The following is a 71,182-nucleotide window of genomic DNA, read 5'->3' as shown; positions in this document are numbered from 1 at the left end:
CCGTTGCTCACTAACGTTATCTTGCGGCTACTGTACAGTGAAGTCATCCGGCTTCAACAACCACCACCACTAATGAAAATCTATCCATCAAATGAAACGCACCTCACCTTCAGTAGACCTGAGTGGTTTGAACATTGTTGGAAACATTTGGAATAATGTGAGTACACAACTCAACAAAATATATATAAAGAAGGTCAAGCTTTTAGACTTTAAGTCATTTTAATGTAGAATGAATACATATTATATCTTTATGTACCAGACTTTTAAACAGGTGATGGAGTGTTTGGCTGTTGCGTTATCTATACTTTTACTTAAGTATCTGGATACTTCTACCACTGAACAGAAAGAAAATAGAAACATGAAGGTCAATATATAACTGTAACTCACTCGAACAACCTTGATTGTCTGGGGCTGGAGCTTCAGTCGGCATTGGACTGTCACCTCGCCCAGGTATCGGCCTGGGTCCATAAAGCTGAGGGACCGCAGCGTGGAGCATGCACAGAAAGATGAACCCTGAAATCATCGCCATGGTTCCTGCAAAAAGAAGAGAGAACAGGACAGTTCTTGTTGGCTTACTTCAAACTCTGATTCTCCTTTAAAAATGCAGGAAATAGCTGTCACACAGGGTGAGTCTTCACAGAAGGCGTCTCCACTGAGCTTAGGAATGTATATCATTGTTTAAAACACTGTCGGTGAATAACCACAGTGTGTGGAGAAAGAGGACAATATATAAATTGTAATGGAAAATGTTGCTGTTGCATCCAACATTTTGGGTGAAATCTACGGGGGGGGGGGGTTGGTTCACAAGCTTTTAAATGTCAAGAATGCTTAAACATAAAATAAAAAAAAAAGATTAATCTAGATACGGCTTCGGTACCAGTTGTGCTGTTAGGACACCAACATACAAAAATAACAAAGATTGAACTGTAGGTTTTAAACCCAATAACCCCACAGCAGGGACAGAAAAAAGGTCTGTTGAAGTAAAATCTATTCCAGGACAGAATCACATTCATTAAAGTGCTATGTTGAAGTATTGATTGAGGTAGTTGGACTTTACTTGAGCATTTCTTTTTTTATGCTGCTTTATATTTCCTCTCTTCAGCTTCTTTTTAGATTTTCATTTTTCCACAAAACAAAACAAAACAAAACATTCACTGACATAGGACCCTATGAAATGAGATACAATTAAATAAAATGCAATAGAAATACCATAAAGAGAAATCGCACGGGGAATAGATATTTGCACCAAAGGGAGTAACAGCAATACAATATCAATCCTAGAGATACACGACAGTCTTTTAATAACCCATATTCCTCCATTAGTCCTCCAAATAGAGAGTAATACAGTTCCACCTTTGTTCAAAAGTGTCCATTTTCAGTTGTAGGCTTGCAGTCATTCGCTCCATTGTGTAGACCCTTTTCAGTCTCTGTACCCACTGAGTTATGGTCGGTGGTTTTGGATCCTTACAATTAACAGTTATCATTTTCTTAGCAATCAGTAAAAGTGTCCGAAACATGTATCTTTGATCTGAACTATATGTCTCCAGAGGTATAGCTCCCAGCAGGAATATCAGTGGGTCTAATGGGGAGTTCACTTGTACGATCTTGTCAGTTTCTTCCTTGACTCTCTTTCAGAATTCTTGGATTACTGGGCAGTCCCAAAATATATGAGAATGATCTCCAATGTTTCCACATTTTCTCCAGCACAATTCCACATTAGGTTCTTTCACATACCTTGAAATTACGAGTGGTGTATTGAAATACCTTATTTTTAATTTCCAGTCGAATTCTCTCCATAACTGACTATTAAGTCCTTTATGACAATTTATACACAGCTCTTCCCATACATTATCTGTAATTATAACATTTAATTCCAATTCCCATTTTCCCTTAAGACTTTCAGTATTCTGCCGGGTATCATTTATAAGCCTTTTATATATATGTGAAACATATTAAAATAACATGTTAAAATAATCCTAAATATTATTTGGGTTTTTACTAAGCAACTCCCTTTCTTTATGGTTTGTTATATAGTGTCTTATTTGAAAATATCTATACAGGTCATTGGAGGGAAGTTGACATTGCTCCTGAAGTTGGGTAAATGATTTGAACTCTGTTCCATTGAATAGTGAGTTGACTGTGTTAAGACCTTTATCCGCCCATCTTCTAAACCCACTATCCCATACTGAGGGAGGAAATTCCATGTTACCCACTATTGGCATGGCCCTTGACACAGATAATGGACCTCCACGCTTTTTTCTAACTATTGTCCAAACCTTTAGTGTATGTTTTATCCATTCATTTTCAATTTTAGCACTATTAACAGATTTCATGTTAATAAAGGGCCTCTTCAGCATTTCAGAGAGGAAAATGTTACTTGTTGTTTCACCATTTAACAGCCAACCTCGCTACATCAAAACATTTCATTCATATAATTAAAAAATCAGCTTTGCTGTAGAGTAGTTGTAGGGTAAAGTATAATACATACTGCACAATTAGTGGTTTTTGCAGTAAAATGTGTGACAAAACAGCATTAGAATTCAGTTCTGTTGTGCTGCAGGGACAATCATATCACAAATGCTACCTATCTGTCAAAATAATCGCAATATGATTTTTTGAATGTATTAGGGAGTAAAGTGTCCAGTGGAGATATATCAACCAGTGTTTTTATATACAGAATATGTACTAATCACACAGTTTTTTGCAAGAATCCTTCAAATGTGGTTCACTGGGTATTTAACAACTTTAAATTATCAACGATCTTTTTCTGCATTATGTTATATTAAAGAAAAATAAACATTGAGCCTCTGAATAGTTTCAGGAGGCTCAATGAATACAAATAGGTTTTATCATATTATTAACAGTAGTTATCAAAAGAACAATCACATGGAGGACATTTAAGGTACTTTACTTGAGTATTTCAATACACTTTCACTCTATGACAGTTCAGAGGCAAATATTGTACTTTTTCACTACGTTTATATGATATCGTTAGCTGCTATAGTTACTTTGCAGATTGCATCTTGAATCAGAGTCGCATTTTGCTTATTTTAAAAAATACTGAATCCAAAAATCAGACATATGCTGAATATCGGGTCCATTAATCAGCCAGTACACAGTATAAAGCCTGACTGATAAGTTGGTTGGCCTATCACAAATATATTGAATAGGTGTATATATGTTGTTGTTGATTGTAGTTCTGGATTTAAAGAAAACAATGCAGAAAAAAGGCTTGGGGTGATTTATAACTACTACAATTTGAGTGAAATTTTCAGTTTCAGTGCACTGATGCCATGTTAGATGATCAAAGTTAATTAATTATAATTCAATCTGTAATTTGACTTACTTCTGTTAAAGGTGCACTACGTAGTTTTGGAGAATACATTTGAATCAGAAGAGAAAGATCTTCACAGACTGCTTTTTTTTTTTTTTTTTAAACAAACAAAAAACAATTACCAAAAAGTGATACTTGAGTAAAAGTGAAGATATCACATTGAATTTCTGAAGTATGTCATGTTAAACTGACTTGAAGGTGCACTATGTAGATTTGGGGAAGAATGTCAATCAGAAAAGATGACTCAATAAACTGAATTAACAAACTGACCTTAAATGACAACATGGTTTCATACTGTTTTACTTTGTTTACATGTGGCGGACCCAGTCACTTTTCTAGTTTCAAACAGTGTTCTGAGGACCTTATTTTACTCTAAGAACAGTCTGAGAAATATCCCTGGGTTTGTATTACTACCTCATTAAAATTGTAAATATTACAATTCTGAACTTAAATTTCTTCTCCCAAACTAGATAATGCCCCTTTTATTGCATTTATGCCAGAAAATGATACGTCAGTCCACTGTGGGTGACTTGCACTTTCAACAAACATATATGTTAACACGATATCTTAACTTTGACTCTCATAGGACTTTTGGGTAAAGCACTGCTTAAATGTGTGATAAGATGACAGAGTTATGAGAAACAGTACTTTGGGGGAATTTTACTGTGTTTCTCTTTCAGGAACAAAGAATTGCCTCAGTACAGACTTTTGATGTGCGATGTGGTCTGAAGTTATGTCAAACAACAATATTAGGCTATCTTGGCTGGATTGTTGAGTGTCTGGGGGATTCAATAACATAATTATTACAACAAACATGATCCCATGAGCATCCAGGACCTGGGCGCACATAAACACTAGTTGGTCAGGGGGGCCACAGTCACAGACTTTAACAACCCCTGCTAAATAGATATGATAGTAAATATATCTATGTATATATTTATAGTTTCAGCACAATATAACTCATTTTACTCAACTAAACATGTGGATGTAGGCTCAGTCCTTCCACAGAGTCTTCTACAAGGTGTTAACATTAGGACAAATTGGTCTAAATTTCACCCTCCTTCCTGTTGTTTTCCTCCAGAAACAGAGTCAGATAAACACACGACTAATTGCTTGGTTTTTTTTTAACAGGCTTTACACAGCACACTGCAGTAATATCAAAATTCAAATAACGTGGACTCACCTGCACGCAGGACGCAACAAAACCGAGTTGAGAGAGTCCGAAGACTGCGGGAAACTCACTCTCTGGTTTTCCAGAAACTGTAAACTTCAGATAATCATCCCAGTCACAGTTCTCACATCAGTGCGCTCTCAGGTCAGCTGCTGGTCGAGGAGCAGCCTGGTTAAGTAAAGCGGGAGCGCGTTCGAGGCGTGCGCCCACACGCGCGCGCCCCCCACACGCACGGGTTTCAAGTGAATTTCGTTGGAACGCCATTGGCTGCTGCTGCCGCTGGACCGAACAGCTGGAGTCTGAAGGAGGTCTGTCTCCAAGGCTAAGACGTGATTTTGCGGAAGAGAGCGTCTATTAATCTGCTGATCTGACAGAACATAAGTGTTTCAGCCCCACAAACAGTCCAGCTGCTGCACGGCCTTACATGGAGAAAGCTGCTCACCCCCGCAGCCTGTTTATGTTCCAGCACTATACAGCAGGAGAGATGTCAGGCTGGAATGTGGCTGCTGCCTGCAGCCAGTCAAAGACGTCAGGCTGCAGTTTACCAAACGATTACTGGACTAATCAATTAGTTGATCAACAGGAAATCTGTCAGCTCTTATTTAAATGGTCGATGTTATCATTGTAGTTATTTTTCATTTAAATTTGAATGCATCTCCTTGGGCTGTGGGAGATGTTGAAGGGTGACTCCACTGATTTTGCAGATTGAAGTGTGTTTACAGGACTTGAGGAGGAGGGGAGACTGGGATGACATGAGACACTTTTCACTTTATTTTTATCTAAGAGAAACAACTTGCAATCACGAATGAATTCTAATAACAACATTTCGGTACAAAATCTCATCGCACCTGTCAATTCAGAGGTGTGCAAAAGTTGTATTTGTGCATTTGTTTCATGTGATAATTATTACATAGAGGGTAGCGTAGTCACAAGTCCTATAACCCTGAAATCGGTTAGCATTTTTGCACTTTCAGGTCCCTCGGCTCAATTTCACGTTTTCTTCCTGCTTTTAAAAACCTGGCGTCTCCATTACCCACAATGCAACTTAGCCACTGAGTGACATCAGTGGGAGCAGTTTATTAGACTGCAGATGCAGATGCAGCTTCTTCTGCGGACAAAAAATGATTTCTACTACTTTTAAAGTTAGTAAGTTTAATTTTACTTTAAGTTTCCTTGTAAATAAACAAAATAAAATGCAAATAAGTGCATCTCTGTATTTCTGGGTACCACACTGCCACATGTGACTCAGTGCAATAATGTGAACCATTTGCAGGACTGTGTGGTTGAAAACTTCCAAGAGGTTACGTGGGAAGAGGCTCACTCAATATCCGCTTGATATTATACCACTTTATTATTAACTCAGCAGAATCTAATTTAATTCTGTCTCACTCTTATTAAAGCAGGATACTTGCTGGAAACAGTGGGTCCCCTGATTTTGATGGCACTGTAGATGCTGCAGCACGAGCTTTTGCTCTCACTGCCACAAGACATAAAATCAATTTTTCATTGTCTCTTGAAGGACGTTTTCCCTCTCAGACGCTGTAGATAAATTATTACAGATGACCTGCCTGTCTTTTCATGCCTCCATGATTTTTATTCATTTTTTGAATAAATCAAGGGCAGAGACGTGTCCCCTCTCTCTGCAGTTAACGGTGGCGAGGTCACTCGTTGGTCCTGATGATTGAAACTTCATGCATCATTTAACATTAGTATTTAAAAGCTGGTACAGTACAGATATGCTTTGGTGCAAATATTATGTGAGGCACTTAACAGACTGAGGTGTCTAAATAACTTCACTGTCAGCTGACCAAGGACTCCCAGCATCAAGATCAATTATATTCTGCGATGAATTAATGCTGAGGTTAATCTAAAGAGACGGAGCGTGTTGCTGTAATTATCCGTCTAACTATGAAGCAAAAAATCTCTGTTGTCTGTCTGTTTGTTATTCACATATCTCGAGAACCATTCTTTCAGTCTTTCTCACACTTGGTGGGTTTGGTGCTGCAGACTAAAGGAAGTGCAGTGTTGAATTTGGTGCAATTTGGATATGCAACACAGTCAATACAAGGACATTTTGAATATACACTGCTCTGTGCGGCATTGAGACATAACTTAACAGCAGACTGAATGTCACACATGTTCCTACTCATGCGATCAGCTAATATTTGCAAGCTAACGTTAGCTAGCATTAGCAGTGCACCAATTGACAACAACTTGAGGGGGAAGATGATCCGAGCAACGTCAAACAAATGTTGAAACACAGTCTCAGGCTGTGGTCACTGACTTGGTTCGCCTTCTCGTCTGTACATCCACCACTCCATCCTTCCCCTCCCACTCCTAAGCATATAACGTGAACTTAATATGACACATTTGTCTTCATGGTATGTTGTCAAAGTTTGGCAAAAAGGTGAAGACCCAAATGCAAACACAATGGCAGGCAGGTTAGGAATGAAAGGTGGGCTTTAATAAATTAAGCAGTAAGTGGTATGTGCAAAGTCCAAACTTGAGAGACACAAAAAGGCAGGCAGCACACAAAGGAAGCCAATCAGGGACAGGTGAAACCAATCAGGAAAATCCCAAGGGAGGGAAAACAAGACAAAGTGCAGGAGGTAATGTAACATAAGACACAAGGATGAACCTTAGAAAATAAAACAGGAAACAATAACTAACCCAAAAACCAAAACCATGACACTCGTAGCTGTTTTTAACAGCAAACATTAATGCTTTTTATTATATTACACATAAATTAGGGCTGTCAAAGTTAACGCGTTAACGCAACATCCTCTTAACGCCGTTAATTTTTTTAACGCGCGATTAACGCTCGGTATAAAAAAACAAAAAACAAAACGCGCATTGAAAGATTTACGGCCGTCAGTGGCACCTGTAGTCTTGATCCAGAGGGTGGCAGAAACGGAATCAGAAGAAGAAGCAGCAGGGTTGGCGGTTCGGGAAAAACACGGTGGACTGAAAAGTGAGGAAATTGAAAAAGGACTTACCGTAAAATACCAAATAATAGCCGGGGGGTTTAGTTGTTTCAATCACTTAACAGACCAAAAGGCAATTTGGGACAGGCGTTTAATTCCTTCCTCACAATAATCCTGGATGAAAATGTCACAAACTTCTCCAGCTTCTCTGTGAATTCTCTGGCATCCTTCTGCAAGTGAAGTTGTTGCGGCGGAGGAAACGATTCATCCAACCAGCACTCGCTGCAAACTCCTCATCTCTGCTGTCTCTCACGGTGGCGTACATTTGTTTCTCCATCACCCTGATCATTTTGTGGGACACTCTCTCATGGCGTGCGCGTTTGCTGATAACTCATCCCCGCATGTTTATCTCAGGCTCCTCGCTAGCCTTCTTCCTTCCTCCAGCAGGCAGCCTGGTCCTGTTGCTGTCCTCCTCAGACAGACGCTCAAGCTCCGTTTCTCTCACTCTCTTCTGGTCGACAGAGAAACATCTAGCGGCTGCTTCTCCCGAGTTTTCCTCTGCATATTTTACGACAGAAAGTTTGAATTTCAAGTGGTACTTTTTATTGTTTTGCTGCACCGGAGCCATGGTGACCATCAGTGTGATACTGACTGACAGAAAGCAGCACACTGCGTGAAAAAGGCGAAGAAGAAAAACGTGCAGTGTCAGTGGACAGGTCTTCTTCCTTAATTTTTTAAACAATAAAAAATTAGACCCGACATTTATTTGGAACCGGCGGTTATTTACCAAAATATACATCTGCACCGGCGTTTAAAGGGACCCTGTGGTTAATTGAAACCCGGATATTATTTGGTCATTTATGGTATGAACGGCAAACTACTTTTAAAACAGCCAGATGGTTCGGTCGATAGGACAAAAGTTATCTGCATGTACTATCGACATGAAATGAGTTACCATCGAAGTACATTGAGTCTCAAATATCAGTTGCAAGCCAAACACATGGCAGATGCAGAGAGGCCCCCCCCGCCAAAAGCAGACAACAAAAAAGGCCTTTTATTTTCCTGCATGATCTGAAGTGTTGAAAAAAAAATTTCATAATGCAAGCACCTTTCTTATGTTGTTAAAAGTATTAAGAACATTAAAAAATACATCAAGGTACATTTAGAACAGAAAAAAATGTGCAAAAAAAATTGCGATTAATTTGCGATTAATCGCGAGTTAACTATGGACAAAATGCGATTAATCGCGATTAAAAAAATGAATCGTTTGACAGCCCTAACATAAATCATTTGTTTTTAGATTAAGTTTGACCGTCAGGGATTTAGTATTTAAGTCCATGATGTTCCACTTTTCCACCAGCACACGAACGCACCAGAATAAGCCTAGAACACAGAAAATCGTCATGTATACAGTAAGATACCAGGAGGGAGGGAGCCGTGAGCTCAGAGACAAGGGGTATGTAAGGACAGCGGAGAATAGATGAGGGAACCTGACCCTCGCATAAACCATTTGATGTGTGTATGTAGTGTTTTCATCACACACACTTTTTTTGGGGGGGGGATGCAGCCACCTATGCTTGGAAATACCAGATCTGAATCGACATGTGAACCTGTGATCCTCGAGTGAAAGGAGAAATCTTCACAGAACAAATAAAGAAAAAACGTAAGGACAGTTTGAAAGCAGGCTGTTTCTTTTGTTTCATTAGTGAGCAGGACTGATGACTAGAGATGATACAAAAGTGCAGCTGATCTAAAATACGGCAGCCATGTTTAGCAGGGGGAAAATTTGGGAATCCTGCACTTTTTGGGATTGGACATTTAGCGGCATGTAGCCTAGTTTTGAGAGATGCTTTCTAATTAGGTCACACACTGTACTCTGACTGTGTGACAACCAGCAGGAATGCATTAGTGTACAAGCCTGTCTGCTTATCAACGTTCAAAGGCAGCGAGCTCAGGAAGTTCCTCATCAGGGGCTCAATTAGAGAAATGCAGTGATACTGCTATTGACCTGCTCACAGAGAGTTGCTGCTGTTTTTAGAGCTAACGTGTGTGTGTGTGTGTGTGTGTGTGTGTAGGGTGGGGTGGGGGTGCCTTTCTGAAGAGCTGCTGAGTGAGCAAGTGAGCGATTAAGAGCGAGGCAGGCGATCTGAGATTGTTTCTCCAGGGCAACTCTCTGTTTAAACGCCTGCAGCATCCAGATTTTAGAGAAGAAATCAAACTCAGAATTTTTATATTTACAATATGAAAGAGGTAATAATACAAATTAGAAGAAAGAAGCTATTCTGAGACGTAAATAAGGTTCCCTGAACACCGTTTGAAGCTAGAAAGGTGGCAGGGTCCGCCACATTTAAACAAGTGAATCAGTATGAAATTGTGTTGTTGTTTAAGTTCAGTTTGTTTGTTTATTTTGTTTAGGCATAAAAAAATGTGTTAATGAAAGTCTTTCTCTTCTGATGGACATTTTACCCAAAATCTACATAGTGCACCTTTAAATCAATTTAACATGATGAAATTCAGGACTTTTCAGGTCTATACATATATATTTTTTTTTTTTTTAACTTTGTGGTACTTTTTGCAAACGAGTGCAACATTTTCCTGTGAAATATAATCAACTAACAGGAAAAAATGTGTCCTGATAGTACTCACAAAAAGTACACAAGTAAATGTACTTAATTACTTCCCACAGGTGTTATAAAGGAATAAAGGACTAAAGGAATTCTGAGTCATACTTGGGTAAAAATAAAGACATTGTGTTACAATATTCACTCATACAAATAGCACTTTAAAATATGTGATATTAAATGTACTTCAGTATCAAAAGTACGAGTCAGAGTAAATTATTCATATATTTACATGTATGTATTTATTTGACTATCGGACTGATAACCGCCATTTTTCTGATATACTGGAATTGATGTTTTTTGTTTTATTTGATTATCAATAGAATAAGTTACTTCATCTCTGATGTTGCATGCAATCTGCAAAGTTTTTGAAATACATGTAACAGGGTAAAAAGTGCACCATTTGCCTCCAAAATGTAGTTTAGTGGAAGAACATGGACACACCTCAAAACTGTACTGCTCATGATGCCTGTACTGAATATTAAATCCCTTGGAGCAGGGTGGTCTCTGCGCTCAACTGTTCTCACAGACTGTAACAGGTGACAGGTTTCATCTTTTCAAGTCAGGAGCAGTGTTTGAAGTGAGCTGACCTCTACATCACTCTCACTTTAATGGTAATGTGAACACGACGACGCTGGTTGCACTCAGAGTAGTCACTGTTTAGCAAACCCTGCAGAGCAGTACGCCAGTGAGCCACCAGGAGGAGAACACAGGCCGCAGAACCATGAGAACCGTTCCTACTACTGATTATTGCTTCTGACAAGTGAAGTACAGAATGACTGAAGATGACTGTAAAAAGTCTATTTCAGTTGAAGTAATGATTGGAAGTACTGGGTGGTTTCAGATTTGAAGTCCCTGAAGGAGTCTTGTCATCTCACAGAAAGATGGTCCTGCTCCAAACTTCCTGTTTGGACATCCCCCCCCCCCCCCCCCCCCCCTCTCTCTCTGTGTGTGTGTGTGTGTGTGTGTCTGTGTGTGTGTGTGAGTGAAGGTTTCCTCCCACAGTCCAAAAACAAGCACATTAACAGAACTGGGACATCTAAATTGTTTGTTTTCCTGCAATGATTCACCCAACGATCTCTCCCCGTGACCCTGAGCAGCTATAGGTGGGTGTCGGAAAAGGACAGGCATATGTGTCTGTGTTGAAATACAGGAAGAATCTGACCAAGGCTGCCTCTCCTGCAATTTCTCAAAGCATTGTTGCTGACCGTCGATGCTTTTAGCTCCCCTATAATACCCGTCATTTCATCTGGGCTCTTCAAAATGCTGCTTTTCATTTTCAAAGGTAGGAGAAGTTTCAGGGATGAACACTGTGCTGTCTGCCAGTGCGATTCAGGCTCCAGACGACCTGCTTGAATAACACATTAGCTGTATGCAAGTTACCCATTTTCAAAGGTTCAGTGTTCTATAAAGTCTGCAAAAAATCCTTTTTGGGTCAATTTTCTGCAGATGAAAGCAAAGCGTATAGCGGTTTTATTATATCGCGCACCGACCAGGAGGAAGACAACCCTTCCAGAATCACCGGTCTGTATGAATTTCACACATTCAGGCTTTGCAAAGTGGCTCAATTATTTGCTTTAGCAAAAATATTAAAAGCTTTAAAATTTGATGGAACATCTGCTTGATGAGTTTCATGAAAGAGTTTTCATCAATCCTTCAAGCAAAAATGTACAAAACCACCACTGTAGTTCCTCCTTTGACTCTTTTTATTCTGAGAATAAAATTATTTCTTTTTGGGAGAATAGCTGAGAGTGTCCAGTGTTCCCATGAAAACTGGAACACTAGTAATGGAAATGGCTCTGAAGCCCACTTTGCAGGGGTTGGTTCACCTGAAAACCAACAACACATATTCTTCCTCTCACCTGTCATGCTTTTTATTCATCCAGACCATTTTGGTGAGACGCGTTTTGGAGATATCGGCCATAGAGATGTCTGCCTTCTCTTGAATATAATGGAACTAAAAGGCACACACAAACTTATCGGTAAAGTCTCTTTCCAGAAATCCTGACCTGGTTACTCAAGATAACCCACAAACTATTCTAAGCAGTTTCAAGTTTTCAACTATTTTCTTTCTAAAAAACTACACCTGCCAACCGTATCACCATGCAGAAGCAAGCCTCCTCTACTCATGGACAAGAGGCAAGCTAACTAAGCTAGCTAACGTTACAGCTAAACATACAGTGTACATTTTGAAAGTTGAGATTTGTTTGTTGTTAGCACCTACATTACATCTGACAAATTGCTACAGAGATTTGTATTTATGACCGTGGTGTTGTACTCAGAAACTCCGGGGAGCGCCAAATCACACAAAATGCCAATTTTGACATAATGTTGCTTTAAGTTAGATACAAGATATCGTACAAATACACTGGCCCGAGCCATCAGGGAAGAAAAAAATCCATTGATGGAAAAACCTGGTCATTCAGTATATTCAGGGAGTCAGCTGACCTCATTCTTTGGGCACATAATGTTGCTGAACCGAGACCTGACCAACTATAGCAACCCCACATCATAGCACTGCCCCCACAGGCTTGTACAGCAGGCACTAGGCATGATGGGTGCATCACTTCATCTGCCTCTCTTCTTACCCTGATGCGCCCATCACTCTGGAACAGGGAAAATCTGGACTCATCAGACCACATGACCTTCTTCCATTGCTACAGAGTCCAATCTTTATGCTCCCTAGCAAATTGAAGCCTTTTTTTCCCGATTAGCCTCACTGATTAGTGGTTTTCTTAATGCTACACAGCTGTTCAGTCCCAATCCCTTGAGTTCCCTTTGCATTGTGCGTGTGGAAATGCTCTTACTTTGACTATTAAGCATAGACCTGAGTTCTACTGTTGTTTTTCTCCAATTTGATTTCACAAAATGTTGAAGTTATCGCCGATCACAATCAATCAGGATTTCCAACCACATTTCTTCCTCGAAGACGATGGTTCCCCACTATCCTTCGTGTTGGACAGCTCTTAACGCAATTTTAGTATTTTATGCAATCTCCTTAGATGTTTTCTCTGCTTGATGCATGCCAATGATTTGTCCCTTCTCCAACAGACTAACATCTTTTCCACAACCACTGCATGTGTCTTTCGACATGGTTGTTTAAGAAAACAGAAGCTTCTCATTGCATCAGTTGGGGTTAAATAACTTGTTGCCATCTGAAAGATAATCGCCCAAGCAGTAATTATCCAATAGGAGGCTCTTACCTATTTGCTTTGTTAAATCCAGGTGGCAACTTTTTTTTTTGGCCAGGCAGTGTATAAGCATAGTTACAGTTAAAATGTATTTTAGGCCAAACCAGTTTTCTTGCCTTAACCTAAACAAAAATGGTACAACAAAGGTCCGTTCCACCTGTTGCTGGTACAGTTATGTTGTTTCGGGAGTGATTAGCAATCATTTACAGGAACTGACTGTCAACATGCAGCTTGTTTTCCTTCATCATGAAATAGATATGATCTCAACATGCGCACCAGAGCCCCTGCTGCAGACGTTTGGGTAATTAAAAACCTACCTGCGTGGTTGTTTATGAGGAATTATTTTTTTTTTTTTAAATATCAAAGCAAGGTATATGTGCCTGTGAATTCAAAGGTGTGAAGGGAACCGAGGCAAGCAGATTCATGAACTCTCTGCAACCTCCCCAGCTCCTTGGTTCTATACAGCAGCTCCCACCCATTGATAGCAGCACTTCATGGCTTAAATAATTCAGCAGAAAATCACAGCGCTACCTGATTCTCTGCAGATACTGTACTCCGGCATTTGATTATGATGAGAAACAGCCGAGTTGCAAAGCTGCCCGTCCACCTGGTAATGTGGGGATTAATTAGACAGAAAACCAAACGGCTGGAGCAGGAAATGCACTTCATGATTGTGCTTTTTGACAGCTGAATTTGAAGGGAAATTATGAGTCAAAACAGCGTCATACAGACACGACAAGGTTACAGTGTACCGCTGCTTTGCCAAAAACCTACAGGAATAAAAATAAATCGCACGACATTAAGCCCCAGCATCTCTTAAATTAATGCAAATCATTCACATCAGATGTATTTTTAAGCTAATGATGTATTTTAATGTAATGCATGTTGGAAAGTGCTCAAAGGCATCTGAGGCAGAGCTCCTGAAAAATGTTTCACACTATGATCAGCTTTGGCTTTCTCGCGTTTTAATGGATAATATTAGCATCAAAACGTTTTTATTCAAGCGACTGCATCAAAATGAGGCGCTGTACAATAATGCAGAGTGCCTTCTCTTCGCTGCATCACAGTGTCAGACTGTTTGTGGAAACGCACCGGCTATGAGCTGTGATTTAACAGTGCTTCCTCCTTCCCACAACATGCTTTAGAAATCTACAAGTCCCCTGGGATCAAACTGATCCCTCTCGTGGACATGAAACAAGAGTCGTAAGGAGAAATCAAAGAGCATATTTGAATCTGAGAGCCAAAAAGAAGCAGAGATCACTGGCTTTATGTGCCAGATGTGAACATGAATATGTCCCTGATGGACCGCATCTGTTGTTTTTTAATGTGTGGAGATTGTGGCAGAATCAGCTAAGCCCCATTGTTTGGATGCATTGTTGAAATACTGTCAAAAGGCCCCATTGTAAACGTGGCGCACGACTCCAAAAAAAGCAAATGACTATTCAAAACTCTTCACACAATCAACAAAATCACACAATGGAAAAAATCAACCCTCTTTCCCATAAAAGTGCATCAAACCTACATTGAATTAGTGGCGGTTAAATGCTGAAAAAAAAACGGGTTATGAATGATTTTAGGCTGTTTACTGATCCAGAGTCATTTACATGAAGTCATCTGATCTACATCACTCCTACTGTGATATATCCCCTGATCAGACACCTCTAAAGGTTCAATATCTATACATTTTGGTTGAAAACAATCATGCTTAAAGCTATCAACAGAATTTAAAGGAATAACAGTTTTGATGTCATGACGTATACATGTATCGTGTTGCAAAGCATGTTCAGCATGCTAACCAGCTAGCCCTGGCCCTTCACCATCCAAAGCTCCTGGGCTGGTAGCATACACGCAAACATTTCCCTGGTGCTCTGATCTCCTTGTCCGGACTGCTACCTACACAGCTAACTGAGCTAAACGAGCTAGTGGCAGCTACAGTTAGCAGCAGTTAGCAGTTGCTCTGAGGATATGCTGCCCCCTATTTGTTCAGAGTACATAGTTCAACAGGTGGCCATTTCTTACATATCGCAGCTTTGAAGAAGAATTCCTATTAAATAAGAGAAGAATTCTGGTCTTTTTATTCACATGTTTTGGAATGAAAACGATTCATAATTATCAAAAGTTTTGGAATCGGTCCAGAAGATCACCTCAGCTGGCAGCTGTGACACGGCTGCGATGTGTATCTCATGAGAGGTGAGTTTTTGCAGGAGGATGACAGTGGAAATGTGAGTCAGAGTTGAATAGAGGAGTTTGGAGTTTAGCTGGAGGAACTGTCAGCAAGAATTTAGTTTCAAATTCATGGCTGAAGATTTACGAGACAATCCTGTCATAACTATGCAAGACTTCCCTTTGAGCAAAGCTTCTGTTTCTAGTTACGAAAAACAAAAGGTCTATCTCTGTAGGAATTGTTTTCTTAATGTCTGACATTTATAATAAAAACCAGTGCTCAAAACAAGCTTTTTTAGTGGACGTATCTTTGACATTCCCAGTTGCCCCAAAGGATTACAAAGTGACCATTGCAGTCGTGTTGAGGCGCTTTACTGGAACAATTCCAAAACTTTTGGTTAGTATAAATGATTTACACATCAAAACAAGTGAATATAGGACCCAGTTTGAAAAACACCAGAATTCCCCTTTAATAATCACACAAACTGCCAATTTCTATACAATGCTGCTTTAAACTGATAATGAAGTTTTGTACTTTTGCATATTTTCACACAGACATAATTTTATTATAGAGTGATAATTTGGGTGAAAAGTAAGGGACAGAGTGGAAACAGCTAGAAATCATAAAAAGTCATGAAAAGCGTTCACAGCATTTTTGAATCTAGGTCACAATGTATGCAAAGAAATGTTTCAGTAAATCATTTTAACATGCAGAGATATGAACTACTGCACTTACTTAGAAAATGCTTAATGTGTCCCGTAGCTGTCACTAATTATTAGTTTTTATCTGGACCCAGATGCCAATTTAAAAACTCAAAGGTTTTCTAGTTGTAAAAATACATCATGGAGGATTTATAAATTTCTTTCAATCAATATTTTCAGATCAGTGTTATGTAATATAGATAAATAGAAAAAGATGGTGATGTAATGAACGGTGAGTCTTAGCTCAAAAATCCTCTTATGGGTGATGAATTTTCAAAAGCGTCTCAGTCTTTATTCTTTGATGGAGCTGGCTGAGGTGTCACCTGAGATGTGGTTGAAAGAGTTGAACGAACTTCACTTCAATGTTACAAGAGATCAGGAATGAACACACATACTCAACTTTTTTAACCAAATATCCAGAAAGAACTGTTTTTCAACCAATTCTGCAAATCAAACAACTTTGACTTTTATTCAATCCATGTAAGGACATCAGAGATGCATTTTGAAACAAACAACAACATGGTATTAATCCAGTGCAGTTAAGATAAGACTTTTTTTTTTTTTTTAACTGTCAGCTGGTTCATAAATCTGTCACCTCTGTGTGAGATAAGGCCTCAACTGACTCCTCAGACTGTAGTGACTCTCATGACCAGCTCTCGTGTGCTATTGCTGGGTTGGCTGCGGGGCTCCGGCTGCCTCAGCTGGCTGAGCAGGTGGAGGATGTTGTAGGGAGAGTGTTGGTCTGGCACTGTGCTGCTGATGTTGGGGTCCACATGTGTCCCCAGTCCTCCTGCGGCCGTCACCACGGTCGTGGAAGTGGAGCCGGCGGCCGTGGAGGCTACCACCATCAGCGAAGAAGTGGAGGTGGACACTCCTATCCCAGTCTGATAGCCCGGGCTGGGCTGAGACAGAGTCCTGTCCACAGTGGTGTTCTTCAGGTCATCACTGTCCATTGACTTATCATAGTTCAGGACCTTCCACTGCTGGTTCACGGCCTGCCAGCGGTGGAAGATACGAAACACAGATGGTCCCTCGTGGACAATTAGTGCTGTGAAGATCAGAGCATCAATTAGACAATGTCAGTGTCTGGCAGCAGTCTTAATGACACCACAAAGTGATATATGACTCTGCAGTGGTGGAATCACTGCAGAAAGTATTAATTGAGGGAGCAGTGGAAAAAACAACTCATCTTTAAAGTATCACACCATAACCCCGAGATAAGATAAAAACTGTAGACATGGCACAACTTGTGACACAGCAATACTCAACACTTTTGGATTTATGTGCGTAATAATGATGAATCTGTTCTATGTGGTTGTTCGATAACATCTTATCACAGTTTAAAATTGCTTATTGATTGGTGTTCATGGAACTCAGTATCTGGAAAATTGAAATCAATCTGTAACAAGAGCTTGGACCTCAAGATTTCACTGCATTTTCACTCATATCAAAATCATGTAGAGGGAACTACTGTTTGAATTGGATGTGTTTTTAGAATTGACCTGAGCTAATTACACTCTTAACCTTCATTACCACTACAGCCAGGACCCAGAATGCACAAACTGATATCAGAGTGTTAGTGTTGTTCCTGGAACATCATTGCAACCGACCAATCATGTTCAGGGAAAAAGACCATGTTTTGCTTAACCTAACCAAACAGTGACATTAAAAATGAAAACACATGGAAAGTGATGAGTGAAAAGTATAATATGCTCCAACTGGGATATGAAGCCTGGTCTCTTGAGTGTGAATCCTGTACTCAACCCACAAGCCACAGCCACTTGATCCAAATGCAAATGTTGTTGCTATCTTGTAAACAGAAATGTTGGCCCTGGACTGGAGCAATATTAATTATGATGTTCCAGGATCAACACCAACACAGATATATCAGACAGGCCATACAGTCAGTGTTGGGCTTAACGTGTTCCAAAGTAAAGCGTTACTGTAATCACATTACATTTGTTGGAAGGCAGTAATATAATAGTTTCTGTTTATTACAGTTAATGATCAGACAGCTCATTATTTATCTGCATAATAGAGAGATAAAAAAAAATCATCAACGTCCATTCATGCACTCTCGCAGAATAATTATGGAGCCAAAATGGTGGCAGTGACTTCTGGCATCGAGAAATGAAATTTGAAATTGAAAAACAAAACCTAAACTGAAAAAGGAAATATTGGCACTGAAACATTTATATTTGAAGAATGTCATATTGGGACCGAGACAAATATCTGGCACTGACACTGATACAGACATTAAAAATTATTTCATAAAATTGGATTGAATTTTTGGGTATTTTAATGTGTTTTTCAGTGATAATGTTTTTTTTTTCTTTTTTTCAGTGACATTTTCTTTTACCAAGTCATTTTTTCCGTGTCGCTGGTTTGCAGTTTCAACTTACTTTGCTTTGGCGTAGAGAGGAGGGGTTTGAGGGAGGAGGCAAAAAGAGTTTAATTTGTGGAAACTCCTCGGACAGATTTTTACTGACAAATGACAAACTGATGCCAGAACTATTCACTGTTCTATCAACTATCACTTGACCTCTCCCTGATATCCATGAATTTAAACACAATAACAGTGTAGTTTGCCCCTGGAGTGGTTCTTCAGCCTGGGCAGTCTGGTGCTGATGAACAGAGGATTCGAGAGACTTCCCCTCAAGTGATACAACCACTGCTCTAGTCAAATAAACCCGCTACAAGGCCATGGGTTTATGAGTGAGGCAGTTTGTTTAAAAGTGTTTGGCCTGTTAAATTCAGTTTATATGCAATTCAAAGAGAATAAAAGAAAGTTTATGTCAACAAGTGCCTTGCCTATCCTAATATCTATGAATAGGCTCCTCAGCCTGGGCAGTCTTGTGCTCCTGAAGAGGTATAACCCCTGCTTCAGTGATAAACACATCTTGACTAGTCGATCATAAAGCCATGGTGTGGGGAGTGGGTGATTCGAGGGAGTTTGTTTGAGTGATTCCATACACCATTTAAATAGCATTAGGACAAGGATTAACATTATTTTCTTTACTGGCAGATACATGTCAATGCATTTTAGGCAATGCTGAGTAGGCTAACACATGTAATGTTTAGTGTAGTGATTTACTTTTTGGAGGGAGTAAATAAGTAATGAGTAATGCGTACCACAGTACTTTTATTGAGTAACGACAACAACGCTTGTTATAGTGCAATACTGTCCTCTGATATGAGAAGTGAAATATAACTCAGATATTGCAAAAACTATAGAGAGACATGGGACATATAATAATTCCCAAACTCTTCTATATTGACAGTTTGGTCATAAACTCCTGTTTCTGCTCTTCATCTGTTTCATTTTCCCACTCATACTCTGTGGATAAGTGAAAGTCAGGTCTTTGCTCTTTAAAGTCTGCCAGGTGACAAGTTAATCTCTGTAAAGTGCAGAGTTAATGACTCCACACTCAATCCTCGCCACCAAACCGGAGACAATCAATCTCCTCTTCCACTCATCCTGCTGTCTGCTGCATTGGCAGTCAGAGCTTTTCTTAATGTGAGATGCCATCACATACTCATCCAAAATCAAGTGGGCCCCCAGGCTCCGGAGAGAGGACAGCAGGCTTAAAGCGGATGTGCTACAAGTTTCTGTTTGAACGCCCACACGAATCCAGAAGATGGTTAAAAATGTTTTAGCTCTCTTGTGTTATATCAGCGCACACAAGGTCGTCAAAGTTTAAATTTGGTGCCGTAACTTTTATTTTAGAGAGGAAAACTTTCAAATATGTGATGAAAATCCCTTCAGTTGCTGTGAAAATGTTTTGAATGTTCATGTTTTATTTATCAAGAAAGCTTTGAGAATGTAATCATGTTTAATAAAGTGTTCCTTAAGATAGTGAATATTTCATAAGTTGCCACATATACAATACAAAGCCGAAGTTGCGTAACAGGAGTCCCCACACTCACTATTGATCTTTTAGGTACAGATTTGTATTCATATAGATTGTCAATCGGTTAAACTCTTCATGGCATTTACAATAATTTGTGCACAACAGGCCGGTAGAATTACTGTATTGAGTCGACTGAACACCTTCGACATGATGTCTCCTTTCACTGTTGAATGCATAATGCATCTGGAATAAAGTGACAAACTGAATATTCTCCTCACACACTCATTGCAGGAGGAATTATGTGACATCCAGCCCCTCACCTATGCAGACGACGTCCATGAAGCCGTACATGCCGTAGCAGATCTGGAAAAGGAGATCTTGACGCTGCCAGCGAGCTGACGGGCTGAAGGAGGACCACACCAGCCAGGAGATACTGGCCATCAGGAACAGGGAGCCCAAGATGGCTGCTGCTATCTGCACTTTCTCTATCACTGTCAGAGAGATGGCCTGCCACTGCAGGAAGACACAGACCACAATACAGCTTAGCTCTCTGTATTTCAATCTCTTTTAACTTTAATCAATAATTGGACACACAGAGTCAACATGATAAAGAATCAGTAGGTACAAGCTGATTAAAAAAGCATTCCTCAAAACATTCATAATACAACATAATCCAGCTGACAATCCTGAACTACTTCATATTAAAAGGAGGTAAGGAAGACGCAGACAGGGGGCAGGTGTGTGAGTGTATCTGGTTTCTTTGGAAATAAAAATCTGTTTACAAAAAAAAGCTACAAATGAAACCCTGGAAAAACCTAAAAGAAATCCGTCCAACTATAAACGACCCTATCATATCACCAAAGGCTAAAACTGAGAGAACAGATGCTTCTGCAATCTTTCTGTTCTTGAGATCAGAGGGTTTAATTCAAAAAAACTTTCATCTTCACTTGAATTCCTCCGTTTATGATCAGAGTGCAACTATAGCTGCAGTAAAGACAGTCTGTGATTCCTGAAAATACTGTTTTAGGTGTTTTGTCCCAAATATTTTGATATAAAAATCTGAAACGCAGCCAAGTGAGTCCCAGAGAGGAGTAGAGCCTGGGGCTACATTAGACCAATCCCCACAAATCCCAATGATTCCCTGACTGACATTTCAGCACTTGTTTTGATTTTTTCATGTAAATGTTCAGCCTCCTAGTTCCAAGAGCCGACAAAAACTTGGTTGTAATATTTCCCTTTTACATTTCTACCATGCTTCTGTCTGCCCCTACTGCTCACCTGTAGTGGGTTCTTGGTGCTGATGGCAATGACCTGATATTTGTAGTAGCAGAGCTCACAGGCCCAGGATCCTCTCTCGCTGATCCATTTGATGAGGCAGGGCTGGTGGGTGCAGCGTACTGACCCACTGCACCGACACGGGCTCAGGAGCTCCCCCTGTGGGAGAGAGTCAGTCAATACCAACAACACAGGGCAAGAGCTTTTCATAACACAGTTCATTTTAATGGATTATACTTTATTTTGCCATATTTTTAATTTCTGTAGATGTCTTGTTTGGACAGTCTGTGCCGGTGCTGGTGAGACATGAACCTTTCTTAATGTATATGTAAATAAATTAAAATGATGTCCTTCTGGATGATGAGGTGTGAAGAATCATTCTGTTTAATGCAGAGAAGATTTAATGCACTAACAACTTCCGGAAGGTCTTGGTGTCGCCTCAGAATCAACAACATTTTTAAAAAGAGGACCTGGGACAAGTCAAGATCAAAACTGCAGATAAATCATCGTATTGAAGAATTACTTGACAGATTCTTTACTTAGTGATGGTTTCTAGGGAAAGGCAAGAGTGTTGATTAAAGATTAGTTAGTGTTTGCTCACCTCTGAAATGCGTTCTGATTTAAAATTTCATTTCTTGTTATGCATACTGTATACATATGCACATACAAGAAATACATGCTAATAAAAGAGGTGAATAATAAGGAATCTTCATTTGTTTTCTGGGGGTGTGTTTTTTTTTTTGTGAAATGTGGATTCATTTCACGCATGTTTTCGATGCTCCACATTTTACTGGAAGTGTTTCATGCAGTCTGTGACTCACACTGATCTTGGTCTCAAACCCTCCAAGTCTTGTCTCAGTCTTGACACACTGTCGTCTTGGTCATGACTTGGCCTCTGTCTACATTGTCTTTCTTACAAAACTGGTAGCATAATTATGAGCTGATGTACTCATCATTATGTCTGACATGTAAAATAGCTGTGGTACTGTATGAGTCACTGTATGTAGTTGTGCCCTAAAATTGTACATTTCTGGCTGCCTGTCGAAAGTGAGATTAAGAAAATACTTGGCATTGATGTATCCCTAATCTACACCATTTTGTCCCGGGTTTATTAGACTCCATTTTGGGTACAGGTTCATTCAAAGAACTGCTTTGTAAACTTTGTAAATGTCTAACAATATCACACAAATGGTTGGTTGAACAGCCCCTGATAATACAGTGTGATATGTAAGACTTACGTCTTTCTTGCCACTGGAGAGATTATCACATGTGCAAAGAAGTACTCCTTCAGTATTTTGTATAAAAAATTACAGTTCTCTGAGACAGTTACATCTAAATATTTCTAATTATTTGAATCTATTTAGTCATTAAAATGTAATTAAAAATGTAATAAATAAGGTGTTAAAAAGGTGTCTAAAAATGTGTCAAAATAATTTTTGATTAAGAAATGTAAGGTTTTGTTTTAATGCAGATTGTTAACGCAACTGGCCATTGATTTGCATTGTGGAGATATGTCACAATGGCCAGTGTCTTTGCTACCTACAACAGCAACATCTCAGAATAACAGCTAGTTTTGGGTAAACTCAAACTGTCATTTTCTAGGGTCTCCAACATAACATAGTGTACCTGAAACTGATGTTATTATCATGAAAAATTAAATTATACGTAAGCAACTGCGTGACGCAGTGGTTTTCTACCCGAAAATTATTGTAAACAAACATTGTGATCAGTCTATTGTATTCTATACATTTTTGTGTGCTTATGTGTTTCGGACTGCTTTTCAATGGACAATGTAATCTTTTGAAACTTTCATGTCTTTTGTTTTGTTATTGTTTTCATGGTAAGACATATGTTACCATAACACAGAAGAAGTGCATAAAACACTTTATTTTGTAAACTTCACTGGTCTTGACTACTGCTATCAGTATAATTTTATTTATCTATATATGTTTTTTAATCATGTGTTTGTGTCTGTTCTTGTTTTGTGGTATTCATTATGCCTCAACCTAATTGTGGATCTTTGTATCTTGTCTCTCTACTATTGTCTGGAAATAAAAAGTCCTGCACTGATGCATACTAAAGTAATGTGTTTTTCAGTATTACCACACAGAATATGATGAGAAACCACAGGCACAACAAAAAGACAATCTTCTGCCTCATAATACTGGACTCGAGATTAGGAGCATCTTAAATAGTGATTTGTGATTCAAAAGAAATATCTCCTTATAGCTATTACTGACCTGCTGACAATTCTTGTTTTTCTCGTCTTATCTACCCCCTGCAGAGAACCCTTTTTCATGCAATATACTGCAGGTTGCACTATGCATACATTTGTATTTCTCTAAAATTCGCTTGAGCTTCGTTGATTTTCTGAGAGAGTACAAAGCAGAAAGCACTGCGCAATCATATTACAGTAGAACAGCAGTTCAGGTGTGAAATGAAAGCTTTGCCTCACACCTAGCTGACAGGCAAAATGCTTGATTACTAGTACCGTTGAAAAGAGGGGGATTAGTCAACGAAGCTTCTGTCAGACAGCAAAACCCCACAAAGCTGCAAAATACTGTGCTGAGGAAAGGGAGTCTGAAAGTGACTGCAGTTGTCACATAACCATAAATATTCTTTTATAGTTGCAAATATGGTTAGTTCAGACCAAATAAAATATAGAAGAAACACTTATGTTTCTCTTTTACTCTTCCATCCTCCTCTGTCTGCTCTCCCTGCCGACCTTCTCTGCTCGATCTTTGATAAAGGCAGGGTAAGTTTACTTGCATTATTTATTGTCGCAACTTTCATAAAGGCAATTCATAGTGCATATACTGTGTATAGAATATATGAAAATATTACATGAAAGGGCACATTTAAAGAGGGTTTAAGACAATAAAATAAAACAGGAGATAAAAACAGAATAAAACAGATAAAACAGTTCAGCTGAAGTGCTGCGCAAGATGTGAATAAGCACTCCCAAGTTTAACCTAAAGAAATGGAATCGCATTAAAGTATTAAGCCCTGATTTAAAAAAAAAATCATAGTTGGAGCAGACCTTTTCTGGGAGTTCGTTCCAGATATGTGGAGCATGAAAACTGACTGCTGCTTCTCTGTGTTTGGTTTTGACTCCAGGGACAGTAAGCAGACCTGTCCCACACCATCAGAGAGGTTCATAACAGAGCGGCAGATCAGAAATGGTTTTTGGTCTTTAGCAGTGTTTATAAACCAACACAAGTCTTTTTAAATCAATTATTTGACAAACAAAAAGACGGTGTAAAGATTTGAACTCTCCTGGTCTGAGGACTGAGGTCTTCAACATGTGCAAGTGAAGCCGACCACTGATATAATTGTCAACTTATTAGATTAACTTCATGATAATTGTTGCTTTTTTATTAATAAACTGAGCTATTGGGAGCATCCAAATGCTGAACAAAAGAGGACAGAGAATGGAGCCTTGGGGAACTCCATGTGTAATTTTTGAAAGCTCAGATTTGTAATCAATCAACACAAATTAGCCCCTATCCTTCAACCAAGACTTCAACATTTTAGCACTGTGCAAGAAAGTCCTGACCAGTTTTCAAGTCTGTCTAATGATTGTGTTGAATGCAGCGCTGAGATCTAACACCAACACCAAGACTAAAACTTTGCCACTGTCTATGTTAAAGTGGATGTCATTCAAGACCCTAACAAGAGCACAGCACAGCGGTCATCACTGGAAACCATCAAAATAATGGTTTAGGGCCAGATATTCAGTGTAACAAAAAGTATGGGAGTTTGAGATGAGCTTATTGCTGTTCATCACTGATTGTTCTTTTCTAGTGTTGTTTTAACTTTTTTTCAGGGTCTGTGGGAAATGGCTTAGGAGTAAGAAGATCTGATGCCATGCAGGAAAAAACAATTGGAAAGGCATGGAGGCACAATATCACGACTGAAATTGCACAATTTCCCTCAAGGTTGATAGGATTAAATTGTGTCATGCTAATTGCACTGATCTTCAAAGGATGCAATACAGAACTAACACCTGATATAGAGACACTGACAGCCTGTCTGCTGAATGTTGTGAAGAAGAATGGGACAAATTCATTGCATGGCTTGGTGGATAGAAGTTTAGGGGCTACTGACACAGGAGGGTTTGTCAGCTTGTCAACAGTAGCGGGCCATGCACATTGACTATAATGTTTTTTGACATCTGATGTCAGTATAGGGAAAAGCTAAAACTCTGTCAGGCTGTCCTGCATGTTTCTAGCATTCATGAAACAGCTGTAACCAACATCCTTATGTGGTATAATCATTGTGGATGTTATGATGGACTTCAGTCAGTCAGGATGTTCAAATAATTTGGGCAATTTTGAGTCCTTTGCGTACGCCTGGTGACAAATACATATGATTGGTTACACCGCAAGCAGAATAAGAATGCTTGTACTGTTTGTTTAACCTCAAAGGTTGTTGAAACAAAGGTCTGCTTTTGAGAGGCATTTGAGAGGGGCAATAATATCGACTTGTCCTGAGGTGGTTCTTGGTGGTCAGCAGTGGCAGACGTGTAAACTCTTGAACCATGTTAATATTTAGTAAAGCAGAACTGAAAAGGTCATATGAAACAGCTGAGATTTAGCAGCCATATTTTCAACTTTACCAACACATGTTTTCAGCATATCCAGCAGGTTTGATTTTTTTCAGCCTACACAAGAGTCTGAATCCCATCAGCCTAAGTGGAAATATGATATTTGGCATCGCAAGCTTTTCACTTAACAGCAATATGTGCTCAGCCATACTCCTAGCCAGCTATTATTCTTAAGTTGTATTCAGCCCAAGGAACAAATGAGATTTATAATCTCTCACACCGGCCCCAAGCTCATTAAAATATATTACTAGTCTTGTCATATTGGATATAGATGATGACCTAAAAAATGTAGGCCTGCCGCCGCTTTTAGGTCTTGACCTGCAGTTAAAGACACCAGGATCTATAAAATTCAAAGCAGGACCTTCTTGTAAAGATGTGTTTTAAGCTTAATGGGACTGAATAAAAAAGACTGTAGTGAATAAAAAAAATAAATTAGCTCCTGCTGCACGAAAGCTCCCCACCTTTCTGAGCCGAGGCACTCATTTTCTAAGCCAGAATATTTTCATTTCAATGTTAAATACTCCCTGTCCCTGTCTACCATGAACATGGCATAGAGAGAGGAGGTGGAAATTCAAAATGCAGAGTTTCCAAATTATTTCTCCACGCCATCATTGTGCTGACATCTCTGACAGACGGAGCAGCACCCTGGTCGAGGAGAAGGGAGAGAAAATGCAGGGAGTTAGAGGAGAAAAGGCCCATCTACAGATGGCCAGGGTGGGAGTGTATTGGCAGGAGCACCAGAACACTTCTGCCGTGTCCAGTGGGATTCGGACCGCTCACTGTGACTGGCCTGATTGCAGCCAAGAGCTGAAACCTAGATCACTCCAGTACAACTGAGGCTGGAGAGAGAGTAAGAGAGACTGATAAAAAATGTGGCATTACAGCCCACGCATACAGAAAGTGCTAACTAAATGTCCTTTTGTTGATCAAACAGCAAAGATAATTGAAAAAAAAAAAAAAACACATTAGAACAATGTATTAAAAAGCTGATAAGTCTTAAAGCTCTGTCTGTGTTTTTCCATTTCTCTTTGCTGCATTGTTGTAAAAACACCTTGGTGCACCTAATTTTGTCATTATAAAATTGGATACATTCCCAATGTATATAATGGCATGAAACTAAATTAAAGATGGCTATTCACATTTCTTAAGGGTCTGGAATCCATGCAAGTGAACTCCATTAACTCTAGAGAAATTGTGGTACAATAAACTAGCTCTCACAGAAACTGAATGACAGCAATTTTTACAACAGACATTCAGGCCACAAGCTTTGCAGTCACTGCAGTCATCTGAAAAACAACTTCATATACACATTTTAATCATATTCAACAAGTTGGAGGGACAGAACAATCCCTGAAAAATTACACTGAAGGTCATATAATTTCAAATTGATGTATCTGTTATGACTGCTCATAAAACATGGGGATGCTCCAGTCTTTGCCTATTTTACAGGAACCATTAGGTCTACAGTGGCAGTTAATGGCCCATTTAAAAGTCATTGAATACAAGAGGAACCAGAGTTTATAATTTAAGTTTATGAATTCACAGCTGCTGTCTATAGACTCGAGCCAGGCCCAAAAAATTCATGTGCTTATGTAAGTTGTTTATATCCCATTTCCAACAAATGGCAGAGGAGCCGTGCTATGATGGAGTACAGAGAGCATAGAGCCTCGGCTCTGTGGGGCCATGTAGAAAGAATGATGCTAACTTGACCCCTCAAGGCTTCTCATTGTGCTCAGACAAACACACTGTGCAAGTGCATTATCTGCCTTATGATTTAGGAGGGAAAACAGACATTTTTTTCTAAGCAGCAGGGACTCACATATTCTTGACATGAAGCCGAAGTGAGGACAAGACACAGGATCCCACACACATGGAAATATACCTTGACTCTTCTTTGTATGACTCTTTTAAAATACCCTTTTTAGAATTCTGTGCACGGCAAGACTATTTCCTGAAAATCTTAAGAGAAATAGCTTTTTCTTCGAGGGGCTAGGTCAAGATTGAGTCTGAAAGCACAAGCTTAAATAGAGCAAACGCTCCATGCAAGAAAGCCAGAGCTCCCTGTAAAGCTTCTTCCTGACCTTTAGCTAAATAGAACTAATCATGAATTGAAATATGTCCAAAGTTAGCTGTATAATGAATAACCTGAGGCACTGAGGTAAAAGGTATATGAATATTTGTCATTTCTTCAGCTGCTCATTATACTGTGCATTGTGTGTGTCTGGAGAAGTAGTTGAACATACTGTCTTAAGACAAAAAGTCTCATGTCTGTACATACATTATCGTACAATATTATGTATATATGAATCTATTCTATTTTATTTTTTAATCTTTTTATTATATTGTTTATTTTTTACTATTATTATTGTTTATTGTAATATTACTGTACTTGGGCTGGTGTGACACAAAAATGTCCCATTTGCGGGACAAATAAAATAATTCTGATTCTGATTAAAGGATAAGTTCCCCCCAAAATGACATTTCAGTATTATCTCATCGACCCAATACCGATGGAAAATCAGGGGAAATTTCGTGGTCTGAAAAACCTTTCTGGGGCTTAAAACAGGGTTGCAGCATTCTCCTAAATAACTGATGTAGATGGGGGCTTGTTTTAAAATGTACAAAAACAAAACCCAAAATAGTTCCAGACAGCTTGTCCAGTGTAATCCATCTTCTTCAGCTGTTAAGGAGAATGATGCAACACTGTTTTGCTGAGAAGCTCCAGAAATCTTTTGTGGACTACAAAACTTTATCTAACTTTCCATCAGCATGAGGTCATTTTTTGGGTGAACATATCCTTTAAAAGAGTTATAGGTGGCTGTTATTGTTTTCCTCTCCATGCTGTTCTTGAGATCCCTTTGTTGTGTGAATCTAGTGTAAGTGATGGTGGACAAAACTCACATGCTTTGTTCTGTGCTTTCAAAGTGAGTAATATCCAAAGTCAGTCTTTTAGTATCAAATTCCCTACATATGTTTCTTGGGCTGTTGAGAAGGGGCAATAACACAAAGAAAGAATGTCACACTAAAAAAAAAGAAAAATTTCCACATGATTTGACTTGAAGACTTCTAAATGGATAGTTTTATGGCTGGTAAAGAGAAGAGGGATTATTACAGTGACCAATGACGTTAAATAGGCATGTGAGTAATGAGGTACAACAGATTTGGAAGAAAAGGTGCAAAACTATCTTAAAAAACAACAGGACTTAGATAGTGAATCACTAAGGGCACCTCAGAGAAAACGGCACCAAAAACATGGACGTGATTTCGATTACACAGACTTATTACATCGTTTGGTGTCACATTAAATCAGAGCACAATCATTTTTCAATGGTTGCCTCTGTCAGACACTCAAGGCCCTTTTCTAGTGGGATGCTTGGGGAAAGCAATGTCTCTTGCTCCCTTCTTTGCTCTGTCTTGAGTAACTCAGCCTTGGGGATGGAAGTGTTTTGGAGGTGGATTGTCAGATCAGATACTGGCTGCCTTGGTCTATGTGACATCCTGGAGGCTAAGGGAGAACAGAGGATAACTAATGTCCCCACTGCCTGTATCACACAGTGACACACAGACAGTCCACTCATCTCTCTTTTCAAATGGAGCACCATTCTCCTTTTAACCATTTACACCTCAACAGATCCATACCTGGACAGCACCCAAACCAACAGCAGAGATGACAGGGAGGCTGATGATAGATAAGAACTTGCATAATAATAAGACTGCATCAAATCAAGAGCTATTGACTAGCTGCAACGTCTCCAATGAGATGAGCTGGAGGAGACCATTGAAAATACTGCAAACTTTGAACACGGTACTTTGTATGCATTGCAGAGCGTGCTGACTGTCTGTGGAGTTTGTGAAAAAACAACGATCAGGCCTTGTCTGCCAATCTCATAACTAGCCCCCATGTCTGTAATAATTACAGAGCGTGCACTCAAAGGTGGAAAGATGCACAGAACTGCTGTTGGAGTAATTAGTTGATGAAACATGGAGAGATTATAGACCATACAGGGTGCAATGACCATGAAACGATACTGTAACTCTGCTGCTCGGGTAAAAGAAAATGCAACCATGAGTACAGACTGCAGGTAAAAAGGCCTGTTCTACGCATCAGTTATCTTGCTTCACATTTTTTATAGCCTTCCTACCTCCATTACTAATTGGTGAGGTGTGACATATTCGTCAATGTGGTCTCAAAGGCTTTGTCAAACAGTGTAACTAATGTGTCCGCAAATTGCTAAGTACCAGCTTCTGTGTTATAATTTCATATTATTTATTGCGGCACACCTTGGCCATCTTCTTTCAGATTTTTTCACTTCTGATTGATGTACTGTGACATTATCATCAGTATGGCCCCAAAGATGGAGGCGCACGGTGTGATTAACTTGAAGGCTCTTCCCTTCTGTTCTGTGAACATTATCATTATTATTTCTTTGCAGTTTCCAGGTGGTGCCTGCCTGTGAGCAGCAGAGTGAGAGGCATTATTTGATTTTTTCATGCATGTAATGCTTCGATATGAATTCACAGTGTTGGGCTATAATGACTTGTTACTGCATCTCTGTGTATCCTCCACACTTGTCAACCATGGGGACAAGGTCTTTCATTATCCTCCCACTGCAAGCAACAGTATAGCTGTCTTTTCAAGCCGCACAAAGGGATGAGCGCAGGATGCAGTGGGATCCCTGCTCAGAGGGCTGTCCATATGCATGGATGCCCTAATAAGACGCTGGGAGTGGGTTTTCTCACTGGAAAAGAAGCTTGGCCAGCGCAAAGCCTGCATGTAACGGAGGATCTCCCAGGAGGGGATGATTCCTGGATATAAATGTGCAACATTCACACAACACCCTGATCCATAGTTAACCTATGTCCCCTGGAGAGATTTCATTCCAACTACATATAACACCAACGGATTTCATAAATCTTTGAACCCTCAGGTAGTAGGTGTGTGAGTGCAACATATTAATGAATTAGACAGTAACTTCCCTCATGACAGAAATATTTCGACATTTATTGGAATATTTTTCTTGACTTACGTGTTCTGGTCCCTGGAAGCAGATCCTGCACACAGGCGTCCTGAAGCCACTTTCCGTATAGCTGGTGAGGGAGAACCTCTCCTCCAGTTTGCCCTTTGAGCAGTCATCAGAGGAGCTGCTGCAGCCGCGCAGCGCCGCCGACAGCTCTGCAGCATCGACCCAGGCCGTTCGCTCTCCGCCCGGTTGCTCGGTGGCTCCTGCTGCAGGTGGGGCAACCCGTTCCCCTGCGTGCTGCTGGTGGCTCCGCGTTAACGTGTTGTTGTTTTCGGGGACGGTGACGCCTGTCTCATGGCTTTCCGTAGTTTGGCCGCTCATGGGGGTCAGCGGAGGCAGCGGTGTCGGCGGCGCCGGTGGCCCGAGCAGGAGCACCCTCAGGTCACCGAGCAGGACGCAACAGCGGCTCTTCAGCATGCCCTGGCTGCGCAGCATCCGACTGTCTCCGGCCAGAAACTCACAGCAGCATGCAAAGGTGCTGGAAGATATCAGCATGTACTGTGTGTGTCCCCGTCATGAGCAAACACTTCTTCATATGTCGTGAGATGTGATAGTGGAGGAAGAGGATGCGTTTCCCAGCGTTTAAAGCAGCCTTTTAGTCTTCAGTGGTGATATTTAATTGAAAGTCTTTTATTGTCTCCCCACGAGAATGTAAATCCGAAAGGCAAATAAATCCCATCGATGCAAACAAGTGTCTGAAGCCATTAAGTTCAATAAGCTAAAGGAGGAAAGTCAAATGTTAGATTGATAGGAATATGCATTCAAGTAATACGGCTATGGCCCGTTCAGTCAGTGTCCACTGTCATTTCATGGCCTTAATCGTTCGCCAGCTCGGTACAACATAAACTATCTCGACAGGCTTCTCCCTCCAGATTCATGACGAGTGCACAAACCAAGAAATCTGCCTCTGCTACCACGGACTGATACGGACTACAAAATAAAATGTCAGCGCTCAATCTTCAAATTCAAATATTTGCAACAACACCAAAAAGAGACATTTTACATGAGCGGAGCTCAGAACATTGTCGACGTCTTGTAAAGCTCTCAAAGCAAATCAAGTCAATCGATGGCGTGCCATGTTAGGGGGAAGCGAAATCTGTCTTACCTGGCGAGCTACCCCGATTTCTATACGACTCACAGTTGGGAGTTATTGTTATTTTTCATAGATCCCCAGCCAGACTTCAGGTGGCTGACAACTCTGTGTGAAGCTTACATCCCCGATTATCGAATTTCCATGTCCGAGGAACAAACCGACGGGTTTAAATCCCTCCGTTAAAATCCAACACGATTGTCGGACTGTCCTGCTCTGGCTGAAAGCGTCCGTATCCCCGGATTCTCCTGTGATCATTGGCTGCTGAATTGGTGCTGCAGCTTCAGAACCATGATTCCTGGGACAGCTCCCAGACGCCACACGTCACCACCGCACGGTGATGCAAGCAGCCAACTCATTACTACAACTGTGGACTGAGACAAATACACAGGAAAATGGTTTAATTGCTTGTTTCAGGCGAGACATCCATCAATATAAACAATAAGTTAAAGGTGACATTAATGTAGGTGTTTGTTGTCTTTAATCACGCAAACTGGGAGCAGAAAATTAAGTTGTAACCGTGAATTATCAATAATTAAACAAGTCAATTATCGGACAACATAGGGAATTATTCATAACAGCTCGGCTAAATAGTGCTATTTTGCTAAACACAAATATCAATTAGGTGGCTTAAACGTTAAAAATGATCATGTCCAAAAGAGTGATAGGAAAGAAAATGCAGGCTAGACTAAAATCCAAACACTGATTAACCCAATGGTGGAGGAACTACTTAAACTCCTTAATCTTATTACATACATCATTTTGGGATGCACCTGGACACATCAGTGATTGTACCTGGACTCATGTGGTTTTGGGTCTTGCAACAATCTTACACCAACATCCAGACAACCCGGCTGGATGGATCAAGCCCTGACTTGTGTACAGGTAGCACTACCCCATCCACAGCTCTACTCTCCGGATCCGCAGCCAGCTTGGAGCTAATTTAGCTGCCTCGGTGGCCAATTTGATGTCTCTTCGCATGTACTTTTCCCTCTTCTTCATTTGCCTCCTCAATGCGGTCCTACCAGGGTAAGTTTAGTTCCAACTGAATAACCTGCTTGGAGGCTTCTGAGGTCAGCACCATGTCAGACCTTACGGTTGCTGGCGGTGTTTCCTGGGAACTTCAGCTGCTTCCCCATGTCAGCTTTCAGCTCCCAATATTAAGCTGTTCCTAGCAGTTCAAATAAAGTGGTCCTGGCAGCTGTTGTTCTCTTCTCCCCAGCCATGACGGAAGGAATGGTCTTCTTCACTGGGCAGAGTTGCTTGAAGTGGCTGTGATCCCTCTGCAGATGGTCGGAATGTCTCAACTGATCTGATTAGTTTAATGATTAATCAATTAATTATCTGATATCTAAATGGCAGAAAATAATGCCCACCACAATTTCCGGAAGCCCCACCTAAACAAATTGCTTGTTTTCGAGTCCGAAGCCCAAAGGTATTCATTTAATTATCATAAAATTCCAGAAAACCAGAAATTATTATGGTGGAACCAAAAAACATGATGGCAGTTTTGTAGAAAACTGGAAAATGATCAATTGCAAAATTGTTGCAGATCACTTCAGTACTTAAAAGTTTAATGTATAAATACTACTACTGTTATACCCTTGAATTCAAATTTTTACTCGAGTAAAAGTTAATACATTTCATAAACTAGAATGACCGCCTTGCAGTTGTATGCCTCTGTCATCTGGTCTGCTCTCTTACATCCATGTCTGTCCGAGGGTTCACTGAGAGAAATAAGAATCAGTCAAATAACACAAAGTCAGAGCCATGACAGCAGACAACACTTCAAATATGGATGTTGTAAAGAAGCTTTCAATTGTACAAGGTGGGTGCTTACACATTTTCAACGAAATAGCAGGGTTAGAGTTAGATCTATACAATCGGTGCAATTTCAGGGAAGGCACGCAGAATTAGTTAATTGTTTATCCCATTTTATCAAAAAAAGGTGTTTTGTAAGGTCACAGTGACTTTGACCTGTGATCACCAAATTATAATCCGTACATTCTTGAGTCCGGGCAGACGTACGTGCCAGATGTAAAGAAATCTCCACCGGACGTTTTTGAGGCATCACGTTCACGAGAAGGGGATGGACATGAGCTCACAGTGACCGCTGACCACTAAAATATAATCAGTTCACCCTTGAGCCCAATCTAAGGGTTGTGCCAGGTTGTATAAATTTACCTCTAGGCATCCCTGTGATATCGCATTCAAGAGAATTGGAACAGATATACAGATGAACAACCTGAAAACATAATGCTTCTGGCCTTAGCTCTGGCTGGTGTTTGATATGTGATACCTATCAAGATGTGCTACTTACCACTCATCTCATCTCATCTCATCTCATCTCATCTCAATAGCTCCTGGTTCAGGTTTGTGGTATGATTTTGCGTTTTTGAAAAGGCAGCATACACTGTCAGAGGCACAGAGGCATGAAAAGAAAAAAATTAACCATTTGGGGAGAGCTGGACAGAAAGGATACACACAGTGGAGAGCAATTAACTGGCTAGGCAGGGCAGCTGTGTCTTGATTGAACAATTGAAATGAAACCACCTGTGTCTAGACTCAGAGTCAGCCTGCAGAACCGTGTTCCTGTTATTTTAGTTTTTCAGAATTTATGTAAGACTGCAGTCAGGCTAGTGGCCATGGAGTGAGCATTTAATGGATTGCCAACAGTGAAGTGACACATTAAACTTGTAGCTCTGACTCCAGCTGGTTTTCTATTCTGTCTGGTAATTGCCACTGATTGCTCTTACAACACATCTCAGGTGTAAAGTGGTGCATGACTAAATGGCTATTCAACCAAGACAGCTGATTGTTAAGGCTGAGATTACAGAAAAATAGAATTATGCTGTAGGTTAACATCAGTGATTGAAGAAGTATTCACATCATTTAATAGAAATACCAAAATGTAAGAATGCTTAAAAGTGAAAGTCCTTGAAAAATGCACTGACAGTATCAAAGTGAAAGTCATTATACAGAAAAAAAATGCCCCTAGAGATTCGGGTTCAAAGCCAAAACTTCTGGAAGAATAAACACCCAAAGTCACATCAGATTCATGGGCAGAAAAAAAATGTGAATAAACACAAACTCTCCTGAGGTCAAACTCCCTTTGCTGGTGTGGAAATGTAAACAACCAACAATGTTGATAAAAGTTATGATGAGGTGATGTTTTAAAATAGTACTCACCTTAAATTTAGTCTCGTTTGTGGACTTTCCTATCCTCGAAGTATAGCGATTGGCTACTAAATGAAACGCACAGTGACCTTGAGTAAACTTGGGGATTTCTCTTTTTTTGAATATTGTTGAAAATATTTGTACACATCTCAACAAAATAAACATAACAAAGACACAAATTCTATTCTTGAAGCATCATAATGTAACAGCTTCAAAATAGTTTTGATTGTACAGTGTCTTGTAACAGGGTTAATGGTGTCTTTGTCTCAGCCACTCCGCCCCCTATCACTTGTGTCTAACTTCAGTGAGAGGGTAGGATCACATGCATTTTTACATCAACATACAAGTTTTCAACACACAACATTGTTATGATGTAATGAATTTAGTTAGTAGTTACTACCTACATTACGTCTGACAAATTGTTACAGATCTGGGACCAGTATTTATGACAGTGGTGTTGCAGTCAAAAACTGTTGGAGGGGGCCAAATCTCACAAAATGCCAATTTCTACATAATGTTGTTTCCTTCACTGGTTGTTTGAAGTTTTGAAATAAAGTTTTTTCAGTTTACTGCAAATGAATATCGTTCCCAAATATCGACTGTCAGTCTACTTGATTTCTAAGTGCTATCAGCACTGAAAAAGCCATATTATTATATATATATAATGTGTATATTGTCATTGTGAGAGTATTTAGCTAGTTTTCAGCTACAGTTAGTTTATTTAGCTAGTTTAAAATAGCCTAAACTTTATCAGAAAGAGGAACAATTAGCTTACCTTATGTTTACCTTTGTTTGCCAACGCTTTCCTCAAGCTTATACATCAAATATATCTGCCAGGGTTACATAAAAGCGGGTTTTCTCAACACAACAAAGAAGAAATGCTAGCTTTTAGCTCGACAGTTATCCTTTTCTGGCCATCTCTCTACATCACCTAGCAACCGCCACCTCCATGTGCCTGCTTGTTTTTCTACGTCACTTCCTGCGCGGTAGATACCGAAACGAGAAGCAGCCCACCAGTCAGCAGACTGTCAACTAGCTAACGTTGGGTGTTAGTACAAACCTTACAATCTTTGCCGTCCGGAGATCATAACATTGATCATCTGCTGTTACACGTATGACTGCTGGAGTTTGTTTTAAACCACCGAGAAGCTGTCGATATATTTTGTTGAAGTTTAACTGTTGCCGCCGACGTTAGCAACATTAGCTTAATCTGTTAGCAGCGCAAGTTTCCAAACTCTTGCGGTCGATGATGGTCCAGATGGGTGTGCCAGGCTCACTTGTCTGCAGGTAACAAGATGTTTTACCAGGTCTAAGTGTTATCTGATTTTGTGGAATCACAAGTTAGCGAGTTAGCGTTAGTTGCTGCATCATGTCTAATCAGCTGACTGCAGAGCAACAGCGGATAATTGAGGAAAACAGACGGAAGGCCTTAGAGAGAAGAGCCCAAAGACTTGGACAGACTACCAGCAGCAATAAGCAGATATCAGTTGGTTTCAGCGGTACTTCAGTGCAGGTACAGCCTCCTAAACACAGCGTTAACTCAGAGGCTGCAACCCTAGCTCAACACAGAGGGACACACAGCTCAGCTGCTGCACCAAAACCTTTTGTTCCAACTTTCAAAAAAGGCTCACAGAGCTTTTTAAACCAAAATCAAGACCCAAAGAATCAGCAGTTATCTAGTACTGGCAACCAAATCAACCAAAGTACTCTGTGTAACTCTGCTTCTTCAAGACAGGTGAGATCTGTGCTGTAACATTCATTCATGCACTGTTGGATGAAAATATAGTATTTCCTGATTCCTTGTACCGTACATTCCTGTAGATACAAGTCATCGACCCACTGCCTCAGACAAGGACTCAACATGTGAGCAGCCCTGTCTTGTCCAGCGGAGGAAGCTTTGGTGCAAAGCCAGCTCATCCCAAGTCTAACTTCACGTCCAGCAGCTCTGGCTTGTTCTACAAGCAAACTCCTAAACCTGCTCAAAGTCCTGTGGCACAGCTTCCCTCCAACTCATCAACTCTGAACGCCGTCGCTGCAAAAAAGCCGGCCATCTCTGTAAGAGGGAAATGTGTGGCTCACACAGAGGACCGCTTCAGAATAGAAGTGGGATACCACGCAGAGCTGATTGCGGTTTTTAAATCCATCCCCTCGAAGAACTATGGTGAGTGTCTGCCAGTGCAACAATGCCTTTTCTGCACATGAGCAACACAAATACATTTTCAACCTGTGGGGAACACTGGTGTTAAATCCTAACTATATTTTAACTGCAAATCAGCGACGTGTTTCTTTTGTTGAGAGATTACTTGCATATCTTCCATCAGTGTAAGCACATGCAGTACAGGAATGTTAAACTCAACAGTGTAGGAGTACTGACCTACTGTATTGTCTTCTGTTGAAACACATACTGCATTTTTTAAAAAAGTATTACCCAACCTTATTACCACAATGCATCTGTGCACATAGTCAGGAGAAGCTGCAATGCCAACTCAGCACGTTAAAAGCAATATACAGGGTATGTACGGGTGCTGGGGAAAAAAACAAAACGCTTACATTTTCATTTTAGGTGTTTTCAAGGATTGAAAAGTGCTTGGATTTTGGATAAAGTGCTTTAAACTGCTTTAAATCATAAGTGCAGCACTTTGAGACTAAATGGCTATATGTTGGTTCAGCTAGGATGCAGAATGCCACGTCTACTTACAGATACATTTAGAAACATGACATTTTTTTGATGTTTTCCTTTTAACATGTCATCTCTTGGGAGAATGTTATTACAGAACATAATTTTGGTTGTTTAAAGCAAAATCTGATTTAATTTGATGAAGTGAAAATAATCATTTGAGCTTATTTATGCACTGTGTATAAATATGGAATTAACCACAGCTGCAAAGCGATAGAAAGCCGAAAAACGTCACATGAAAAGTGCTTAGATATGCTAAGTGTAGGGACCCTGAGTAAGCACTGCTCTGACCAAAGCTTTAAAACTCTCCCCTGTAGAAGAAGTCATAAACAAATGCTACACAAAATGATGTTTCTCTGTGCCTTATGTCTGGTTTGGTTTATTCATGTTAATACTGTCGTTTGGAATAATATTCTGTTTTGCCTCAGACCCTGCCACAAAAATGTGGAACTTCAGCCTGGAGGACTATCGTCAGCTAAGTATGAAGTCTTTTCTCAGACGTCGCCTAAAACAAAGCAGTGGAAGTGTATCTGTTTCCTTTGGGCTTCTGCTGCATCTCCCCTGTCTTGCCTCTGTGTTGCAGTGGAGGAAGCAGCTTCTATCGCCTCCGTGTCTCTGAGGCCTCTGGAGGGGATGGGCGCCGTGGACGTCGCGGCGGCCACCAGTCGAGCCTGCGACGGCGCGGCTCTGGGGGCGCTGCTGAAGCTGTGCAACGGCTGGCAGAAACCTGGAGCTGTTCTGCAGGGCCAGTGCATCCTGGTGTCTCGGACAAAGTTTGAGGTCGATGTCGGCTACAATGCTGACGTCATTGCAGCGTTCAAGCAGATGCCAACAAAGAACTATGGTAACACAATTTTTTTTCGGTCTTCATCACAATCTTTTATCGTACTGTATTTGCATTCCACGCCTTTTGATTTAAGATTGCTTCTCATGTGTCCATACCAGACATGAAAACCAGAAAGTGGAGCTTTTTACTTGAGGATTACAAGAGACTCAGTGAGTAACAACACATTTTCTTTTTTTAGCTGATTTCTCTCTGCGCTCCTGTTTGTGTCTGATACATTTGCCATCTTGTCTGACCGTGCTGTGTTCCATACCCAGTGGATCGCCTCAGCGGGATAGCAGCAGTGGAGGTGGAGCCTCTGCCCAGGGCAGTAGTCCAGGCTTTCTCTGCCAGCTTTGATGGGAGTGAGGCCAAGTCTTTAGACGTCCCTGAGGCAGACCTCTCGAGCATCGACCCCTCGCTCACCTGCAGCCTCATGCCCTTCCAGAGGGAGGGAGTCAAGTAGGTGCCTTTGAACAGCCATTAGTGCTCTCTCTGCATGGTGGGGCCAATAACTCAATACCAGGAGACAGCTATTCGTCTATAATTTGCTCAGTCTTAAAATGAAGAGATACTTTTATTCCAAGTTTTTCGAAGGGTTGAAACAGTGTGACTTCTTCTCACTCTCTTGCTTTATTTTGATGTTTCGGTGTAGTTTTGCAGTGTCTAAACAAGGCCGCCTCCTCCTGGCTGATGACATGGGCCTGGGAAAGACTGTGCAGGCCATCTGCATAGCAGCCTACTACAGGAACGAGTGGCCCTTGCTGGTGGTTGCTCCCTCCTCTGTGCGATTTACCTGGGCTGAGGTAAAAAAAAAAAAAAAAAAACGTCCAGCAAAACACCTTTGTTCATTAAAGTTTGGTGCCTAGAAGAAAAATGGTTCATTACTTAGCAGGTGTTAAGAGTTTATCACGTTGTTTCCAGTTAATGGTGTGATTATCAGTCTGCATTAAGTCAGCAGGCACCCTCTTAATAATATCCTTGTAGTCTCCTTCGACAAAAGCTCCATCCTGCACTTTATAGCGCTGGTTTCTGCACTAGGCTCTCTGCATTCGAGGACTGCTAATACCTTTCTCCAAGGACTGCTTGCACTCTGTTAGGTACTTTATCTTCACTAGGGGAGATGGCAGGATTAAATGTCATGCTTCCATTTCGTTCTCTCGTGGGTGCAGATGATAATTTGAATTCTGAAGCATTGATTTATGGGGGAGATGCTGATGCAGTTTGTTTATTTGGCTACATTTCTAAATTCTGTTGTTCATAAAGGTCTCCTTCACCTGACAGTAAAAGCTTGATCTATATATTTTTGTGACCTTTGCATTAGGGTTGGTACGATCCTAGCATTGGAAATGCCTCCATGATGGCTTAAAACGCTGGAGTCTATGCACTGATCGGACACCACATGGATAATGAAATAATTTTCATTTTTGGGGGAACTTGTCCTTTTAACCTGAGCCAGGCCATTCGGGATTTGCAGCAATCATATGGCATCCATACGGGGTCAGTAGTATACGGATGTAAAGGAAAAAATAGTTAAATTAAAAATTAATTGATTGTTTTTTTTTTACGCACTGGTGTCTGATTGGTACGTAGTATTGGCTGATGAACAAATTCAGGTACTGGAATTGCTCTCAGAAAGGTAAAAATGGCAACGGAACATCTCTACTTTGCATATTATTTTAGACAATCTGTTTGGTTTTGCCTTTGACTAAAACAGTAGACTGGACATGTGTGAGAAAGAGGGGAGTTGACATGCAGCAAAGACTCCCAGCTGACGTTGAACATGAGTCACTGTAATTACATGGTACACGTCTGAGGCCTCTATGACGTCCCCACGCCTGACGATGAACGAAATGTTTGTCCCTCTCTTTCCTTGTTTCAATTCTCCAAATGCAATACTATGTCATTTCGGAGTTCATCTCAGGTGTCGCGTTTTTTTTCTCAGGGTGTCTCATATTCTGTCACATCTATTCTCTTTTCCTCTGCCTAACTGGCAGCAGCATCGTCAGGCTGCACTAGCGGCACATTTTGAGAAGAGCTTTACTCGGCCTTCTGTCTGTTGACAAGACAAGACGGTCTGTTCTCTAAATAGATATCTTGGATCAAACGCAGCCAGCCCCCCAATCAGGAGTTGGAATCTCAGAGGAGAGTTTAGTCATAGGATGTCGTCCCCATTAAAGGACACTTACTCTGTCTGGCCCGGCTCTTATCTGCTCTCTGCATTTGGCCAGATCTGCTGCAAAACATGGGCGCTCGCACTTCATGAGTTTCAGCTGGGTTGACAGGCGAATGGAAAGCTAGTAAGTGAATCGTCAAACATTTGGGCCAATGTTTTTTTTTTTTCTAATCACATGATTGACTGATTATAAATGGAAACACTGAATAGTAGTAACAATTAAAGCTGCAGTAGGCAAAACCCTGTCAGAACCATAACCTTCCACTCTCTGCCAAACCCGTCCCGCCAAACCTACAAGTTCGACTGGCAGCAGAAGGAGTCAGTTATTTCTAGTGAAACTTCACTTCTCATTATGGTCTGCTCTCAACAGCATGAGCCTCGCTGAGACCTCTGTCCCTTCACTGCAAGTTGTCTTTTAGATAACGCCCCTCCAGCACTCTGCCGCCTCCAGGGCAGAGTGCTCCAGGCTTCAGAGGCAGCTATTATGCTGTCTCACAAGGAGATGAGAGGCGAGGAACACATACCACACAAACGCACCGCTGTTCCCCTGGAAAAGTTATATCCCATTGCCAGTGTCCACCTGAAGGGACATTGGTAGAAAAGGAGTGGGAACGCCCCCTATGGGAAATAACTTGTTATTGGCTGAAGTTTCATCTCGGGCGTGATTTCTAAAGCCTAAAAAGGAGCCAAGAGGAGATGCTCTTTAGTTTTCTCTCAGACTACTCGAATTACAATATGCAGATATGTTATCATGGAATTTTTGCTCATTGACGCCCAAAAATACTGCTGACCCCAGCTTTTTTAGTAACATTCAAACCAGCTGTCTTGAGTCTGGATTTATTCCCAGTAGTGGGGAACAGTAGAGCCTGAAAACAATGCAGTTATTCTGAGGAGTTCACTCTGCGAGTATCTCTGCCTGCAGGCCTTCAGACGCTGGCTCCCCTCCCTGAGTCCTGACAGCATCAACGTGGTGGTGAAGGCCAAAGACAACCTGCGCTCTGGTTTGGTCAACATTGTCAGCTACGACCTGCTGAGCAGGATGGACAAGCAGCAGCCAGGAAACCCCTTCAGTGTCCTCATCATGGTGAGCTGTGCTGTAATTACAGATGGCTGTTGAAAATTTATGTTAACTGTTTGGTTCCTGAATCTTTTTTTGTGTCAATGTGTTTTCATTTATCTTAATTTGTCAAAAACTGAAAACAAAATGTTTGGTTTTGTCACTGTGTGCAGGATGAGTCTCACTTCCTGAAGAACATAAAGACGGCTCGTTGTAAAGCAGCCTTGCCTCTGCTGAAGGTGCCTTTTCTTCTTCTTCCTCTCTGTAGTTGAATGTTTTATTTGGATGAATAATTTTTGTATCATACATCAAAGAGATTTTCACTTGTTAGTGGCGTTCTCTGGCTCTCTGCAGGATTTCTCAAAAATATCCCCAGAAACAGAATAAAGAAGAGCTATTAAAGGTTTAAGAAAGTAAAATTGAACCAGATAATTTATTAAAATGTTCCGTCACATAGACCCCAGGCCTGTTGAATGATTGACTACATTTTCACAGATGCAGATTTTTTTATTTTTTTTTGATCCTCAACAACAATGGCTGAGTCTGGTTTAATAAATCCTTTTCACAGCAGACATTTTGACTTGTCATGACAGAAAAAGAACAGGTGAGATACATTTCATTAACAAATGGCTCAGTTCCTACACTTGTTCCAGTGAACCAGCATGCACAGTACCAGGATTGCGGTGGTGGGAACAGTGCGTTGGAAAATAGATCAGCATTGGCAGAGGGTTGCTCCCTCTTAGGGAATAATCTTTCTGTGAATTCTAACACTGCACATTAGTTCCCATGAATGCTAGTTCTATCTAGATTATTTTGATAATGATATGTACACCACTTGCAGGTTCTGATAGGAACCCAGGACTAACACAATCCTCTGTGTGACATCATTGTTTGTAGATGTAAAGTGCATTAGTATCTCAGGTCATTTTTTTTTTGCCAGTCTAGCGCAAAGCATGATGGAATATAATACTTGATTAGTGACCATCGGATAGACAATACTTTTAAAGATGCATTGTGGGAAACTTTGAGTCAACTATATAGGGTATAATAATTCCCACTACACATTGAGCTAGCATATACAGTGTATATGGGCCACTAAATAGTGTGTAGTGTGTGATTTCGGACACAGCCATAGTCTGTGCAGTATGTGAATGCAAACATGACGTGGACACTTTAACCTACGCAGGATCGATATCACACGTTGTTGCGTTTTGTAGTGTGTCAACCGAAAATCTTAACACAATGCAAGTGCGAGTTGCAGTCAAAAAAATGTAAACTTTTTTTTTCACATCAAAAAATCTGTTTCTTTACACGACAAAAAACCTTTTCTTTCTCCACATATGGTCCAAAACATTTTCTTTTCACCGTTCAGAAATGTTCCAACACTGGAAGCCCCACCCCAAAAGTAGAGCCCCTCAAGCAGGGACTGTTGGGGGTACAATAATGTCACATGAACTTAATTGATATTCTGGTTCCTCCAAAGGTTCCTAGTCGGTGCAGAAAGTTCCTGTGGTAAAGACACCGCTATAGAGTGACAACTCAGCTGACACACTGCAGGAATTGGCTCATGGGTGGCTTTAATTTCTCGCTCTGTCATTTAGACTCCCACAGCAGCGCTCTAATCGGAGTTGTTTTTCATCCTCAGGCCGCAAAGAGAGTGATTCTTCTGTCTGGGACCCCTGCCATGTCCAGACCCTCGGAGCTCTACACTCAGATTCTGGCAGTCAGACCCACACTCTTCCCTCGCTTCCACGAGTTTGGGATGCGCTACTGCGCCGCCAAACAGGTAGCTTAGCTCGAGAAGCCTCATCTGTCTAATTTTTATTGTGATACTTAATACTGTTGAGCTGGAATTCCAGGATGCCACAGAGACGGCGTAGAGACGGCGTTCAGTGTGGGATTAGCAATTATTTACTCTGCATCAATTGCATTTTACAGTCTGCAGTTTCTTGAAGGTCTGCCCACGACAATCAGATTATAAAAGTGGAGTTGGTGCACTTTAAAGCCGGCACACGTCAGTAAACAGAGCGTACATTAACTGATGACGTTTTTAGGTGCCAGCAGATTCCTCTACAGTGATTTATTTGTCTCACCTCCTTTTGTTTCTCCACTGTTTCCACTTAATCTCTTTGATTAATTTTAGTGGGTTCAAGTAGGGAACAGCTACGTGATTTAAAGGCCAATTACATCCTTAATTTGGTCATGATGACTCATTTTAAAGATTGTGGAGATTTAGCACTGCTCTGTAAAACTTGGCTTCATCACCACGGAAATTTGCATAACGCAGCTCCTGCATCCTGATCAAGACTCGGACCAGCTGGAGTTTCAGCAGTTGTGACAGATGTTTTACTCCTGTGGCTGAAAGTGAGCTGTCTTTATAGTTAGTCTGGCTTGACTTGCATGCAAACTAATCCTGCGTATGATTAAAAGGCTACCCGCTCTTGAAGTCTTCTGTCTCTCGATTCCTCCTCTATTCTTGTCTTAATTTCCTTCACCTTGTCCTCCTCCGCCCCCCTCCTCTAGATGACCTGGGGCTGGGACTACTCGGGCTCGTCTAACCTTGGGGAGCTGAAGCTGCTGCTGGAGGAGTGTCTGATGCTGCGCCGCCTCAAGTCTGAAGTCCTCTCGCAGCTTCCCGCTAAACAACGCAAGGTCGTCACAGTGACTATAGACGGCATCAACACTCGCATAAAAGCCGCTCTGTCAGCTGCTGCCAAACAGCTGAGCAAGGGGCATCGCAACGTAAGTCACAAGTGTTTCCCACAGTCCAGGGAAAGGGAAGCATTTTTTTTTTTTGTATTAATGCAAAATTTAACTCTTTAAATCTTTGCCTTATTTGCCAGAGGTTGCCTGATTTTCAAGAAATTTCTCAAGACAAAATGGTCAACATGGAAAAACATTGGATTTGTTTGTTTTTTAATCTCATCAGTGATGGAAATGAAATATTAGTTTCTTAACATAATGTAAAATAAAGTAATCCCAATATATTTTCTATCAATTTGAGAAGTTTTAAGCTTACTTTGCCGATTATCGGGATACTATCGTCATTTTTAAATATCTGGTTTTAGAAGGTGCTGTTATTGGAAAAAGATGGTCTGCAGCCCTGCTGTGCTTTATTGATCCTGTTTTTCATCTCGATGCTCCATGGGCATATAAAAACAGAAAATTAGCTTCTCTCCCATGTTTTGCCATGGAATTTTTATATGTGCCTCTAATTCAGGAAACTAAAAGAAATTGTGTGGAAAGGAGGCATACGGATGACATGAGAGTCTGAATTGGGACTTTATGTCAAGTCAAAAAGATTTGAAAGACCAAATTTTGACACTTCATATCAATTATATACAATAGGTTATCGATACAGTATTTTGTAAATATGTTTATAGATCCCTCCGCATTCCCCAAGTTCTCCTTTTTCCTGAAAATAACACTATGTTCTAGCTGAAATGGAGTGTTTGATTAAAAAGGCATTTGTAGTTAAGAAGAAAACATTTAACTGAAGAACCTGAGCTGTTCTGTCCTCTTCACACGAGTCCTCTCAGGCCTCAAACACACACGAGTGCTTTTAAACCAACCCAGAATCCTCCAGCGAGCTTCATATTAAGAGTTCTTGTACACTCCGGTGGGAGTGAGTCGCTGAGCTTGATTGTTCATAATCACACTGCTCCTTAGAGTAATGGCAGTCTTATCAGAGCATCAAACAGAGTCTAGTGTCGCTTCTTATCTTGCGCTGGTCCTTATCCCTTTTTCAGAAAATGGAAGAGAAGGAAGCCCTCCTAGTCTTTTATAACCACACAGCTGAAGCCAAACTGCAAGCCATCATGTGAGTACAAGACCCTCTTTATGGTGGGGGGGATCAGTAAGTCGAATCAGCTTAAATATGATGAGGGCTGAGATTGAAATGTAAAATTAATCAGAGTCTTTTGTCAGACCATTGTGATTGCTCTGGATGTTTGAGATAACTGTGTTTCTGTCACTGCCAGGGAGTACATCACAGACATGCTCGAGGGCGGGAGGGAGAAGTTCCTCGTGTTCGCCCATCACAAGTTAGTCCTGGATCATATCACCTGCGAACTGGGAAAAAAGGTGAGTATAATGTTACAGATCCAAGACTTGTGAGCAAAGAAATGTAACTTTGACATAAAAGGGTGCATTTTGACCACCACCGGAGCGATTCTTTCGTGGGAGTGAAAGTCGGCTTGTAGGTCAGCGCTCATCAGTGTCTGCAGGGACTGAGTGTGGGCAGCGCTGAGTACATCTGAGGTTAGCACTTCTACTGTATGACCTAAGTTTTATAAGGAAGTGTTGTCGGATTGATTTGCTGATTTGTATTGGCCTGAAACCATAACCTGTGTCTAAAAGAGAGTTAGCTTAGGGTTAGTTGTGTAGAAAATGGCACAGAAATGAAGATTTTCCTTAAACCTCTGGGGTCTGTGGGCGTTCACTCAGTGTTTTTTATATCTTCTTAAATAAACTTTACAAACACAGCTAAGCAAATAGGAAAATGCCTCAATTTAAGTTCATGCCATACATCGTCAGAAAGCTTTAGATTCTCCTGATTCTGTTCATGCAAACCATTTCAAGTTAAAACCACATCAGCAAGCTAAGGTCAACAAACAAGCTAACAAACTACTACTATGGCAAACAAGTGATCCTGTAGACATGTGCGCCACTCCCTCCTCTTTCTCCTCTTTCTCCTCTCTCCTGAGCCACTTACAACCAGCCTCCGGATGATTGATGCATCCTGTGGCCAATGAGATTTCAAATCCAGCAATATATAGTTTATTACAGTTTTTAAAGCCATACATATGGAAATTATGCAAGTTAACATAGTTATACGTGTTCTGTTCTTTGAATATGCCGTTTTTCCACCCGAGCACTAGTTTTTGAATATTTATGCATATTATGGTTAGTGTTAATAAGGATATAAAGAATTATAATGATTTTTTGCCCCTCTCAGGCAGGGCTTTTTTCAGTGGTATTGTTATTAAATTTGGACTTTAAGACCACGTAAGAGTAGATGATGTGGACGAATTGTGTTTTCCAGCAAATAGGGGATTTTTGCACTTAGGCACAAAAAATAAATAAATAATTCAAAGCACTCAAACTCCTATAGATTAATGACAGAAGCACTTACAGAAAGAGCCCAGAACCATCACTGTAAACATTACATGTACTAATTTACTTTGGTCTACACTGGGATGGTGGTCTGGATGATTTTGCATATATTTGGAGGAAAGGTAACAGGTAATTGCATGTTAGATGTTACACATGTGTTACATATCAACATAGCACCCATTTGTCCTAGAGCTATATGTAAAGAGAGTGTTGTTTTGTGCTCTAAACAGGGTTAGGTTCACAAAAGCAAAATGGTAAAAAATAATCGTACAACGATTTCTTCTACAGAATGTCGGTTACATCCGGATAGACGGTAGCACTCCATCAGCTGAGCGGCAGCAGCTCTGTGACAAGTTCCAGTTCTCGACCAAAACCTGCGTGGCTGTGCTGTCTATCACTGCAGCTAACATGGGTCTCACCCTGCACTCTGCTGACCTGGTGATCTTCGCTGAGCTCTTCTGGAACCCCGGGGTAAGCCAATGGAACATTGTCACAAGAAAAATAAATTTACTCAAATGTGACTACTTCGATAGGAACACGCCGTATTTTGGAGGACTTTTCGGAGCCCAACTCATATCTTTTAGCTGCTTTTATGTCAGTTTTGGTCTTCCAGTCCTGAACCAAAGAGAGCTTAAATAAGTATGAAGAGGATGGCCAGAAACACAAGTTTGCTCAGAGTCTCAGTCTTCTAATTATGTAAACTAGCCATCTATTATAAAACAGACAGGTCCAGTTCTTCTTGGTAGTTAATTTTCCAGGTCCTCTGGGGTTAGGGCACACATTTTTGGAACCATGAAGTCCTCTACTGCACAACTGCAGCGGTAGAGAAATGTGAAAAAGTTATCCCTGCCAGAAGGCAGAAAGAGAGGGGCTGAGAGGAAGACTGTACTGTCCGTGGTCGTACACATAAATTGGGATTGAATTTTACTTTTTTTGGCACTATAATGGTGTTTTAGGGGAAGGCATTACGCAGAAAATCCAATTTTATGCAAGGAATATCTCCACCTTATGTCTGTCAGGGGAGGCTGTCCACACTCCTACGCCCTCTTCATGCCAGCAGTGTTACCAGTGACAAAGATGTGACACAGATCACAGTACAGACAAAAAGGAAGATCTAAAAGGAGTAAAAAAAAAAAAGCTGAATTCCTGTACTGAACCTGACATCAGTAACTACAGCTTTGCTTCGAGAAGGAATCTTAATGGTGCTTTAATGTCAGCTGTTGGCAGCCGAATTATAAGGTTGAACAATGAATTTGAATTTAAATATTTTTTCTCTAGTGGTTGTCGACCTTCAGCGGTTACTACAGCTGAATGAAGGCAGGAAACATTTGGGCGATATGAAGAAAAAAACTCAAGTACTCTTTTATTTCTGTACTTTTGTTCTGCAGGTTCTCATCCAGGCAGAGGACAGGGTGCACCGTATCGGACAAACTAGCAATGTGAACATTCACTACCTGGTTGCAAAGGGATCTGCTGATGATCACCTCTGGTATGTGTCAGTCAGTGGGCAGTGACCCTGATTAAACTCGTAATCAAACTGTTATAAGTCTTATTCCTGCTGCACACATCAGTCTAAAGTAAAAAACCTTGGTATAATATGTCTACGTATGTATTGATTCAGGCCAATGATCCAGGAAAAAATGAATGTCTTGGAGCAGGTTGGTCTGTCTGAGTCAAACCTCTCAGACAAAGCAGTGAACAGCAGCTTCCACTCTAAGGTAAAGCCTGTGTTTGTATATAAAAATATACGCTGTATAATCCTCTTGACAGTTTTTTAATAGCGTTGACACATTTACATGAGGCCACGCAGCACGACAGAGCTAATGTTGCTGAATTAAAAAATGAGTCTGTATATCCAGTGACGTTTCCTGGTTATTTGGATTTTCTTTTCAGGACCCAAACCAGAGGAGCATCATGGAGATGTTCCAGAGATCTTTCACCGCGGAAGATGACATGGACGAAGCCATCCTACTGGAGGCTGCAAACGACTGGGAGGACACGCCCCCTGAAAACAGCTTGCGTCAACACCGCAGCGCGGTCGGACAAAGCCCCAGCAAAAGGAGCATTAAAGACTTTTTCAGCAGATGACTTGGAAACTTATTCGAGGAACAGTTCACCCAAAAATGAAAATGCAGTCTTTTGTAGGTCAGACAACATTTTGCCCAACTTTCCGTCCGCATGAGGGTGAAGTTTGATTTTGGGTGAACTTTTCCCTTTGAATATCATTTTGATTTGCTCATTGAAACACTTCCGCTACAAGTTTTCAGCTCATCATGACAGACGTGAACTTATGAATAAATGCTTGTTATTTTAATAGATATAAATAACACTTGACTGACAAAACTTTATATTTTTTGCTAATAAGAGAAAATAAATAAATGAATGGTGACCATCGTTGTTTTAATGTTTTTTTATTCTTGACATTCACACAGCTGATTTGGAGTCTAGACTGATTTATTTTCAATTGTTCAGCTACCGCATTAAAAAATCAAACCCTAATCAGTTGCAGTCATATTGTCACAGCATGATAGCAGATAAAACTGATCAAGATTCTTTTGAGTCTCCTCTTGTTTACTTTATGATTTATGGAGTGACAGTGTTTCCCCCATAACCTCACAGAATAAACCTGTAGTGGTGGTTAATTCAGTTTCTTGAATCACTGCTCTGGATCATCACTCCCACCTGTCAAAAGATTCAAATTATGTGGGTCACCTGTAAAGTAAGAGAGGAAAATTAGCTCAAGATGAATGAATTCCCTATACAATGAAATCTTGCAACCACCAAAAGAGTATTACATGGTAATGTTGCAATCCCTGAACACTGTCACCTTCAGATGTCTAATACTTCAACAAAATAGGATCACGATTGTCCTCCGCAGCCACAAATGCAGGTGGTCAAGATTCTATTTTGCTCTCTGGGGACTAACAGACTGTTTACATCTCTATTCCAGCTGCTGTTGGTGACTTTATGGCTTCATTTGTCTCGGAATCAGAAGAGATGCCTCTTCTTGCTCATGGAAGCTATCTGAATTGTCAGTGCCAAGAGCATTATCTACTTACTATCTACTCTAAATTCCCAGGACGTAGAGCAGTGATTGCTTTGTCAGGAGACAAACCCCCTGAAAGACGCCTGAGGTCTGACTAAATCTGCCTCTCTGTCTTAAATAAAATAATAGCTTCAGAAAGACTAAAAGTAGTTTTGATTTTAAAGGTCATCACCAGGAGGTTTCCCTCAAACGGCTGTGATAACGTGGGACAAAGCACAAGGATGGAAAGATGTCAAATAGTCGACCAGGTTAACGGTAAATATTTCTGCATAATTAACAGCTATTAATAAATATATATATATATATATTATATAGATAGATAGATATGTATAAATCTATATAGACATATATATATATATATATATATATATATATGTGTGTGTGTATATATATATATATACATACAGTATATAGGATGTATTTGCCCATGTGAGCCTTTGTGCAGAGTTAGGCATTTGTCGCCCCATAATGCTGTTTTCAGTCTAGAAATGCAGACTTTGAAGCCCTTGAACTGCGACAGCTAATATCAGTAAAACCCTTTCTTGTTACTCTTATCATACCTTCGTCTCGTTGATGATGGCTATCAGAACTTTCTTGAGTTGTAGATCTTGACATTTCTGTGTTTTCATCTGCAGAAAAATCTTGTTCTTTTGCTGAAAGAAATTGATCTTTATTTCCAACCTTAAACAACATAACTGAAGAAATATAAAGATCTAGCAGGAATCAGATATAAAAACCAACAAAAAAAAAATTGTTGTATATAAATGAAACCAGATGGTGTGACAGATGGTAAAGGCTACCGCAAACAGTCATGTGATTACCTAAAATTGTCGAGTCAGTCTCTCCATCAGTGGTGAGCTCTGTGTCTGAGCAGATGTCGCCGAAGATGAAACGGATCTTCTCTTCCGCATGCTGCTCATTGGAGGAGCCGTGGACAGAGTTGTGGAGGATATCGGAGGCGAACCGGGCCCTCAGAGAGTTTGGGGATGTCTCCTTAGCTTGGTCAGGGTCTGTTGGGCCAATCATGGCCCTCCACTCTTCCACTGCATTTTCTTTTGTCAGGATAAGCATCAGACAGGGCCCGCTGAAATACACAATGACAAGATGTTTATATAATAAAAGGTGTAGGAGAAACAATGATTGCCATGCTGCATTTTTTCATCACACTAGGGGAAAACAGTTTTGAGGTGGTTATATTTTGACTGGACAATTACTATTGGAATATTGGTGGCTCATGTGAACGTAGTCATTGTCTGTGTGAAATAGGTGAAACTGTTAACCAAAAAAGGCATCAAAACACTGCCTTTCAGCCCAGTCCATAAATACATTGATAGAGATCAAGTGTTACCTTCACTACAACAACAAACATGTAAAACACTGTTAAATGGTTAGAATATAAAGCTGAAATTAAGGCTAAACCTGATGCTGAAAGATGCTGACAGTGAAGGTAGTTCCTCAGGCTGAGGTTCACAGGACGTTATGTAACAACCAAGTGAAGAGACTAATCGGAGCGGAAGATAAATCTAGATGTGTGCGGTGGAACAAAGAATGAAATTGAGATGGAGTCCCTCTCCTCTTGCCTGAGGCTGCCTGGACTCTAAGCTGCTAAGATTACAGTTAAAAGTGCTGCTAAAACTTGCAGTGGTAACAGGAAATAGGGCAGGTCTGCAGTGGTCACTTTGCCCTTCTCTCTTGGCTGTGTCCGCTGATAGACTTACCGACACATGAATTCCACCAGCTGGCTGAAGAAAGGTTTCTCTCTGTGCTCTTTGTAAAACTCCTCGGCCATCTCCCTTGACAGCACCGTCTCCTTCAGCTGGGTTACAGAGAAACCGTTGCCACGGATCTCCTCCAAAATCTTCTCTGTTAGAGTGACAGAAAATATATTCTAAGAATGAGATCATATTCTTTGCACATAAACAAATGAATATTACTTTTTAAAAAAGACCAGGAAGGACCTCTGTGTTCCTCCATGGCATCAGGTTTGATCACTGCCAGTGTTTTCTCTTTAGGGAAGAAGAAGTTGATCTCTCGTTCTGCCTCTTCATGGTTTGCACTGCCATGAAGCTGGTTGATTGGCTCGTTCTCCACAGCAAACTGAGCCCTTAAACTGAGAGGTGAAGGATACAGAAGTCAGCATTACATTGGTGTCCCAGGCATATATTGAGATATAGTGAAACATTCACGGTTTAATATATGGTAGGCTTCCATACATGCCAGTTAATTGTCATTTAAAAATATATATAAAAAAATGTGATGTACATTTTAAATACATTCATGTGTTTTGGGGTTTCAGTCATTTCCTGTTTTAATTTGTACGTTTACCTGTGTTTAAGAGTCTACTAGTCCTCGTATATTTAAGTCTTTGTTTTCCCACACTCTTTGTTAGTTTGTCTGTGTTTTCACCTCTTATCCTGTTTTGCTCTCCGTGTTTCAACTGTGTTTGCTGCTCTGTTCCTCATGTCATCCTGGTCACATTAGTTTTTTGCTCTTGATTTCTTACTTGTTTCCTGGACTTCAGCTTTACACTATTAGGGCTTGCTTTTGTTTTTTCCAACCTGCCTGCCCTGGTCTCTTCTATTTGGGTCCTTTGTTCTGAAATAATCACAACACTGGTAATATATATTGATATGTTTTTTTTAAACCTATTACTTAAAGGCCATATTGATGACATTTTCATGAAGACACATTTTGAAAAAAAACATACATATATACAGAGCTTGGAGAAAGGTGCAATATAAAAGTTTCTCTTTTCCTTAAAAACATTATTATGATTGTGAATCACGTCTGAGTAAACAATGTTAATGGCAGTTTTGATGACTTTGCCTTTTTTCCCCAAAAATTTCTATAGATATTGTACGGAGCTCCAGACATGACATGGTCAAAAAAGAAAAAAAATTGTGGCCACAATATAGCTATAGCGTGCGCACGAAATACTACTTCGTGGCCACGAAATAAGGATAATTAATGATATTAATATAATTCCTGGACAACTAGGTAAGCAAATCGAGCGCACCTTCTCTTGAAACTACAATAGCCTACGTGATAGATAGATAGATAGATAGATAGATAGATAGATAGATAGATAGATACTTTATTTATCCCGAGGGAAATTCAAGTGTCCAGTAGCATACAAAATCCAAAACATACATCAGACATACATTAAACAGAAAATTAAAAACCCTAACCTTAAGAATAGAATTAATAATAGAATAAAAGATAAAATATCAAGTAAAACTCTTTCGTCCTTAAGGTGAATGTCTTTTCTTATTCTGTTCAAGTCAATATCTCGTTATCCCGCATATAGGCAGTTATTTAATTAGGCTTATAATATAGTGAACTTTTAATCGTCTGTGATTTTACTGAAGGACAAATGTCCAGAGAACACTACAGACACCTTCAGTAGTTCAGTCAGAGCAACAACAACCTGCAAATCAATACAAACTAGATTCTGATCACTGATAGGCTATAGGTTCCCTTGGCAACGCGATACATACAGTGAACACTACTGTAACTGCACGGCTGCGTTCGGTGGCATCATTAAATGCTGCGGCTCATATAGCCTCTGTATTCCCTCAGCTGAGAGTCTGACACACATGATGCTACTTTCAAAGGAGATGATCAGTGAAAGGCACTGCTTAAATGCGGGATAACAAAATATTGACAAGAACAGAATAAGATAAGACACTCACTTTATTAAGGACATCACGTAGGCTATTGCAGTTTGTAGAGAAGGTGCACTCGATTTGCTTACCCAGCTGTCCAGGAATGATATTAATATTATTAATTTGTATTTCGTGCGCACATTATACTTATTTCGTTGCCATGAATTAGTATTTTGTGGCCACAATTTAGTATTTTGTGGCCATGAATTAGCATTTCGTTTGCACGTTATAGCTATATTGTGGCCACAATTAATTTTTTTTTTTTACCATGGCTCCGTAATATTGTAACGCTATCGATATCGTGAATTTGTCTAGATAACAATGGTGAGACAAAAATCTGATAACGTCACAGCCATAATCTACAATATAGTATATTTTTGTAAAATATATTGTGAGGATTTTTCCAGTATATGAAAATGGAAATTATTGGTGTATTTGGCAATATATAGAAAATGTAATTTTATTAACATTAATATTCAAAAATACATTGCAGGTACATAATCAAATATACATTTCAGTGCATGTGAAGATGACACTTATTTAAAAAATAAGCTTGTATCAACATATTTTTGTTCTTACACTGTTTATTGAATAAAAAAAAATTCAAATATCTATGTTGTTAATATATTACATCTACATACATGGAGAATATATATCCGTCATGTTAGGGATGATTAGACTTTTAGTACCATCATTATGTAACCACTAATATTTGATGGTTTGCAGAAATTATTTTCCGATAAAGTAGTGACACATTGCAAGTTTCATCACTTTGGCGCGCCCTGTCTTATCTGCTTCTATCCCAGCTAGTAATTTTCCACATTTTTGAGACCGCCTTTCAAGAACCCCTTGAAACAGGAGTGAACATTGTACACTGCAGGTAGAGAGAGACTGCAACAGAACTTCTCTAAAATTCCTCTTTGTCTTGCGACTGTATTGCTGTTGGAAAAGCAAAACAGTTAATTAGTAGATTTTTTTCCCCACTGTGTGACTGTGGAATGTCAATGCGAAATGTTTGGCCTTTCATCTCTTTAATCACACATTTTTGTAGAATACGCTGCAAAAACTGACAAGGTCAAAAGAAGTTCTTTCTAACAAGCTAACGCAGTGAATTTTCTGTGAACTCATTTATTTCATCATTTCAAACTGTTATTTTAACGACTTTACAATGACGTCGAGTTACAGCGAAGTTAAAAATAAAAAGCAGGGAGGTTTGTGATGATGGCTTTAAATTGCCAATAGAAACATTTTTATGCTTTTATGAAGTAAATGTTGACTGCACAATGTAATGGCTATAGAATAATGACATCATCGGTGTCTGTTTCCACTTCAAATTTTCCATTAGTTGAAAGAGTATTGATTTTTAGCATCTGTTGAATATCATTTCAAGAATTTGGGGCACTAAAGGAATTGTGTAAATGACAAACATCACTCACCATTCAGGATTCCCCTCTCTGGCTTTATTAACATCAGATGGACCAAGCAAGTTCTTCCAGTGATGGACAGCCCCCGTTCTGCATAAAGCCAAAGCCAGCACTGGTCCACTGCAAATGAACATATGATGAATGCACCCTGTGTAGTAAAACCGCACTCTTTCGATTTTCTTAGAGAACTGTGTAAATCACCTGGTCATGCTCTGAAGCAGTGCAGGGAAGTAGTCCTCCTCGACATGTTGGATGTAAAACTGTCTGACCTGTTCGTCTGTCAACATCACCTCTCTCTGGAGAGCCACGGTGAAGCCTGACTGGTGGATCTGAGCCAAGATCTCTTCTGCAGAACAATCAATATAAAATATTCACTGAATTGCCTGTTTATTAGGTACACTTAGCTAATGTGGTCTAACAACAGTCCTGCAATCTGCGTGTTATTCAAATGTATCATCATTTTGGAAGAGCAGTTTATTATTTATTATCTATTAAATAAATGTAGTGGATAAAAAAGTACAATATCTGCCTCCAAATGTAGTGGAGTGGAAGTATAAAATAGCAGAAAATGGAAACACTCAAGTAAAGTAGTACCACAAAATTGTACTTCAATGCAGTACTTAAAAAAAAGTACATTCCATCGCTGCAGAGAGTTGTTTCTGTAATTTAGACTTCCCCAACTGAGATAAATGGGATGGACAAAATAACAGAAACACCTGTCTGCAGCCTCTAAATTGACCACGCAGATGATTCAGTTCCTCTCTAAAACAGTTTGAACAAAAACTGACGTAGGATTTGCAGTGTACATTTATTGCATTGTATTGGATTATATTACTTTTAGCTACAGGTCAGGTATCCAGTGAACTGGCGACTGGGTGGCAGTTATAATACAGGAAGTTGCCATATTGTAGTTTGAAAGTGTGATACATTTATGTGCATTAATCACTTACAGGAAACTGGAGCTGCACCTTAGCTGATGGAGTCAAGATGCAGGCCGACTGTGTCAACATGATCCACCTTTAACTGTGTGTCTGTGCTCGCACACGTGTGTACTTGTGTATTTGGCACGGGCTCTACCTCTGTTCTCTCTGGCAACGTCAGGCCGGATAAGAGCCAGTGTCCTCTCCACACGCTCTTCCTCCCCATCCTGCTCCGTTACCGAGGCCGTCCTAAAGTTGGGGAAGAAGAAGGCGAGCTCCCTGCTGGCCTGGTCGATGTCCTCACTACCGTGCACTGCGTTGAACAGTGTCTGTGTGCCGTATTGTGCCCGCAAGCTGCAGGAAGCCAGGGGGGAGAAAGGAGAGGGGAGCAGATGGTTGCTCGGCTGGTGCTCAACCAGAGAGAAGCATAATGTTTGGGTGTGTCTGACGGAGCGAGGCGAGAATGTGCTGTTCATTCGCTTTCCCAGACTTTACCCTGTTTCACACTGCTGCAATCAACAGTGCATGAATAACTGCCTATGCTTTAAACAATGTCCCTCTTTACAAAGACACATTTCATCATAACGTGTCCAACAGTTTTAAAGCCACAGTTGATGTTTTTTCAACTCTTTTTCTGAATGTAGCATATGCATAATATCCAGTAACTAACCTTTCTGGCTGTTCTCTCCTCGCCTCCTCTATGTCTGCTGGGCCAATAAACTCACGCCATGCTGGTATAACATTGGCTGAGCCCTCGACCTGAGAGAGTACCATAACATGGGAGGGACCACTGGACATGAACTGCACCAAGTCCTCAAAGGAAGCCTGAAAAATCATCATTACATAGACACAAGCACATACAGAAACAAAAGCACGCCGTTGTTAATTTAATTAAAGGAACAATCTGTGTTTTTACACAGCAAAGTTATCCAGACAACTCAGGATACCTGCTTTCCTGATTCAGGCCTTAAATTTGCAAAGTGAGAGAGAGAGACAAGAGAGAAGACTGATACAATGTCACAGATTTGTTCAAGAATGTCATTTGTGCAGACAATACTAATTCAAAGGAACATTTGTGTCCTAATGATGAGACAAGGGAATCCTTAAAACTTGGTTTGATGTCAATGCATTTTCTCTCAGCATTAAGAAAACTGAATCAAAACTCTGTGATGTTGAAATTGTGGTAAACTAACATGGAAACAGTAGAGCAAAGGCACATTTTCAGAGTCATGAGCAACTCGTATAGGGATATATAAAGGATATGTTCCCACCAAAATAAAAGTTCAGTCATTATCTACTCTGGAAATCCACTATGACAAGGTCAGGTGAAGCCCCAAGATCCCGAAATTATTTGAAAAAGAAATTTACACTTGTCTTAAATCTGAAATCTTCAATGTAGCTGTTAAGCTAAACGTGTTTGCGTGCACCCCATATGAAGTGAGGAGCTTGACCGCGTGTTGAGGGTGTAAATAAAGTCAAAATTTATTTGGGATCTTGTGGCTTCTGGAGACTTGGATCACACTAGAAAAGCTGTATGTAGCTATTGTGTGCTTTTTAAAAATTGTTGGGGTTGACCTTTTGAACAACTATAAATTCAAGAGTCTTACCAGAAAACCAGTCCTATGTTTTATTTAAGCTACATTATGTAGAAATTGGCTTTTTGTGTGCCATGCTTTGACATTTAAATCAGTACATGATAAAATAATGCAAATAATATTTAGGGCAAAAGTAACTCCCAGATGTCGCACAAAGATGGTGTTTTTTTGTTTGTTTTTTTAAACACAGGAAAGCAAGTATGATCTAAGAGGTATTTGGAAGTTTATCATACAAAAAGCTAAAAAAAAAAATAGGATCTAAAGGGAGATGTACATCTAGAAGAACAAGTGTGACTGTTTTTTAATTTCTGGGGGTAGTTTAAATTAAAAAGAATGTATATAGAAGCATTTTGCCTATACTTCAGACTTTTCAGTCCCCTCTTAACATGAATTTGTTTATACTCTCAGTACTGTTGTTATTGTAGTATATGTGATGAATGAAAAAAATACCTACAACTACTACTAAAAGGAAATTAGAAGTCATTTTATTCTACTACTAAATATATTATTTCATGAACATGAGTGCTTTACCTGGCCACATTTCTTGCACATTTTGTAGTTTTGAATCTCTAATCATTTAGTCTCATCACAAACTGCACAATAAGCACAAAAAAGCTGCTTACACAACAGATCTATTTTGAGCCCTGTGCAGAAATGCAGATGGAAGTGTGATGTATTGCAACCTAATTGAAATGGTTTTCGCACTGGTCGTGACTGCTCTCACATGACTCAGAAATGCCCAGACTCACCTCACGAACACACACCGAACCAATCAGCAGTTTGAGACAGGAACATGATAGACTTCTGTTTGATACAGTTTCGCTATACCTCTCCTGCTCTGTGCTGATAAAAATCTCGAGCCTCGATCTCAGTCAGCATGCATTCCTCATGGGCCAAGATCTCAAAGCCAGCATCTTGAATCTAGCCAGGGGAGTAATGTCAGGATAATGAGCTAATGTCAGCAGGAAGGCTTGAGACAATCTCTTCTTCTCAGAAGGTGAGCAGTGTTTGTCTCTGTATACCTTCATAATGATCTCATTTGCCTTGCCGTGAGCAACAGCATCTGGTTTGATGATGGCAACTGTGTAGGATTTACTGGCAGGAACTACAGGAGAAAGAGCAGAATGATGATTGGTAATGCAGATGAGATGTTAAACAGCATCATAAGACTGCTGGTAAACTACAATGGTAATTACTGTAACAACATTACCGGCAACAATGACAATAAAAAAAATGACCACTTATGTGATTATATTGTTTCCACAGCACCAATTATACTGTCTTCATTTTCTGCCTCCTGAGGCGTCTCCTCATCCTCATTTTTCTCATTGTCCACCAGACCTTCATCTTTAACCTGATACAACAAATACAAAAATGTTAAAGCTTCTACAAGGAAAAAAATTTTTTTTGTTGATTCTGGTGGCCCCTGTTGACAAAAGCGCTATTTCTTTCCCCTTTCTCCTGTGGTAAAATCTTGGTCTGGCTGGTCTGTGCTTTTATTTTGGAAGCAAGTGCAAAACTATTTATCCTTTTTAAGCACATTTTTTTTTACACACCTTTTGTTTTAGTGACTTTTATCCTATCAATATTCCCTCAATATGTTGGCAGGTGGCAGGCATTAAGAATAATTTCAATAACTATGCAGAAATTTCCAATCAGCTTAATGATGGACAGTTGGAAGAGCATGCGTATCATGTACAGAGGCCCCGTCCTCGCTGCAGCAGCCCAGGGTGCGAGTCTGACCTGTCATCTCTCTGAGATGTCCTATCAATGAAGCCATAAAGAGGCCCAAAAATAGCTAATTGTTTGGTCAACTGTCAGAAAACAGTGAAAAATGGACACCCAAGGTTATTTCTACTATACAAACAGACCAACAGTTAAAAAATCCAATGGTATTCAGTTTACTATCACATAAGACAAAGATCGGCAGTCAACATAAATAAAGTTTTAACATGGTTTCAGCTGACTAGTTGGGGAATTTACTTAATAGGACTTTATCACAGAAGGCATTGTGGCATGTTACAGGCAGAAAAAACAAATCTAAATAATAGAATTAACGATGGCTGAATATGATTTAGATGCTTTGGTGTCAGGGTCCTGGGGTTGTGTATGCTATCACACTGTCATAGCTTACTGAGACACTTAAATACAATCGAGCCATTTTTGTTTTTAGTAAAACCTGTGTTTTTTTACAGTCACAAGGAAAAAGAAAAAGGAAAAAGGTCAATCATTTCAGCTTGAGAATTTACGTATGTGTAAATGGACAACTGCACTGTGTAACTGTGAATGTGTGAATCTTCAGGCTTACCACTTGGCGTTCACCACCTTGCTCCAGGACCGACTTCTCTTTGGCCAGTTCCTCTACAATCATCCTCTGAAGGAAAGGAGCGTTAGCCCCTCGCAGCACAGCCACCAGCTCCCCGCCCTGTACATTCAACACATAGACCCTTTAATATTTAGTTTTTCTAAATATAACCTTGGACAACTTTGATATACAGCAGTATTTTGACTACAGCAGACCCCAATTAAGAAGGCTAGCACAGGCTCATGAATAATCCAAACTCAAACACAAGAGTTTAAAATGTGAATGAAATAATGGGCAGTGTATTGCATCACTACCAGAGAAGTCATTAACAGCTCTGAGCATTAAAGAGTCTGGATGAAAGGAAAAGTAAATATAGACAGAAAATGAACAAATATAGAAATAGCTTGAGACTAGACAAATGGTGTACAAAAGACAAAACACACAGAGCTTAAAGAGTGGTGGCTGATGGCCATGCTGAATCATTAACACACGCATTTACTGTACACACTCACACACTCACCCCATAGAAAAGGAAGGTGGGCTCACACTTCCCACGATACTTCTCCAGAGCCTCAATGCTGTCCGCCTCGGCCTGCACACACATACGCACACATCATGTTTGGGGCTGCTCCCTTATCACAAATTTAGGTCTAAATTGAAATTCTTGACATTTTAAATTCACACAGGGCTTACTGTGGCCAAATGTAATAGGTCATCTCCCAACTCGTTCTTTATTTTTCGCAGGAGACTAACCACTGCTCGACAGGGACCACACCACTGTTGGTACACATCTACAACTAGAGGGAGAGAGAGGGAGAGTGAGAGAGAGAGATTGTGTGTGTACGTGTGTGTGTGTGTGTTTGTTTGTGTGAGGCAGAGAGAGAGGAGGGCGCAAGGGAGACAAAAAGAGGAAGACTGGTCCATTGGTTTCAAGCATCCAATCTGCAGTTATCCAAATGAACACAGTGGGGCAGCAGCATACAATTAATCACAACAACTGAGCTCATTCACATACACTGGTTTTTATTTACCAACTGTACAACATGTACGTGACTAAACGGTGTTTTGATGCTCAGTAACCACCTTTAATGGGACAAAACGTCAAGTGTTTAACCTCTGAAGTTCTTACCTATCAAACCTTTCGTTGCCAGCATCTCCCCCCACTGCTCCTGGTTTGTGACAGACGCCTGGACGACAGAAAACCAATTAACATCAGGGCTTTATAAAGTTAACGCTAGCTTAAAAAATACGGAGGTGACATAGCTGTGTTTGTACAACCTGCAGACTCGCTTCTTTCTTTTTGCCTGCCATTCTATTAGCGCTTCAAAATAAATGGGTATATCTCAGAGGCCCAAAGCGATAATTAAAAGACAAGTTTCTGTTTAGTTGTATCTGTTTAACGTTACAAGCTTAATAAGCGACATTAAGCGAGCTAACAAGTCACGTAAACAAACTCCTCAGAAGCTGCTCGCGCTTGTTTGACCCCACGGTTGCTAGGCAACGGGGCTTTCCGCCTTCCGGTGCCATCGCAGGAATCGGCCAGGGTTTCATCAACAGAGTGACTACACTTCATAAAGATATTGGGTTTCTTAGCTTGTGTGGCTGTCGATTAATGCCAAGACAGGCAGATGTTGATTATATTAGGACGCAGCTAGGTTAGGTTAGTTTATCTCATAGTGGAAGCAACAATTCTTCTTCTACGCTCTTTAAAAGAGCTACAACTCTTCTTCTACGGTTTTGCTAGGCCTCTTAGTTTCACTCAGATCGATATTGATGTATTTATGAGTTTTTTTAAAGAGGCTTCGAAGTAATGTGTGATTCAGTGGTAATACTACTATGGCAAACAATTATCAGCCAAAGTCTACATATCAGTATGTGTTTTGTTTCAAGCCGCCTCCTCAAGCACAAAAACATGAACATTTCCAGACATTTAAAGGAGCACTATGTGGTTTTGGGGAAGACGTTTCAATCAGAAGACAAACATCTTCATTGACTGATTTGTTATACTTGGACAAGCGAAACAAACAACCTCTCTTTGGTTTCATGACTGCATAAACAAACTGCAGGACAACACAATTTTATACCTTTTTGCTTTGTTTATATTTTGTGGACCGTGCCACCGTTCTAGCTAAACAGTGTCCTGGGGACCCTATTTTCCGCTGACAACAGCTTGTTTATTCAGTTATGGAAAAAAATATGTTGTATTATCACTTCATTAATATAATAAATATTTTAATTCTGAGTTTGAATTTCTTCTTCATAAGTGCCCCTCTATACCGGAAATGAATGCATAAATGATAGTAACGATGATGAACAACTGACACAGAACAGTTAACATAGTAATATCAATAAGGACAAAGGCCTACATATAAACCACACACACCGTATCTCTGTCACAAGTGACTGCACAAAATGCATTAGAAATAAATACCTCCAGACAAAATAGCCTACCATTATGTCAAAACACTGAGTCTGCCTGTGGACTAAAGATGAAGGTACATCAAATAAATAAATAGTACATTTGAGGTAAACAAGCAAAGAAGTTTTGAAGTCTGAGAAGAAGTCATTAATCTGAGTGTGTTGGGAAATTATTCTAGTCTGAGGTTGCTTCAAATTGCAGAGAGCCAACAGAGAGCAACTGCTGAAGTAATAAAAATGTTATACATTTTAACAGGGATGGAAATTAGACAACCCGAATTAGACAAAAACAGTATTTAAATCTAGTTTTAAGGTAGAGATAGCTTACTACTTTTTTCTATTAATAGTGTTCTTAATGACCGGTACAGTTACTTTGAAGAGTGAGTTTTTGCATACAAAACATATGCTCAGTTTACAAAATATGAGGCATTGTTATGTACTAAACTACGGAACAGTATACAAAATGAGTTCTTGATACCTAAAGTATATTGTATATTTTAATTCAAATGTTTCTCAGTAGTACTTTAAAAAAAAACACCACTTTAAACAAGAGCACAGACATAAAAAAAAAAAAACAGACGTTTCTCCTGGTAAAGAACTAAAACTGTTCAACCTATGGCAGAAAAGGCTTTTTAATAAAATAGATATCCAGGACCAGTGAACCAAATGTGTGGTTAAAAGCTATTTATGGGGTGAAGATAACCTTTACCTTACAAACATAGCTTGTGGGGGAAAAAAAGCAACAACAACATGGAAAGGATCATGGCCCTGGGGTGGAAATAACCCCAGTTCGTCCCCTTCTTTGTGGGGTGTGTTTGTACCCTGTCACCTCCAAGTACCCATCAAGTACACAATGAAGACAAGACATGGCAGGATATATTTTGCCTTTAACCAACCTACTGCTGCAGTAAGAATCTTCTATTTAAAGCGCACTCAGAGTAGAGCTGCACTCATTATTCTTTAAGCAAAAATGTTAATCATTAACTGGTTCCGCTTTTCCAGTATGAGGATTTTCTGATTTTTCTTTGTCCTCTATAAAAAATCCTCTTAATATCTTTGGGTTTTGGACTCTTTGTTGGGCAAAACAAGACATTTTAAGACGTCACTTTGGACTGAAAAAATTATGAGGGACATTTTTCACACAAACATTTCTGACATTTTGTAGATCAAATGATTAAACTGTTAACTGAAATGATAATCTGCTATTAAACAGACTATCACAATGATAGCTAGTTGCCACCCAATTACTTTTACCATCAATGCTTTGTTGCAAACAAGAGATGTGGGCCATTATCAGGCAGGAAAACGTTTGCTGTAGGATGCAGTGTTTTTGAAAATGCACAAATACTGAAAACTAATCGCTGCTTTGCTGCATCAATTATGTTTCACCTGCAAGCTGCTAAATTTTCTGTAAGTGCAACAATAAATCGATTGAGTGCGCCTTTAAGCACATATTTATTTACTTGCAGGCTAACAACATGTCAATAATTGATTTTTTGTATATATATGCAGTTGTGTTCTTGCGTCTTAGGTATAACAAAATTCTCCTGCACCCTGTAAAGGTTGAAATACGGAAGCCTTAAACGACCAGAATTTAGTCCCATTATCTTATAGAATGTTTGGTCAGTAACCCATGTCTCTTGTGAACTCGCAGAAAGCTGGATTGTTTTCTGCTGTCTGATGACAACCGCTCCACTTTCATGTGGTGACGTAGAGAGGAGGGAGGGAGTTGCTTACTGCAATAAAACTCAGGAAGTAAGCTAAAAACAACTACAATGCTAACAGAAACTTTAATTATGGTTATCTCAATTTCTTGTGATAACAGGTTAATTTATGTAATTACCTCAAGAAAACAAAAGGCCAATTCATAACATAACCAAAGGAATACTTATTACCACTGGGGAAAAGACCCACATTGGTGCCTGTTGGAATGGTTTAATAACGGATCTAAACATCAATAAGTCAAACAACAAAAAGTCATCTCATGACACTCTCCAAATTGAGCAGGTCTGAACCATACTCCTTAATTATTTATTTACAGAGACCCAACATTTCCCCTATATGAGCAAGCGTTTGACAAAAAACTGCCTTTTAACAGGCAGATACCTCGGAGCTGTAACTTCAACCCTATAGGAGTAGCCTATATATTACGCTTGGTGTTAAATCTCTCATACTTCCATACTCAGTGCCATCCTGACACCTCAAAGAGGTTTCCCTCAACTGTAACATTTTATTTAATAGTGAAATAGGTCCTCTTAGGAGATCAGACCACTTCTGCATGCTCTTCCCTCATGAATTTCAATGAACTGCTACACTTCAGCAGTTCGGCTGAACGGCCTCCTCCCTCATAAAGTGGGCTCAGAAAAACAAGCCAAACAATTAGAGTAATTTTATGAAAGGACAAATCACAGTGCACTGTGACAGTGAGTGAGAAAGACAATTATAAAATCAGACGCTCAAAAAGAAATGGCAGGATCTTTTATGCCATCCACAACAGCCGCACAGTTTATTTTGTTCCCACTTGGCCGTATGACGTAACCTATGACATGTTTCTATTAGTAACCCCGCGTCTAGCTCTGAGCTCATTATGCGGCCAGATGGGAACGACTATCACCTCCCCTTCATCATGGCGGCTGTGATAAGGTCCTGACACAGTGCCTGCCCACAGAAATAAGATTCATACAGTGTGTGTCATGCAGGCCTGTGCTTTTTGTGCTACTTTTCATCAGGGAGATGCAAGGAAGTGATTGCTTAGCTCTATCAAGTCAATGAGAAACATTGATTTGATACTATTGTCCCATGTGCTCCATTCAAATATTGGCCTTTGTTTCATCAAATGTCATCAGTATCGACTGCTGCTGCCTGCCTGTGGTTGACTGGAACAGATGTGCTCCTGCACACTGAAATGTGATTGTTTTGTCCCAGGGGAGTGCACAGGGAGAAGACCGTAGGAGGGGAGTTCAACAAGATGCCAGTTTATTAGTTGCATTTACATTCAGAATAAAAATGCGGCAAACAGAAGAGACTGGCACAGTTTTGGCCCAATTTGGTGTTGTTATGTTCCAAATTCCTAGTTCAACCTAAATGACAATAGTTTGTAAATCAGGTTGATGGAGGTGGTGTGTGAACCATTTGTATTTCCGATCAATGAGCCTGTCCTCATCAGAAAAAGGACCATAGAGGTTGAAAATGAAAGTAGCTTATTACAACACATATACGCATAAATAGCTTGAGGCAGGTATGCACATCTAATTAAATCACTTAAATTAGCGTCCATTTTAGTTAAGTTGAGTGGGAATCTCTGAGCAGAATGATTTCAATCACACTGAAGTAATACTGTTCATGTAACCACAGCTAATGAAACCTGTGAAGCTGATCAGGAAGGACAAGGAATGGATGTAAGAACTTGCAAGACACATGTTATTTTACTCTCTATATCTACATAGGGTGTGAGTAATCATGTCCCTGTAAATATTCCTCAGTCTGGATGCATCAATGCTGTTGTGAGTCGTATTGTTTTGAGCTTTTATCTTAAAATCACATCTGACTCATTTAGGCTCCTTGTGCAGTTACGGACAAACTTCTGTGTTCTTGTCTGCTCAAATTATGTCTGAGAGCAAAAGCCTTTTTTTTTTGGCCTCAAAATATTGTGCTTCATAAACATCAAACAATAGAATTCAAGTAAAGTAAAAAACGTGTAAATCCAACAGTAATTCACTGCTGACCCTTGACTGAATTCAGAGAAAGTCATTCTGCAGGATGTCAGAGTCTTTGCCACGGGCCATTTGGTTGACAGACTTTGAAGGTCTTTGCTTGAAGTTGGTTACCATACTAATGTAAGAGGTTTCCATGGTTCAATGCAGGCCCTTCGCCGGTCTCTCAGTGGGCTGTCAGATCCCATGTGGACTACAGAAGAACCCACTTATCACCTCCCTGGTGCATTGCTGTTAATCTCCCCTCAACGATGAAAGACACAGAGGATTTGAGGCTGCGACAGTACTGAAGATAAATCTCCATTAACACATCTTAAGCGCAGAAGTCATATTTAAGCCTCATTAAAGGAGAACTCCATTTGTTGTGTTTATTTTTGGAAGAGGCTTCCTTCTGCCATCCTCAAAGAATAAACCCAATGGGCTTTAGTCTAATTGTTGAGGAACAAATGTTGTAGAAATCCCAGTTGGTCTGTTGCATCGTGCCAGTAAGGAATTGTTCAAAGCAAACCAAATATCTTAATTTGTTTTCTTGTCATCATCTGACTTTTTTCTTCTCTACTATGAGATACAAAAGACTCGCTGTAAGGCTGCAACTAATGACTGTTTTTATCACGATGAATCATTCATCAGATTATAATTTTGATTAATTCACCAACTAAACATCAAAAAGTAGAGATAAAAAAGACAGTTTAGCATAGGCACAGGTGATCTGTGAGCCCAATAGATAATATTCACACAGCGGCAATTTCCTCTGACATCACAATCAGAGTGGGAAGATCAAATTTCATCCTGTTGTGTTCCAGGTTGCGTGGTCGTATAAATGTAGGGAATCTGACCGATAATTATATTTCCACCAATTCCTGATTGATCAGCAACTAAAAGACAATAAATAGTGAAAACCAGAACATCAGACATATTTAAAGGTAAAACAACATTTCTGATAACCCATTAGCTTCTGTTGGAAAACAGCTAATGTAGGATTCTACAACTTGCTAGCTAACAGTTTGATTGTTTTAGAAAATATAACAGGAATGGCATGAATTAATTCTAAAATGTGATCACACACTGGATGTAATCAAACAGCAATGTTAACTAGGAAGTTGTCGAAGGCTAATGTTAGCTTGGGGAACATCAAAAATGTTGTTTTACTGTCCCTCCAGATTTTCATTATCCAACATCTTTTCAGTTGCTTATCAATCAGGAAGCAGTGAAATGATGAGACCCTCGGGAAAAAACATTGTTCAGTAGTCAATGGTAAAAGATAAATCAATTATTGATCCTGTTTGAATTGAGCCATGAATTACACGTTTGTCAATTAAAAAGACAATTTTGCGAGTCAAGAAAGACACAGCTTGTTGTAAAGATAGTAAAATACAACTGAACTCAATATGCATGAACAACACCAACATGGTCGTCACCTTGGCACAGAAAAACTATGGAAAAGGTGAAAGTCACAACAAGTCTGTTCATATTGACAGCTACAGTAATGAGACAGGTGAGTTGATCAGTTTAGTGAGCTAGCTTATACACTGGACGTGACAGGCTCTACAAGGGTTCATTTATCATTTTTGGTGAGCGTTAAACAAGATGACATCACTTATGTGACTGATGTATAATTATGTACTTTCACAGTCTTATACTTGGTTACATTTATGAGTTTCGTCATCATCATAGATAGATAGATAGATAGATAGATAGATAGATAGATAGATAACTTTATTTATCCCAGAGGGGAAATTAGGTCATCGTAGCAGCGGTACAATACAATCAGAAATACAAAATATAAAATACAATAAGAGTACAGTATCGCAATTTAAAACACTATATACAATAAACAATAAGATGCTTAGCATTTCCAGATAACTATTAAATAATATAAAATATTAAATACTGGGCAGAATGGAACTAAGTGGATCATCATCATCATACGTGTGATTCATCTCCCAATTAAAATGGAATTAAAAAAAACAATATGTATCTCACCATTTACTACCATATATCAGTATCAGTTGTAACTAAGAAATGGTTTATAAAGCATTTCTTTATTTGTCTTAACTAATGTTTAGTTAGCTATAAATGTACCATATATTAAAGCAATACTATGTAACTTTCTGCAGAATGATAGTTGATTATTGAGTCTCTCCATCCATCCAATAAAATACCAAATTGGGCCTTTTGCGTTGGGGTTTGAAAATCTGAGAATGAAACTCAACAATCAACTATCTTTCTCAAGAATAATTTACCGTTACATAGCGCCTTTAATGTTGGTTATCAGGAAGTGTTACCGTATGATATCTAATGGAAGTGATGATAGAAGTACACATATTCCCAAATCAACCAAAATGTTTCTAATGCAGCATCAGCAAGTGACAAAAAGCAAGGTTCCATTGTCTTTATTTGTGATGCAAACATATGATATAAACGTATTTCATTTCACTCATGCTATCAATTAATTATGTACTTTTTTAAAGAGAAAATGTTACAGATGTGCTTATGCTGCTATTTCCATGCACATATTTGGCGTTAAAATATAATTAGTGCATGAAACATCAGAACGTGATAATATCAAGATAATATTCAACAGCAGAGGCTTTCTTTCCAAGAGGGCACTGTTGCCTCAACATTGAACCTCCCCTCCTCTCCATCTCACTCCTCTTAACACACACACACACACACACACACACACACACACACACACACACACACACACACACACACACACACACAGAGTTTTTTAACAGCGAGAAAGCCCTATGCTTTCAGTATGCTGGTTGCATTCTTATCAGCTCTTCCAGGCCTAAAACTTATCCCGTAAGCAATACAGCAATTGAATACAGAATAGCTTAATTTTTTTCTGGCATATTTGTTAAAAGTCATGGTGTATAAAGTGATGTACTGTCAAACTGAAAGAATTAGAAACGCTATTTCATCCCACTATTTCATCCCACTATTTCACCAGGCTGTGTTTAAGGACTGACAGCTATGCTCGTGAGTGATATCCTGCTGGATGTAATGAAACATAGACACAGTTTTAGACCTGCTCCCTATGCGAACTTCCCATTTCTCTTTCACATCATGACAACCATGACTGCGCGTGCCTTCATACACATGCAGCAGTCCAGCTGAAAGATGGCTTGTTCTCTTTTTGCTGCATTAATGGAGAATTTATACAGAGCAAAGGGGGAATAGTATGAGTCAAAGGGTTAAGAGGGAGCACAGACAGGCAGGAGACAGTCTCACATACAGACAGACAGACAGCGACAGTGATTGACTGTCAGTCTGTGGAAACAGGAGGGAGTTTTCTTCTCTTTTTTCCTGACAGGCGGCTCTGCGAGTGACAGAGGAAGCCAGTATGGAGGAAGTCATCTGCATCTAAATAAAGACCGCCAATGGCTTTGTCAGAGTCCATTAAGCAAATTGCCATATTTGATAAATGCATCTAACATCTCTCCCCCTGCCCCCAACCATTTGTAGAAATCCACCCGGAGCAAAAATGGCTTTTGTTTGCTTTCTTAAACAGAGAGAAAACGCATTGAGACACGAGAAAAGACTCCACTGAAGTATCATTTTGATGCAAATTATGACTGATTTGTGCATTGTGTGATGCATGAGATGGGCTGCCTCATATCAGGTCCACAATGACAGAGAATCACTCACAGCTTTGCGGACCTGCTTTGATTAACGTGTGGAAATGTGGAAAATCATGATTGCTTTCACATGGATGGCACTATTATTCTCATTTTTTATCTAATTATTTACCACTCTTGTGTTTGTTACTTTGCACAAAGTTGCAGCTGATTGCTCCACGCCGTAGTGTGAATGTTGGTCTTTATCTAAATGCGCCGGCTAATTCTTTTCTGTCAATTTAAGTGCAAGATTGTTGTGGACTCTGGCACCATTAGAGCAGGGTCCCTGTTATATATGTCTGGACTGAAACAGCTGCAGGTTAAAAGCTGCAGTCACTCAGTCTACTTATTCAGCTCTGCTGCTTTAAAGAGGCCTCATTTACCGGATCTCCAGCTCCTCACTTTTTCTCTCTTTCTCTGACATTGTGTTAGTTAGACTGAAAAGCAGACATGACAATCCTTTGCATCTCTCAGGGTCATTTTTACTTTTCATGAAATATATTTTACCTACAGTCTCTCTGCACACACCACAGTCTCTGATGTGGTTAAACCAATTAAAAGTGCAGTATGTTAGAATCGGCCACCTTCTGAATTCCTACTCAAAACAAACAAGGGGCAGCACATCACCGGAGTATCTGCTGCTAACTGTAGCTGTTGTTAGCTAGTTCGCACAGTTAATTGCACAGCTACCTGTTCTGCAATACTGGGAGCTCAGAATAGGATGGGCTGGAGCTAGCATGTTAGCATGCTTACTTCAGTAGATGTTTCTGCATATTTTCTTAAAGCGACTTCCTGGAGAAAGGTTGATTGATTGTAGAGTTTCATCCCAAGACTGTCAATTATTGATGCTTTGGGCTGGGAGTTTGGGTCAGACGCCAACCCAAAGCATCAGTATTTAATGACTTTGGGATTAGACTCTGCAATCAACTGTCTTTCTCCAGGAAGTGGTATTTCATCGCTTTAAAAGATAACTCTAATTTCCATACATTCAAGTGTGTTTACAGGTATGGGGTTATACTACTGTATATGGGAAAAAAGAACTATAAAGCCAGGTTTTGAAAAAGCAGTCCACTAGTATGGCATTGCAAACCTACAACACTGTTGGACTCATTATAAATGGCTTAAAAACAACTTACACTCTTCCTTTTCTAGACTGGTTCCTACATTATCCAGAATCCAACTTAGCCACTGAGCGACATCACTGGAGGCAGTTAATCAGATTACATGCAGCTTCCTCAAAAGGCTTTATACCATTTTTTTCTCATATGCAGCAGTAATTACCAAGACCTGTAAACACGCTTCATGTGTAGAAATTGGTGGAGTTACCCTTTAATTAAACATATAGTCTATATAATAGTCCCCCCAGGAATCCGCGGTAGCGAAATTACCGCAGATTTCTCGGCCGTCCGCGGATTCAAAGACCTTCCGCGGAATATCACATTTTGCATGTAGTTTTCATCCAGGCCGACTAGATTGCACATTTTATGTCAGCATTT

At 40.0% G+C, this 71,182-nt stretch overlaps 4 protein-coding genes across 10 annotated transcripts in view; 1 reads left to right on the top strand and 3 right to left on the bottom strand.

The window, feature by feature from the left end:
• LOC115588156 (collagen alpha-2(VI) chain-like) overlaps window positions 1-4,688 on the bottom strand; it is an 18,466-nt gene extending 13,778 nt beyond the window's left edge. Inside the window, exons 1-2 of one of the 2 annotated variants that reach the window (XM_030428542.1) lie at window positions 4,518-4,688; window positions 388-534 (exon numbers count right to left, since the gene is read on the bottom strand). In XM_030428542.1, the coding sequence (XP_030284402.1) occupies window positions 388-529 (142 nt within the window). In that variant the 5' untranslated portion in view covers window positions 530-534; window positions 4,518-4,688. The remainder of the gene's footprint in view (window positions 1-387; window positions 535-4,517) is intronic. The other variant, XM_030428543.1, reaches the window with a different exon arrangement.
• An 11,258-nt stretch (window positions 4,689-15,946) lies between these two features.
• marchf4b (membrane associated ring-CH-type finger 4b) lies at window positions 15,947-36,057 on the bottom strand. Of its 5 annotated transcripts, XM_030427475.1 has the most exons (10): window positions 35,902-36,057; window positions 35,139-35,194; window positions 34,270-34,362; window positions 33,590-33,676; window positions 32,745-33,261; window positions 31,965-32,323; window positions 30,866-31,577; window positions 21,236-21,391; window positions 20,278-20,470; window positions 15,947-17,154 (listed from the first exon to the last, which is right to left on the bottom strand). In XM_030427475.1, the coding sequence occupies exons 7-10, from the start codon at window positions 31,352-31,354 to the stop codon at window positions 16,733-16,735; spliced, it is 1,260 nt and encodes a 419-aa protein (XP_030283335.1). In that variant the 5' UTR covers window positions 31,355-31,577; window positions 31,965-32,323; window positions 32,745-33,261; window positions 33,590-33,676; window positions 34,270-34,362; window positions 35,139-35,194; window positions 35,902-36,057; the 3' UTR covers window positions 15,947-16,732. The 5 variants fall into 5 exon arrangements, with proteins under 5 accessions (XP_030283335.1, XP_030283334.1, XP_030283336.1 ...); XM_030427474.1 differs by having other exon boundaries at window positions 32,745-33,676; XM_030427476.1 differs by having other exon boundaries at window positions 32,745-33,676; window positions 35,913-36,051.
• A 26-nt stretch (window positions 36,058-36,083) lies between these two features.
• Window positions 36,084-49,366, top strand: smarcal1 (SWI/SNF related, matrix associated, actin dependent regulator of chromatin, subfamily a-like 1). 2 transcript variants are annotated; one of them, XM_030427472.1, is made up of 17 exons: window positions 36,088-36,861; window positions 36,948-37,287; window positions 38,232-38,282; window positions 38,387-38,647; window positions 38,749-38,799; window positions 38,905-39,088; window positions 39,282-39,432; window positions 41,725-41,886; window positions 42,033-42,098; window positions 43,505-43,645; window positions 44,383-44,601; window positions 45,609-45,679; window positions 45,840-45,942; window positions 47,263-47,445; window positions 48,363-48,463; window positions 48,596-48,692; window positions 48,868-49,366. In XM_030427472.1, the coding sequence occupies exons 1-17, from the start codon at window positions 36,496-36,498 to the stop codon at window positions 49,060-49,062; spliced, it is 2,742 nt and encodes a 913-aa protein (XP_030283332.1). In that variant the 5' UTR covers window positions 36,088-36,495; the 3' UTR covers window positions 49,063-49,366. The 2 variants fall into 2 exon arrangements, 1 of the variants encoding a protein (XP_030283332.1); XR_003985083.1 differs by lacking the exon at window positions 48,868-49,366 and having other exon boundaries at window positions 36,084-36,861; window positions 45,840-45,941; window positions 47,261-47,445; window positions 48,596-48,632.
• A 3-nt stretch (window positions 49,367-49,369) lies between these two features.
• On the bottom strand, window positions 49,370-61,436 carry LOC115587574 (thioredoxin domain-containing protein 3 homolog). The gene is made up of 17 exons (XM_030427473.1): window positions 61,208-61,436; window positions 61,059-61,116; window positions 60,623-60,726; window positions 60,450-60,521; window positions 59,933-60,049; window positions 58,894-58,978; window positions 58,647-58,729; window positions 58,453-58,545; window positions 56,700-56,854; window positions 56,187-56,383; window positions 55,311-55,455; window positions 55,122-55,229; window positions 51,979-52,130; window positions 51,739-51,883; window positions 50,842-51,104; window positions 50,581-50,673; window positions 49,370-49,686 (listed from the first exon to the last, which is right to left on the bottom strand). The coding sequence occupies exons 1-17, from the start codon at window positions 61,238-61,240 to the stop codon at window positions 49,631-49,633; spliced, it is 1,959 nt and encodes a 652-aa protein (XP_030283333.1). The 5' UTR covers window positions 61,241-61,436; the 3' UTR covers window positions 49,370-49,630.
• Window positions 61,437-71,182: the final 9,746 nt, after the last annotated feature.

This window comes from Sparus aurata, chromosome 9 (genome assembly GCF_900880675.1).
Source record: "Sparus aurata chromosome 9, fSpaAur1.1, whole genome shotgun sequence".
In the NCBI taxonomy this organism is placed as follows: Eukaryota; Metazoa; Chordata; class Actinopteri; order Spariformes; family Sparidae; genus Sparus; species Sparus aurata.
This window is presented reverse-complemented; position numbering and strand designations above follow the sequence as displayed.

Excerpts from the sequence above, each read along its gene's own strand:
- marchf4b (XM_030427478.1), bottom strand. The coding sequence starts at position 31,354 with ATGCTGATATCTTCCAGCACCTTTGCATGCTGCTGTGAGTTTCTGGCC. Across the intron at positions 21,392-30,865 it reads GCTTCCAGGGACCAGAACAC|GGGGAGCTCCTGAGCCCGTG; the intron begins GTAAGTCAAGAA and ends TCTCTCCCACAG. Across the intron at positions 17,155-20,277 it reads CATGGACGTCGTCTGCATAG|CACTAATTGTCCACGAGGGA; the intron begins GTGAGGGGCTGG and ends TGATCTTCACAG.
- smarcal1 (XM_030427472.1), top strand. The coding sequence starts at position 36,496 with ATGTCTAATCAGCTGACTGCAGAGCAACAGCGGATAATTGAGGAAAAC. Across the intron at positions 36,862-36,947 it reads ACTCTGCTTCTTCAAGACAG|ATACAAGTCATCGACCCACT; the intron begins GTGAGATCTGTG and ends ACATTCCTGTAG. Across the intron at positions 39,089-39,281 it reads TTCCAGAGGGAGGGAGTCAA|TTTTGCAGTGTCTAAACAAG; the intron begins GTAGGTGCCTTT and ends GTTTCGGTGTAG.
- LOC115587574 (XM_030427473.1), bottom strand. The coding sequence starts at position 61,240 with ATGGCAGGCAAAAAGAAAGAAGCGAGTCTGCAG. Across the intron at positions 51,105-51,738 it reads CTGGTGGAATTCATGTGTCG|CGGGCCCTGTCTGATGCTTA; the intron begins GTAAGTCTATCA and ends TGTGTATTTCAG. Across the intron at positions 50,674-50,841 it reads GACTGACTCGACAATTTTAG|CAAAAGAACAAGATTTTTCT; the intron begins GTAATCACATGA and ends AATTTCTTTCAG.